At 40.5% G+C, this 69,741-nt stretch overlaps 6 protein-coding genes across 14 annotated transcripts; 2 read left to right on the plus strand and 4 right to left on the minus strand.

Moving 5' to 3' along the window:
• The first annotated feature begins 1,427 nt into the window (after positions 1-1,427).
• On the plus strand, positions 1,428-5,792 carry pofut4 (protein O-fucosyltransferase 4). The gene is made up of 5 exons (XM_079670315.1): positions 1,428-1,702; positions 1,980-2,318; positions 2,457-2,837; positions 3,763-4,385; positions 4,552-5,792. The coding sequence occupies exons 2-5, from the start codon at positions 1,980-1,982 to the stop codon at positions 4,700-4,702; spliced, it is 1,494 nt and encodes a 497-aa protein (XP_079526441.1). The 5' UTR covers positions 1,428-1,702; the 3' UTR covers positions 4,703-5,792.
• A 152-nt stretch (positions 5,793-5,944) lies between these two features.
• On the minus strand, positions 5,945-19,817 carry znf185 (zinc finger protein 185 with LIM domain). 4 transcript variants are annotated; one of them, XM_079670311.1, is made up of 36 exons: positions 19,683-19,817; positions 18,741-18,804; positions 18,323-18,437; positions 18,123-18,230; positions 18,013-18,039; positions 17,829-17,885; positions 17,690-17,743; positions 17,533-17,604; positions 17,356-17,436; positions 17,118-17,180; positions 16,255-16,377; positions 15,757-16,173; positions 15,014-15,079; positions 14,822-14,893; positions 14,498-14,572; positions 14,197-14,271; positions 13,469-13,549; positions 13,055-13,114; positions 12,858-12,911; positions 12,579-12,638; positions 12,065-12,115; positions 11,913-11,957; positions 11,658-11,705; positions 11,326-11,379; positions 11,148-11,195; positions 10,485-10,541; positions 10,247-10,318; positions 10,058-10,120; positions 9,655-9,768; positions 9,343-9,387; positions 9,019-9,054; positions 8,243-8,314; positions 8,068-8,142; positions 7,821-7,877; positions 7,081-7,186; positions 5,945-6,528 (listed from the first exon to the last, which is right to left on the minus strand). In XM_079670311.1, exons 2-36 carry the CDS (start codon positions 18,748-18,750, stop codon positions 6,427-6,429), a joined length of 2,715 nt encoding a protein of 904 aa, XP_079526437.1. In that variant the 5' UTR covers positions 18,751-18,804; positions 19,683-19,817; the 3' UTR covers positions 5,945-6,426. The 4 variants fall into 4 exon arrangements, with proteins under 4 accessions (XP_079526437.1, XP_079526436.1, XP_079526438.1 ...); XM_079670310.1 differs by having other exon boundaries at positions 12,858-12,914; positions 18,741-18,805; positions 19,685-19,758; XM_079670312.1 differs by lacking the exon at positions 17,118-17,180 and having other exon boundaries at positions 12,858-12,914; positions 19,683-19,816.
• A 1,283-nt stretch (positions 19,818-21,100) lies between these two features.
• On the minus strand, positions 21,101-30,365 carry nsdhl (NAD(P) dependent 3-beta-hydroxysteroid dehydrogenase NSDHL). The gene is made up of 7 exons (XM_079671083.1): positions 30,111-30,365; positions 29,836-29,997; positions 26,876-27,022; positions 26,629-26,757; positions 25,965-26,107; positions 25,028-25,130; positions 21,101-23,538 (listed from the first exon to the last, which is right to left on the minus strand). Exons 1-7 carry the CDS (start codon positions 30,129-30,131, stop codon positions 23,206-23,208), a joined length of 1,038 nt encoding a protein of 345 aa, XP_079527209.1. The 5' UTR covers positions 30,132-30,365; the 3' UTR covers positions 21,101-23,205.
• A 948-nt stretch (positions 30,366-31,313) lies between these two features.
• cetn2 (centrin, EF-hand protein, 2) lies at positions 31,314-33,634 on the plus strand. Its single transcript, XM_079672959.1, has 5 exons — positions 31,314-31,654; positions 31,859-32,023; positions 32,118-32,246; positions 32,512-32,649; positions 32,838-33,634. The coding sequence occupies exons 1-5, from the start codon at positions 31,652-31,654 to the stop codon at positions 32,925-32,927; spliced, it is 525 nt and encodes a 174-aa protein (XP_079529085.1). The 5' UTR covers positions 31,314-31,651; the 3' UTR covers positions 32,928-33,634.
• Positions 33,635-36,102: 2,468 nt separating this feature from the next.
• Positions 36,103-40,492, minus strand: gcna (germ cell nuclear acidic peptidase). Of its 2 annotated transcripts, none has more exons than XM_079672137.1 (13): positions 40,344-40,492; positions 39,871-39,968; positions 39,122-39,314; positions 38,953-39,025; positions 38,770-38,819; positions 38,561-38,627; positions 38,377-38,447; positions 37,867-38,286; positions 37,602-37,767; positions 37,376-37,520; positions 37,137-37,272; positions 36,783-36,987; positions 36,103-36,673 (listed from the first exon to the last, which is right to left on the minus strand). In XM_079672137.1, exons 2-13 carry the CDS (start codon positions 39,958-39,960, stop codon positions 36,445-36,447), a joined length of 1,845 nt encoding a protein of 614 aa, XP_079528263.1. In that variant the 5' UTR covers positions 39,961-39,968; positions 40,344-40,492; the 3' UTR covers positions 36,103-36,444. The 2 variants fall into 2 exon arrangements, with proteins under 2 accessions (XP_079528263.1, XP_079528264.1); XM_079672138.1 differs by having other exon boundaries at positions 39,871-39,973.
• An 840-nt stretch (positions 40,493-41,332) lies between these two features.
• LOC307031714 (UDP-N-acetylglucosamine--peptide N-acetylglucosaminyltransferase 110 kDa subunit) lies at positions 41,333-60,418 on the minus strand. 5 transcript variants are annotated; one of them, XM_079669038.1, is made up of 22 exons: positions 60,054-60,418; positions 57,939-58,119; positions 55,892-56,135; positions 55,516-55,584; positions 52,251-52,367; positions 52,073-52,152; positions 51,531-51,726; positions 51,271-51,411; positions 51,087-51,187; positions 50,824-50,977; positions 50,304-50,405; positions 50,024-50,203; positions 49,534-49,692; positions 48,277-48,366; positions 48,017-48,142; positions 47,756-47,926; positions 47,527-47,643; positions 47,192-47,362; positions 45,556-45,708; positions 43,195-43,447; positions 42,613-42,736; positions 41,333-42,526 (listed from the first exon to the last, which is right to left on the minus strand). In XM_079669038.1, exons 1-22 carry the CDS (start codon positions 60,088-60,090, stop codon positions 42,346-42,348), a joined length of 3,147 nt encoding a protein of 1,048 aa, XP_079525164.1. In that variant the 5' UTR covers positions 60,091-60,418; the 3' UTR covers positions 41,333-42,345. The 5 variants fall into 5 exon arrangements, with proteins under 5 accessions (XP_079525164.1, XP_079525166.1, XP_079525165.1 ...); XM_079669040.1 differs by having other exon boundaries at positions 57,939-58,089; positions 60,054-60,417; XM_079669039.1 differs by having other exon boundaries at positions 50,006-50,203; positions 57,939-58,089; positions 60,054-60,417.
• Positions 60,419-69,741: the final 9,323 nt, after the last annotated feature.

A 69,741-nucleotide genomic window follows, 5' to 3' on the forward strand; every position in this document is an offset into this window, starting at 1 on the left:
AACTGAGGTAATGGTCTTTGGAGCCAAGGCAGAACGTATAAAAGTTAGCGCTGAGCTTCAGCCTGCAACGTTCAAAACAACAGATAAAGCCAGAAATCTAGGTGTAGTCATGGACTCTGACCTGAGTTTCAACATTAAAACAGTTACTAAATCAGCCTACTATCACCTAAAGAATATATCTAGGATTAAAAGACTAATGTCACAGCAGGATTTGGAAAAATGTGTCCATGCTTTTATCTTCAGTAGACTCGACTACTGTAATGGTGTCTTTACAGGTCTCACTAAAAAATCTATTAGAAAGCTGCAGCTGATTAAGAACGTCGCTGCTCGAGTCCTCACTAACACTAAGAAAGTGGATCACATCACTCCTGTTCTGAAATCCTCACACTGGCTTCCTGTGTGTCAAAGAATAGATTTTAAAACACTGCTGCTGGTTTATAAAGCACTGAATGGTTTAGGCCCAAAATACATTTCTGATCTTCTGCTATATTATGAACCATCCAGATCTCTCAGGTCTTCAGGGACTGGTCAGCTTTCTGTCCCCAGAGTCAGAACTAAACATGGTAAAGCAGTGTTCAGTTATTATGCTCCAAATATCTGGAACAAACTCCCAGAAACCTGCAGGTCCACTGCAACTCTGACTACTTTTAAATCCAGACTGAAGACTTTTCTTTTTGCCGCTGCTTTTAATTGAAACTGAGCCGTTGTGTTCATCAGTAAAGTGGAACTTCTGTGTGAACTATTCATATCTTAAACTGCACTGTAACTATTTATTCATGTACTTTTTTATTCATGTACTTTTTATTCATGTATTTTTGCTTGTAATGTTTCTTGTATTATCTTTTCTTTTTAATGACTGTTTTTAAATGCCTTTGTCTGAATGTCTTTCATTTTTGTAAAGCACCTTGAATTGCCTTGTGTTGAAAGATGCTATATAAATAAACTTGCCTTGCCTTGCCTTTTATTGAATAATTAAAAAGCATTCAGTTTTACATTATAGGCCATTTTCATCATACTTTCATACTTTCAATATACGTTTGTTAATATTATCCAGTGACAAGTTAAATTGCTTTTTTAAGACATGCTATACTATGACATTTTTTTAATGACTTATTTATGACTTTTTTCGACTTTTTCATGACATTTTCTTTGTCATACCATGCTATCCCATTTTGTAATGATATTTCTAATGACGCACTTTACTAATGCGTTTTACAATGATAAAATGTGTCACATGTGTAATACAAATGTATATGACACTCAATTTCAAAGCTATTTTGACACGAGACTAATTTATTTTTTGTTTCTGTATTAAGTGGCCTATCATGTCTTTACGTTACTTTTATTTTATGTAAACACCTTAAAGATTCCTCATTGTGTTCTGGTGTTTTTGCAATATTTTGCGACCAAATAAATGTAACTTTGAATTAGTCCTGAACATTGTCATCATACTCTCCGGAGCTGTAGGAGGCGGAGTGCAGACGTGAGTGGTTTACGAACCACAGAAGAAGAAAAGAAGCAGCGTAGAAGAAGACTGAGGCTGTTTTTATTATTCCATCTGTACCGTTGGCTGTGTGTTGTTAGCAGACTGCACTTTGTAATCACCACTCTTTATAACCAATTTATTCAAAGAGTAGCTGTATGTGTTGCGTTTGAAGAATCAACTAAAACGCACCTTGATGCGTTCTTTGCAGTGTTAAAGGTAGGAAACTGGAAATGTTGGGATATTGGTGCATGCTCGGGAAACATTGACACGTATGATGGAAATGTTGAAGTAAACTGCTTATGTTTGTTCAACAAAGTTTGCATCCCTTTAACTTTAATCTGGGCTATAAGAACCAACATATTTTTATTTGCAAGATTTAGAAAACACGACTTGTTTGAATAAGAAAGTTCATTGAGTTTTAATGGTGACCTACTTCCGACTAATGCAAAAGTCTCTAAAATGTATTTTCTGTTCTTCTCGACTTTTTTTTTAGATGGCGGGTAGGGGCAGGATGGTGCCCTGTGCTTGTCTGGGGCTGTTTGGTGTCCTGTGTTGGGTCTGGGTCTCCTTTGCATCCTTTCCAGATGATCAACTCCCCCTGGAGGCTTTGGATGCAGTGGACCGAGCAGCCTTTCAACCCCAGAGTGCTCTGTCAGAGATGGAGTTCTCCTCTATTTCTTCATACAGAGGACCTGGCAACAGAGACCGCCGCATCAACAAGGAGCTGCCCATTCTCCTCTGGTGGAGTGGAGGACTGTTCCCACATTTCCCTGGTGACTCTGAACGCATCGACTGTGCCACATCCTCCTGCCTGGTCACAAGCAACCGCAAGGTACCAGAGATATTTAACCTCATTAATGAGCATTTGACGGAAACTCCTGGCTTAGACATACAGATGATGCATGCTCACATTAATGAAATTTACCATCTGAAGTTGCTCTGCCAGTAATCTTGAGTTTGATCTTGAAAGGTCCAGATGTACAAGCGGACTGCATCCATCATCTTTTATGGGACAGACTTCCGGGCATATGAGGCGCCACTCCCTCGTCTCCGCCACCAGACCTGGGCACTGTTCCACGAAGAGTCCCCCATGAATAACTACTTCCTCTCCCATGGACCGGGAATCAGGCTGTTCAACTACACTGCCACGTTTCGCAGGGAGTCGGATTATCCTCTGACCCTGCAGTGGCTGCCCTCTCTGGATTACCTGCTGCAGCCTGTGGCCGTGCCCCTGGGGGAGAAGAACCGTCTGAGGAGGGGCGGGCTGGCTCCTGTGCTCTACATGCAGTCCCACTGCGACGTACCCTCGGACAGAAACAGATATGTCCAGGAGCTCATGAAGTATATCCAGGTACAGCACAGATACAGAGATGATTTTCACAAAGATAAGATAAGCCTTTGTTGATACCCTCAGGAGAAAATCAGGTGTTGAAGCAGCACAAGAGAGGTTCAGTAAAATAAAATAACAACAAAAATAGCTTAATACAACTTGTAAAGGAGTACAAAAGAATAAGGTTCAAAGTCATTTACGAGGTTAAAGTGACATGTTTTGATCAATAGCAGCAGGTCTAGTAAATGTAACAACATAACATAACAATAAAATATATACTAGATATGTATTTGACCTTTGGTGTCTGTAATGATATAGCAACATAATATATTCTATATGATGTGGTAAGATGACAGTATAATATGTTTGCATACTATAGCATGATATAACACAGTTTAGTTTGTTTTTTGTCCTTTTTTAAGATAAAAAAAACCCAGAATGGTAGTAAAATGTAATTTGTTGATGTTATATTTACTAATCCCCTGACATTTTGCTGTCAAAGATAACAACAACAACAATGTCAGGACACATTTCTGGTTGAGGGTAAACACCATTCCCAGTCATTTCCTCCAATTTCCACCCTAATATTCATTCTTTACAATCAATATCACTTGGATCCCATGCAATAAAATAATCTGCAGCTTGGCATCTTTCTTGCTTCCACTTGAACTTACTTGTGCGGAAAAGGTCAAGAGGTCAAACATAATTAATGCTAAAGCAGTAAACTGTAGAAAAGCTTTTGTAAAGGCTTTGTAAATATAGCCCTCAGTGCAAGTTTTGAGATATCCCATCAGGGGATAAAATGTTGGAGTTTAATTAGAAACGTCTAATCAGGCTTTCATGAAAAACTTAGACCATTAAAAGTGTGACTACGTCTCATTTATAATCTAACGTTTCCTGAATGCCCCATCTCTCTCCTTTGACTCATTATTTAACCTCTCTGCAGGTGGACTCTTACGGGAAATGTCTGAACAACAAACCTCTACCTGAAAATCTCGAGGACACAGCCACAGCGACCGGGGAAGAATCCAGCTTTATGAATTTTGTTGCCCGCTACAAGTTCCACCTGGCGCTGGAGAACGGCCTGTGTCCGGACTACATGACGGAGAAGCTGTGGCGGCCCCTGCACCAGGGCTGCGTGCCCGTCTACCGGGGCTCCTCCTCTGTGGCCGACTGGATGCCCAACGACCACTCTGCCATCATCATAGATCACTTCCACTCTCCCAAAAGTCTCGCTGAGTTCCTCAAACGTCTTGACGAGAACGATGATGAATATGCAAGATATTTAGAATTCAAGAAGCCCAGCCGCATTACTAACACTCGTTTGTTAGAGGCGCTGGAGACTCGCGAGTGGGGGGTTAATGACATGAGTAAACCCAACTACCTGAATGGATTTGAATGTTACGTGTGTGACCAGGAGAATGCACGACTGGCGGCAGAACGCACATATAGGAAAGACCCCAACAAGAACCAACCTCCAAAGCCTAAAATGGCAAACAACTCTCACATGGGGTGCCCCCTGCCCGGCCCGGGGTACGGACATGTCACAGACTTACCTGCAGATGATGGGTGAGTTAGTGTTACATTATTCTCTGTGCCAGGTGTGAAATCCTTCTACCTTCTCTACTTTAATGTGTATAACAATGTCCCGAAGGTAGGGACATCAGTCCAATTTAACGGTCTAATTAAAATAACCTCTTTGATGAGCCTAATCTGCTTTTGTATCTGTCGGCAGATGGTTGCAAATATGGCCTCAGGATTACTGGCAGAGCCTGGACCAAGCAGAGGGGCTGGATTCTCTGATAAGACATAACGAGTCCGACCCTTCGCTGCTGTGGAAGCACATCCAAAACATGGCTGTGAGCAGAGCCAGAGGAAAACACTGACACAGGCCTTACAGAGGATAGAGCACGTCCAGAATTGCAGAGGTGTCCTATATTATGCCTCCCCTTTGTTTAAACAAGGGAATAAACCAGAAATGACTAATGTTTTTTCACCTGAGCCAAAACCACTTTATCCTTATTAGACATTTGGTGCTACTGTAACAGATTTGGATATCGTGTTCAGCTGACATGAGTCGTTTGTCCTTAGTTTGTCCCTAGTTCAGTAATGGGAAAATAATATTTTAGAGTTCTGTTTGCCAATATTTTTAAGTTGTTTGATTGCTAGAACTGAGGTGCCATCATTGCCTGTACTCTGCCTTGCATTGTTAACATTAACTGGAGGCAGATTTTCATTGGGCTGCGGCAGAGCCAGGGGACGGTGCTCTGCTTAACTGTGTGGAGAACATTAAGGCTGTAGCCAATGAAGTGCATTAGCTTCTTTGTATTTCCTCAGCAGGTAGCTGATGGTTATGAGCTAAAGTTACATTAATGTACAAAACTATTTTAAATGACTATGCAAGTAAAAATATTCACTAAGGAGTGAAGAAAGGCACATGTAAAGTAAAGGTTAACTCCCATATGGAAAATCCCCACTGGGTCAGGATCAGCCAATGCATTTCTGTGTACTCTATAATATATTGTAGTACATGTTCTCTGTTACATAATGCTAAGATAATGTTTGTGTGCAATACTTTTCTAATCATGCATTTTCTAAACATGTTACTGCTTGTGAATCCATGACAGTCCATCTGCCTGCATTCTGGCTGTGTTTGAAGTTGCATACCATTCATACCAAGTATGACGTTAAGGTAAAATTGTGCTCCAATTGCATAGTATGTGCATTTTGCATTCACTAAGCACACATTATAGAGAATGCAACATGAGCTATACAAGATTTAACTGCTTTGAAAAGTATTGCTTTCGAAAAATGAGGAGCTTATGTTTATAATGTACTGACAAAAACAAACACTAAGATACTCAGTGTTTTGTTTATTCTCCTAAAAACAATACTGGAACATATTGAATTGACTGGAACAGCGAATGTGGAATTAGAATTGTGGTAAACGATTTTCATTTCATGGAAGCCTAACCTGGTAATGTGATACAAAAGGCTTCATCCTCTGTCATTGTGAACAGTCTGCTGGTAATGGCAAACGGAGTAGTTAGTAATTAGCAGGGAGTATGCAGTGCTCTGGTATGCAATTTGGAGCACAGCCGTTTTCGCAACACATATATATACCAAGATAATACAAATCATTTTATTTTTTTAACAAAGCATCATACATGTGAATACACTATTTTGTATTAAGAAGAGCAAAAGAAGTAAACATTTTTGTAATAAAGTCATTTTCTACTGTTGCAAAATAATAATATTGTTCCCCACTTGCCAGTATTAGTCTGTTCACAGTTATATGGAGCACACCATGTTGTACAGACATATCCTTCATAGTTTACTGAGGCAGATACAGCTTTCACCACCAGAACAAAAGAAAACACAAGCTTGAATGAATTTTTTTGAGAAATTAGAAATTGTACCTAGTGTAAGAAAAAACATTCAGTAGTCATAAAGTTAAGTTCGCTATAACTGTCTTTTTGATCATCCTGAACCACATCCTTTCTGAGTTCAAACCGAACACAGTGAAAACTTTGTGAAAGACCAGTTCTCACTTTATATGCAAATGGACATGAAGGGACGGGGATAAGAGGCTGCTGAAGAGCTTCTATAATCAGTCCAAAGCTTTGCTGTAGCAGGCCTCGCAGTGGACTTTCCCTCCATGCAGGAACATGCTGTCGAGAAGGTCTCCCATATACTTATTGCACACACCGCACTGAAAAATAAGGAGAATGTTATAAGAAAATGCAATAACGAGAAAATACTGTGAAGAGCAGTGGTGTTAACCTTGTGACCGACATGTCTGCCACATATACGAAGCTACAGCTAGCAGCGGATTCGCATAGCTGAGCATAAAGACTGGAGAATGGGAAATTACTGCATCTGGAAATAGTTTTGTTCAAAGTTTTAAAAACGATATCTGCCTACTAGCATCTCTAAAACACGTTGGATCTGATTTGTCTAATCTGTACAAAAACAGTCTAAAAGCGACAAATTGCTGTTTTACTGGGTTTTTGTGTCAGACTGTAGCTGAGATTGTTTGTTTTTTTTTAACCATTAGAGATTCCAGTATTTACGCTGAGCCAAGCTATAAATGGCATATTTACCATTTCCTACAGATAATCTTGCCATTCAACAAATTAACACATTTAACCAAATATATTTTGAATGGGAACAAAGTCTACCTTCCTTAAAGTCCTTCCCTTGAAGAACTTTTTATTTTATTCAATAAATACTGAAAATGTGTCTGAGCAGACAGATGAACTACCTTGAAGCAGTGGGGGTGGCAGTTGATGTTGAGGTGATCGATGGTGATCTTGGCATCACTTCCCACCACTTCTCCACAGAAGGTGCAGGCAGATGACAGCGAGCCACTTGGGAGACACAGCAATTAAGACTAGTTAGTTTGGCCACTGAATCAAGCAGCTGCAGCTCTGGCTGGTTAAATAACCTGTGACCCTGCGAGGGAACTTAATAAGTGTAAATAATCCTTTGATGTCCCGCTTAGCCTCCTAATGAGCAGGCTTGGTGGAATTTCTGCCCTACTGCTTACAGATATCTAGTTTCTTCAGAACTGGAAATAACAAGGCAGAGGGAGAAGGGCTTAGGCTTATAGCTGGTTTAAAACAGGTTTAGGTTAATTGCGTTTTTACCAGGGGTCAGTGGAAGGGCTTCTTTAGAGAAACTGACAGAACTTGATGTCAAAACAATCTGATCTTACCAACTAAAGAAACAAGAGCAACTACAAAAAGAAAACCCCTATGAGTGCTCGCTGCTGAGAATTGGCAGTTTTTACTGATGAAATAGCTTGAGTTAAATTCAAAGAAGAAATAACAATACAATTATTGAAAGTATACAAAGTGGCAGTTGCAATGCAGATATGGAAAGTAGGTAAATTGAAAATAGAAATGCAGTTTCAGTTGAATATATCACCAAATTTAATAACAGTCTCAATGTAAATGTGGGTCGTTAAGTTTGTATTATTTAAATGTTTATTATTGTTATTACCTGGGGGGGCTGCTGTAAGAGTAACTGGTGGAACTTGATGTGTAATAATCTGACCCACTATGGAGAAAAAAAGCTATGAGTAAATCATCAGAACAGCATTACAATATAGGATGTCACATCATAAAATACAAATATCATCACAATATCATTAATTATTTAGGCTAGGATAATCGTAACAAACATCTCCATATTATCGCATGCAAAATGATGTAACAATTTGGTTGTGTAAATGAAGTATTGGTCCTACATGTCGGTGTTGTCTCTGGCATTATGCATGGACATCTCTGTTGCGTTGACATACTCCTTCACGTAAACAATGCCCCTGGGGAAGAGGCAGATAAAGAACAGGGTGAGTTAATATGCATAGTTAAAATATTAGCTGTCACTTTAATTTAGATGTCTAGTTTGTAAAAAACACTCACTTTTTGGCCTCGGGTTCCGGTGTTTGGACGCGAAGGTCTTCTTCCATTACGGTCTTGGAATAGGTTTCACAACTGGAGACAGAGTGCAGCAGCATTAGCCTCATCTTTTACTCACTGGCGATGGCAGTGTGATGGCTCATACAGGAGGACTATACATCTGTCAAATGTAACTCAGGAGGTAATCATTTCCTGCCATCGCTTGTTAATGGCAGGCTGTTAAACGGGCTGTGATTTGACAAAAGGACATCTCTAATACACATCATTAATCTGACATCTGGAGACTGATAATTAGAGGGAGGGAAATGAGGGCAAATTGAAAGACAATGGGAGAGCAGATCTTGTCATTTAACTTCAGTAATAGTCATGAGTTTAATCAGGATTCTGTCTAACCAGCGGGAGTTGCAGGTAACTTTAGATCTGTACTGCAATATTAAGATAGCACACAGCTGCGTTCCCACGGGGTTTGGCCTAAATCTCTCACCCTCTAACAAAGACATCTGTTTCACAAACACAGAGAAAGAAGCCGATCTGGTATTTGAAACTATATGACGTAACAGAAGATGATTTGATTTTAAAAACGTTTCCTTAAATGCCACACTTATTCTATAAGAATATTTCGGTGCAGTAACACACCAGTGCTTAAGCCGGAAAGCTCCAGATGAAGTAGAGTTTCTTAGCAAATGTGAGAAAACCAACAGACCAAATAGTAGAAAATAACATTCTGTAGAAAGTACTTTTGCATTATGCTGCGTCTGACATTAAGATCATAAACTTACCGATCCATAACGGTCTCCTGTTCGCTGTGTGTCTCCCTGGAAAGTAAAGAAAACTATATTAGACTTTGAGTGTAGGCTGTAGCAGTCAATAAGATGGACTCTATCCAGTAAAGAATTATGTTTCTTTTGAAGTGAATGAGGCTGATCTTTCTGACTCACTGCTCCAGATGGCTGTGGATTTATTGACAAGGTGTGGTTTCTTTTCTATTGTGCTGCAGCACTGCCTCATTCTGAGCCCTCCTCCCCATGCATGGTAACTGTGATCATCACCTACATTAAGCTTTGCTCCATAGTTTTTTTATCATAAGAGGTAACGTTTCAAACCTGACAGTGGTGATGGTGGTTGTGACCGTCTCTGTCTGTGTATGGCTGCAAAACAAGAGGACATTTCCTGCATTATAAAAAAAAGTCTGGCAGAACAGCAGAAAAAATGACGGTGATAAAGAAAAATAACAGGTCGAGAAGGAGTTGATTATTCTCAGACTAAGCCGCTGTGGAAGTTTCAACTTGTGTTTAGCTTGCTTTCAATTAAATGGTTGACAGGCCCTGCATTTTAAGATGCTATAATGACATCCTGTGGAAATTGTGAAAGTAAAGTGCTTTAATATGCATTTAATGAGCCCAGCCAGCCTATACCTCTCATCCCCCTCCTCCTCCTCCTCCTCCTCTTCATCATCATCCCTTTCTGTAGTGGTAGTATAGATAGTGGGTGAGGTCCACCTGTCCCATGGGGAGTCATTCTCTTTGGACCTGGAGCACAAACAAAGGCATTGTAGCATGAGAAGATGACACATTCACACTCTTTATATTGTTAAAAAACAACAACACAAAAGGCTAGGAGGGATCTGTTTACAGCAGTTGTGAGGCGGGATGAAACAAATATATATCTGACCTATTTTCATCAGCACCAGTGCACAATGTTTTCCGGCTCAATGCGTAGATGCTGCAAGAGCCTACTTACTTCACCGTTGTGAAAGGGAAAGAGGTTACGGGGATAAAAGGAGCAGACACGGGGCTTTTAATAAAAAGGATGACTTACTTTCTCTCAAACTTGACCAGCGTCTCTTGATCTACGGTTTGGCCTCCTGGCACAGCTTCTTGGCTGAGAGGGGACATACATTGAAAGGCTTTTAGCGCGTAATGGACATGGATGGGAGCATGTAGATGAATGAAACATAGTGGACCCCATTGTGTGGAAGTGTAAGAGTAAATCAAAGTGTGTCATCACCTCTCTTCCGTGTTAGCCTGCTGAGGTGTGTTGGTTTCCCATGTGCGTGCCCATGACCGATGAGAGCTCAGACTGCAGAGAGAGAGAATCGATGTAGACGTTTTGACAGGTGAAGCATATTATACGGTAATGTGTGCTCTTCGAGAGAATAATTTCTGCATGTCCACAGCCTTTCTTTCCCCTGAATGTCTCACTCATACATTCATAACACAATTATGCACTAAACTCTGTTTAATACCTTGTGCTGTCAGTGCTGATAGGGAGGACGTTTTCTGCAAGGGATTCCAACGCATTACTGTCAAACACACGCACACACAAAAAGGGGGACAAAACATTAAAAGAAAACATTAACATTTCATGAAGGGAGCCCAGAATTGTTTTGTATTAATGTATATATTTTTTAAATCACACAATTATATAATACAGAGTGACACAGAAAACATTAGGATAAAAAGAAATCTGAATTTAAGAAAAATGGGGTGCCCTGGGGGATTAAAGCACTGACTATGAACCGCAATGTCCCCGGAGCCCAGCTGGGGAGCCCCCTCCCCCCATGTTGCAAAATGACAGAAGGCCAGGGGCCATAAATAAAATATATAATAATAATTCATACTGGTACTTTTATTTAAATGTGAATAAACAACCTGTATTTGTCTTTCTTATGTTTTTTTAATGCACACTGGCAACATATTTAAATTAAAGTGCAAAGTAAACACAGAAATAAATTCCCACTGAAATACAGTTTTCTTTATTTGAGTATAGCTGCTATACTGTCAGCTCTCTAATGAAGGGTTACATACCAAAACATCTTTCAATAAGAAACTACAGGTGCACATGTTTGTAACAAAAATAAGTTATTTGAAAAAAGTCACTTGGTTTGTTTTGGATGAGTGCAACTTACTTGGTTTTTGGACTTTGATCATTGTTCTCTATTGGACTGTGAAGCACACTGAAGGAATACAAACAATAGTGTATCAATAAGGTGCAGCCTCAGTACGTATGTGTCCGATATTATTTTTCAACATAGTGCATGCACTTTAACACAGACATCTTAAAGCACATGGTGGTAAATAAACTACCTTGAATTGGTGACTGTGGTCGATGAGCTCCATGGATCTGCGTTTTCCTCTTGGCTGCATGGAGGCAACAATGAATTGTAAGAAGGGTGGTGGTAAGGAAGATTGGCATCATGGGTAGGTAAGTGTGTTCATTTATCAAACAAAAATACCAAACAATTATTCTGTCTTTTAAAATAATAGTAATTTGAATACATAAGTTGAATACTACTTTCTGACTTGATGAATCATAATTGTATAAACAAGTTGATAATGAACATAATTATTAGGTGTATCCCCACTTGACCTAAGAGTGAGCTTGATCATAGAGAACATTCTGGATTAGTTTAATTTACCTAGTCTCTGGACTTGGATCTTTGTTTTCCATTGAGGTGAAAGACACACTTGAAGGAAGAAAATGAGAAATAATACGACATCAGTGTATGAATAATCTGGGGGCACTATCTGATACGCTAGCTTCTGATGATGAATCATTTTTGCAATAACCGATAAAGTGAAGCAGTTGTAGTTACAATGATAATATGTGGTAACGTGATAGTTTCAGTGCTATAAACAGCGGTTTCAATATATTTGCATTATCATTCCAGTACCTGTTGATGGAAAAATCAGAGAGAGGCTGGAGCAGGTCAGATGAGCTGCAATAGAGAAAAGTGGCTCATAATCAGAATCTGCTGCATTATGCATGTCGAGATGCTATCAGGCTGGCTGGAAAACAGTCACAGCTCCAAACCAATATGATTACCTGTTAGAGAATGTGGTCCCTATCGGATATGGATCAAACGGATCAGCCGAGCTGAAAAACAATTTCACACTGATTTCACTCTCAATTGTAAGCATGGCCCATCTTGTGTCGGAGGAATTCTGATCACATTGACTCATAATGGAAAGATTTAATGCAGTTTGAATGGTAAACAGAAACACAGAGGAGCCCAGGGCCAAACTCAATCAAAGTCAGAATCGGGATGTCTTTGACAAATGTAACAAAGATTCTGCAGTTGAATGGCGTAATCAGAGTATGTCAGGGTTTTTTCACCTAATATTAACCCTGATTATATTCTCTGTAAATAACCTCAAACTAAAAAGATTATGAATCTGCTTTTAGAAGAATCAATTATTTGTATCAACTCATGTGCCTTATTAACCAGGGAAATAATCGATTCTACAAATAAATGCACTCTTTAAATCAACATTTGTTTTAATTGTCAAAGGAATAGAAATGTTTAAACACATATTGTTGCATTCAATCAATACACTACCTTGATTCGGTGACTGTGGTGGTAGAATGTGAGCTCCATGGATTAGCACTGTCCTCTTGGCTGCATGGAGGCGAGACAGAGTAAGGAGGATGGTACGGATGAATGGCATGATGGGAAGGGAAAGGAGGGCAAGCAAAGGTAAGTTTGGTTCTTCGCATACACTATTTACATTGCCAGTCCATTAGAAAAGCCTGAAACCCACTGAACTATTTAACAAGCATGAAAACCATCTGAATATAGCAGAGAACAGACGTGATTTTTCTTTGTGCGTCTTCTTACCTTTTGTCGGAGATGATCACAGTTTTGGTGGTTACAGTGACAGTCTCTGTGGTGCTGCTGGGCAGAGACACAACATAGATGCAGGCAGAGTTAGTGTAAATCATTACAAGACATATCAGGAAATAATGCATCTCATAGCAGGAGCAGCTCTGAAAAGATAGATAATTGTTTAAGAGCAGACTGTCATCTCCCTCTACCTTTGTGTTACTTTTGGTGTCTCGTCTGTCTGTTTCTCCTCCTCTCGCTGCATGCTTAGGCTGGCGGAGACAAAAACAAAGCCGCAATACTAATCAGTACAGAACATTCTCTTCTATTTCCAGTCGCACAACACAGATAAGACGTGTCTTTCTCTTTCAAAGTATTCCTCAGTCGCTTCAGGAATCTGCTACTTTGTTTTCTATCTTACAGAGCAGGGGGTTAATATAGAACGCTGGATGTGGAGGAGCCATGATTTATGAATCAAACTTCAGGCCGGTGGGGTTTATTAAAAAAATGTTACACCTTATGGAGCTGGGATGCTTGGCCCCTTCATCTGCAGTGATAAGAATGAATGGTTTGCAAGGAGGGAGGGATGCAGAGCAGAGGCCATCACAAGTCTGTCTCTTTCTCACCTGCGTTCGACTGTGTTGATTGGAAGGACATCATCAGCCAGCAGATCAAGGGAGCCACTGGTCTTCTCTGGGTTCGACTCACTGAATAAATGAAACGCAAAAGTCAGATACAGACAGAGGTGGAAAGTACATTTAATCAAGTACTGTGATAAAGTACATATTTGACGTACAGTCCCCTTATGCTTCTTTATACTTCCTTTGCTCCATCTCATTTTGCACCCAAACGTTGTGCTTTTTGCTCTTTGAGATTTTTAATCTGATTTAAATTACCAAATGTAAATCAGCTAATAATGTATGATACATCATTATAGATTAAGCTACCCAGAACTTAGCATATAAAGTAATTAAAACAAACCCCAATGTTACCAACATAAAGTAATGAACCCATTAATGCATCAATAATTGTAATCCAATAATTTAATATATGTGATTCTAAAACTGCCAATATTGCATAATGAATATTTTTACTTTTGTCACATTAAGTTTATTTTGATGAAAATACTTTTGTACTTTACTTCAGTAACATTTTTTTGTTTTACAGAGTATGCTACTGTTACTTGAGCGCACAAGCCACCTGGAAACTGTACTCTATGTACTAGGTAAGTTAAGGTAATGCCACTTGCTGCTACAAACAAGAGAGCTGTTGGTTTTCTGCTAATGAAAGGATATTTTTGTTGTATAACTTGTTTATTTGGGGCTTGGCAGGAAAAGGAGCTCTCTTTCCACACCTGTCTAGTCCGCTCAGCAGATCCTGACTCCAGCGTCCTGGGCTGGGGGGAACCGGCTCTGCTGACTCCTCTGGACTGTGGAGGAGGAAGGATGAGAGGAAGAGGAAGTGGAGAAGGTGATGAACAAAGGGGGATTTATGATTCAGAGGAGATTTCAGAGCAAGAAGAGGCCAGTTAAGGTAGAGGAGAAGGAGGGGGAGGAGATTATTAAAAGTCCAACAGTGCCACCTTGTGGGAAATATTCAGAGAATTTCTAATGCAAGGAAGTGCACAACATTAAGAATCCAATTTTTTAACAAACCCATTAGTGAGAACCAGGAGATCGTCTGTCATGTGTATACAGTTGCTGAGCTCTGGAGCTGGCTCCTTATCATCACTGCAGACAAGAAGAGAAAACTAATATGAGAGACACGCTTGCACACAATCCCTAATTAGATTTATTAAGCACCACATTAAACCGGTCTAATTTGAGATACCCTCTTGTGTGAGGTAGTTTTAGCCACCTAAAACGGGTACGTGATTTGTTTTGTATTTACTCTGAGTGAACACAGTGGCAGATAGCCATTATTCTTTTTTTTGCCAACCCTGCTATGACATGAATGAGGAAGTTTTTTGTTTTTTTTACCCGTCCTCTGCGGTGGGACTGTCCCCTGGGCCTTGTTCCTTCTCTGCCAGCACTCGCTCATCATCCTTAGAGCTGGAGAGAAAACAAACTCTTATTATCAGATGGTTGTTGAGGCTGCCTGTACTAACATGACAATATTTATTTTTTTATCATTGGTTTCTGCTGATTTCATCTTTTTCTATGATCCATTACCTGGTTGAACTTGTGTCGAAAGAAATGAGAGTGTCGTACAAGGCTGTGAGCTTGTCAACACTGGAGCTGTGAGAATAGATGGAAAACAAACACAGGACATTCCTTTAGCATTCAATCACACACGGGAAAAAGAATGAGAACAAACATTCACAAAGAAAATCACATGACGGCTTTGCTTAAGAATTATGATATTCATTCATTCTATTATAGAAAATATCTGGGCAAACATAATGTTGATGTTTGAGGCTCTTACTGATGTTAAAGCTATGCAGGAATGAAGATCCTGCACTGAAGTAAAAATAGCAAAGTATGACTAGAGTAGAAATACTGTATTACAAGAAAATGTCCCTTTTTCCGAACTTTACATAAGTGTGAGACATTGTTTTTATTTTAAGGATAAAAAATGCTAAAATATTAAGAGCTTAATGCACAAAAAAATATTTATGGTTATTCATATTGTTTTAGGTGGCCAAAAGGAGTCATTTTTATTTATAACGTGGAAAATAATTTATATTTAGGTCAACATTTAGTTGATATTTTGAAATAAAAGTAGTAAAAGCTGTGAAAATATCTATAGTGGAGGAAAAAGAACCCAATTTTGAAATGTAGCAGAGTTTGAATAAGCATGTGATAGTTACGACAGTACAAGTATACCTGCTGAGTTAAGATACTTATTTACTTCTCACTACTGATAATATCTTACACTACGTGGCAGCACTGATTTTGGCAAGTTGGAGTGTTACCGTGGCTTTAGAGCTGGTGGTGGTCGATGTCTAGGTTTAGGTTCTGGTTCAGTCTTCACTTTGATCTCTGTTGCAGCAGACACTGGGACAGTATAAGCCGGGGAAGGGGGGGCTGAAGCAGGTGATATTTGGATTGGTGAGGCTGGGGTGAGTTTAACCAGAGGGATGTTTACTTTTCCAGAAACATCTGTCTTCTCAGGTTCTGGCTCTGCACAGACAGTTTGAACTAAATCTGGGAGGAGAATAGGGAGAGGAGTGTCCACCTTGGTACACCCTGGCTTCATGCCTTCAAATGGGCCTTTAACTATAACCAGAGGAGGGTCATCCTTCACAGGCTCTGGGGCGGCATCCTCCACCTTTGGTGCCACGGGCTCATTAACAGCAACATCAACAGCTGTTTTCACACTGGTGCCGCGTCTGTAAACCACAGAAGTAATGGAATCAATCGAAGGAACAGAAAAAGCACTTGTTGCACTGGAAATAGAAACACAGACTTACAATTTCCACGGTTTGATCTCAGGCGCTGGGGCAACAGATGTGGCAGGAGCAACCGGGGAGGGGGCCGGAGTGCTGGCAGGTGCTGGAGACACCGCGCTCTCATCATCATCAGTAAGCTGTACCCTGCAGAGTTGGGAGCATGTGAGCACACTCATGAATGCATGTGGGGGGGGGGGGGGGGGGGGGGATGTGCACACATAGAAACAGACAAACAGACTCACACACTAGACGAACAGGTTTTTTTTCATTTACCTATTAAAAGACACAAGAAATAGAGTCGCACACTAGATAGTGCTCTCATCTCTCATGAACATAACAGCAGCTCCACTGGTAATGTCTGTCTGTCTGTCTGTCTGTCTGTCTGTCTGTCTGTCTGTCTGTCTGTCTGTCTGTCTGTCTGTCTGTCTGTCTGTCTGTCTGTCTGTCTGTCTGTCTGTCTGTCTGTCTGTCTGTCTGTCTGTCTGTCTGTGTGTGTGTGTGTGTGTGTGTGTGTGAATAAAGACATGTGGTCCAACCAAAGAAGCAGATTTCACTACTTTGCAAGGTTTGTATCTTCTGCTTGTTTATGGACACATGTTGCTAATATAAAACAATTGTGAAGTCAAATCAAAAGAATACAAAAATAGGTGTGGTCCAAGCAAGGGGGGTCGGAGAAGGGGGAATGGGAAGTTTATGCCCCTGGAGATTTTGCACTGCGGCTTGTGTAATCCCAGCAAGATGGTCTCTAATGAATAAATTACCAGAAGTGTTAATTCATCTAATTTATGTTCATGGGTGCATTATCTAGTATGCAGACTCTATTCTTTCTATCTTCTACATGTCCTTATTAATCATCTGGACGTGCATGCTTTTGAAGCCTTTACCTTCTAGCCACAAATGATGGACTGCTGTTGACCAATGAGATGTCAGGCGCCGTATCTGAAGACCTGAGGTTTTTCAACACACAGTTTCGATAAAAACCTCCGTAAATGCTCAACATGTATAATCAATGCAGGCGAAAGGCACAGTGTATAAGCTTTTAAAACTTCCTTTGAAATGTAGGAGTTCCAGAAACAGGTTGAGTTTTAAGATTAGTAGGAGAGTGTCATAAACAATACATACTCAAATTTCTTAGCAGCAGAAAGCACATAAGAGCGTTGCCTGGCTGCAGATTGCCTCACTACGCTGCTGGCTGCCTCCGTCCTGCGAAATGAGTCATTATGATGTTAATGTAATCTCTCTTCCGGGACATGCTGGTTCAAATTGGATGGTGTTCTTTTTGCGTGAAGAGAGTCTTACCGTTTCTCCTGCTCCTCAGTGCTAAGTTGGTCCTCCTGGCTTTCTAGAGTGGGCCTCACGGTGTAGGGGGCTCTGAGGAACAGAAACACACCTCATAAAAATACATTCTCACTCAGCTGCCAATGGTGAACTGGGAATATGATTTATGTGCGCTCACATTTTCTTGTAGCTCTCTGAAGGTTTTTTGGTGAATTGTGTTGTTGTTGTTCCACTGTTAGAAAAAACACATGTATATATTATCGTGGGACTGTAGTCACACAATTAACTTTGCTTGTTCAAATGAGAGAAATTCTTACCTAACACCGTTTGTTGTTGAGGATGAAGGAGTCTTGTCTAGTTTAGTGAAAATGCCTCTGAAAGACAAGCAGAAATGTGAGTTAATAAAATAAACTGATATTCATATACATTTGACACATCTCCTTTTAATGTAGGTATCCTAGTTTAAAACAGGTTGTCTGAATGCGCAAGTGCTTATCTTACCTCATCAGGTATCCTGAAGATGGTGCTCTAAATTCAAAACAGAGAGTCCTTATCAGCACAATCATGTTTATGGGAGTGCTCTGAAGATAACATTAGAAACCTGTGTTTACCTTTCAGCATCAGGCTTTGTGGGTGGTGGCGTGGGTGTTGTTGGTGACGACACTGGACTGGTCTCAACCGGTGCTCCGTTTTCACGGCTGGCTCTTACTTCAGCTAACCTGTATTTGGTAAACAGGAACTTGGTTTTGGTCTATTCCAGTGACTGATAAATGGATCATTTGACAGAAACCTTCTTCAACAAGTGTCTCACCATGGTTTTGCCTTGTCATCTTCAGCCTGAGCCTCATTGCGGCGCTGCATCCAGCTGCCATCTCCCTTCAGCTTGGTGCGGACTTTGGTGGTTTGAAACACAGATTCTTTGTCCACTTGGGGGACACAAATAGTCTATGTCAATTACCTTCACACAATCTAACATGTAAAACACACTGTGGTCTGCATCATAATGACATTTTAATTAATGTATACTTGATAGTGTGCCTGATATTCATTCACGCGCCATCGCACACCACATAATCAACACCTTGTATTTTGCATTATTCAAGGAAATGTCAGAAGATCAGAATTTACAGAGTCATCCACCTGGCACAGAGATACGCCCTCAGATGCACTGTTTTGATTGGAGGAAACTCATCATCTTGCATTCAGGTCACATCAGTCAGCAAACTCACCTTTTGACATGCTTGTTCTAGAGGTTTCTCTTTTTGTCTTTGTTCTGTTATCTTCACAGGATACCTACAAAATATATTGGGGGCAGAGATCATGATAAAAGAAGTTGCAGGAAATGTAAATGTTTATGACAGCCTAGTTTCAAAAAGTTGTTCCCACGCGATGTTTCCTACCAGAGCAATAACTCAGTAAAGCATTCCTGAGTCTCATCCTTTAGACATGTTGGTGATCCTGTCCTACCACTTTGCAAAGAAAATACTCATGTTGCCTGAATATGAATGGACTCACACACAAATATATATTAGGATCCTTTGTGTTTTGATTCAAAATATAACTTGCACTGAATGATTTGTGATTGGATAAATATTCTTCTCAATCATATCCAAATGAGTTCACCTCTCAGTTATTTACAGAGAAACGTGAACGGCTCAGAGGGAAAACTACTTTCTATTGAAGCTAAAGACAAAGAGATAAACTACTAAGGGTACATTATCTTAAAATAGGTGCGGGTAGGAGCTGATGCAAAATTGAAGAGCCAAATTCAAAATGCAAATACAACCTGTTAAACTGATGGCGCTGTGAATGCACTCCTTCTAAAGCACGTCATCACAATATCTCTGGAGCATAATGTCTTCATAATTTGTGACTCAGTAGGCATATTTATTTAGCTTTAGCACGTCTGTCCACGCGGCATAAACGATTGATGTTGAACAAAAGCACTTAAGAAAATGAAGGAGCAGGATAGACAAGAAATCATGACATGGAAACACCCAGAAAAATGGCAGGGCAAACAGTCAATCACCAGGTAACACTTAATAGTTTATAAAGCATGATTGATTCCTTTTAGATATCTATGTTCTTACATCTGCTGATCTGAAGCTCCTAAAACAGAATATACTTTAAATCATGTTGCAAATAAAACACCTAAAAGCCTGGGTACCTACCTTTTTTAAAGTTTATATCCAGCAGAGAAACGTCCACTCAGCTCGAGTCGAGTGTGTGTGACCAGTGTGTCCCTCCGAGTGTGAGCAGTCTCTTTCTGTCTGACAGGTGTCTCACAAACAGGTACGGGCGTGAGCATTAACAAGACCAGCCAGTCAAGGAAGGTAACTGTGGGGTGGAGACCTACCTGTGTGTTTGTGTATCCATGTGGGTGTGTGCAATAGAGGTTGCTAAGAACTCAATATTCTAAAATCTGCGATAACTTCATTGGAGACAGCAAGCACATACCTGTCGCACAGGTGGCAGACAATCATTTCTGCGAGGAAACACGTCAAAGGAAAGAAGGCGACAAGGTGCACATGGAAGACGAAAGGGAAAAGACTCAAGGCTAGATCTTCGGTGGGAACACTCCTCTCATGCTCAGGGGATAGGAAAATCCAGGGAGCACAAACATCATTAAAATGAGATGACGAGCACACAAGTGAACCGAGATAATGAACAAACAGTGGCCCAAACAACAATAAAGATATATAATTATAATTAAAAAAATAGACTACAAGCCAAAGCCAATCTAATTTGTAATGTTTTGAATTAAACGTGTATATTTGAAATCAAAAAGTGAGTATTGTCATTAGTTTCTGTACTTATATTTTTTTTTAAACCACAATCATGAAGATATACACCTTAATCAGAGTGTAGTAAAAGGCAAATGGAGCTTAGGTTGACATTATCTATGAGCCTACATATTGTTGGCAGATGAAAGCCTATGACAAGCAAGATGTATGTCTATATTTGTCTAAGTGAAAGGTAAGAAAAGTCCTGCAATTTTCCAACAATTTCTTTGACAAATTGAAACAAAAAGTACTTTTCATGTGACTACAATGCACCCTGTGAAAACACTACATGAGATCAGTCGACCAGGTTTCAGTACAAACAGCTATTTCACGCATACTGTGAATACATTTACAAAGTCTTTTCAAATCAGAGGAGGGTGTGAAAGATTTCGCAACATATCAGAGAACGGGAGGAGGAGGAAATTAGCAAGTCTGAGAGGCGAAGTTTCACTCTGCTGAGCACACTGCCGAGTGTAAACGCTTCATTCTATTATCTAACTGGATCCCTCTCCACTGAACGAGAAACCAGTCAGACGGCCTTGCCCGGTGACGCTGACTGCAGCAGTGAATCATTAAGGTGCTGCTGGCTCAGAATGAAAGAAGAATGCAAAGTATCTCAACTTAAACCCTAACCTTTCTGAAACCACACCAAGGCACAGAATGACAGAAATGCTTTTGCTCTCATTAACATGACAGACTGCTCTCATTAACATGACAGAATGACAGATGTAGTATGGAAATGGGAGAATTGAAACTAGCTTACAATGCATTTTCATTGCCTAACCCATTATTGTATTCAATGACAGTTGTTGAATAGTATTTTATGAATCCCCGTAACTCGAAGAAACACATGCCATCCTGATGATTTACAGTGTCTAATAGCACAGATGATACATTGTTAAAGAAATGGTACAGTGTTATATATGGAAATAGCGAGTATGGTCAAAAGTATGTGGATACCAACTATTATTCCAATACATAACAGTTATTGCTCATTCCTCCAGTCCATAATATCCATGAAGAGATCCATTTCTAATGCAATTCCAGAGTAAGAGAGTGTTTGTTCTGTGTAAAAAGACTTAAGTTCAGCCAGTATGAGACCTCAGCAGCATGATGTTTTTATTTCCACTTCCAAAGTGTCAGTGTTTCAGGGCAGTGTTACCATGCTAAGCTATGATTGACACCCAGCTACACAAAGATAGAATATTGCACACATTTAGTTACCAATTTAAGATACCAATTGATTTATTTAATTTTTTCTATGTCAGCACTTTCAAATGCATTTTGAACTATCCCCCATGAATGGTTTCGGGATAACATTAGGAAAAAATCTTTACCGAGCCAGTATGGGAAGGAGAAACAATTGCCGCCACCAATAACTCTTTAAATGTGCATATGGGTATTTATTGTTTTAGACTTATAAACTCTATACGGGGACTCAGGTGGTATGTAGAAAGATTAGGGATTGCAATTTATTTTAAAATCTATTTCCATAAGTCTGGTGTCCTGCCCCCAGAACTATCAAAGCTTATGAAAGACAAGCAAGCTCAAGTGTGTCATTAAAAGCTCTAGTCTTAACAACAGATGTTGAAACTGCTAGAAGTGAGTCTTTTTTTCACTGACATAAGTGTAAATGTCAAGTTTGAATTGCATTTCTATTAAGGATGAGTTGTAAAAAGGATTTTTATCTAAGGAGCAGTTGGGTTTAGTCTGATTACAGAGGGTTTAACATAAGAAAACATTTAGGCGAATCATAACAGATGTGAGGGGGTACTTATAGAATGACGAACAGGTCAAGGATTTTAGGAGAAAAAACAATTTGGGAACCTCTGCTCTAAACTGTGGTTAGTAATATGAAGCTATGTAATACAGCCTCCATTCTTCTTTGAAGCATGTGGCATTGTGCATTTGGTGTTTCTTTGTAGAAACAAGAGAGGGTTAACGTGTTGCTACAAGCTACAGGCTTGTTACTGTAAAGCATCTCTGCATGCTGCTAATTAAAAAAGGGGAAATGGAGGCTGTCAATTATTTTCAGACAAGTAGTATCAGGAGAACCATTTTTTAACGGCTCAAGACATTTGACATTAAAGGTGGGGTAGGTGAGTTTGAGAAACCGGCTCGAGATACACTTTGTTATATTCCATGGAATGCTCTTAACATCCTGATAGCAATGAATATCTTAAGTGCTTTGACGTTGAAACTTTCAAGATGAGTATATTTTGCCCCTGATCATTTAACATTTTAGATTTATCATCTGCAGCTCAGGTGTGAGAATATCTTGGGTTTAAGAACCGAGAGAGGGTTGACGTTGTTGTTACTCACAAATATGTTATGTTGCACCTTTTGTTTCCACACATCCTTACTTTTGAGAAACCCAGAATGGCAATATATTGCGTGTAATTTTTTAGAAGCCTGATTATTTTATTTACATTGGATATTTTAGTGCATTTTCTTCACGGTCCAATTCCAATGTCGGACAATTATTAAGATTTGAAAGTGAATTCCTCTTGAAAGGGTTTACTTGCATTATTATTATTATTTTATTATATTATTGTTACATTTCTGGCATAAAAATGTCTTCACATAACATTAACATCGATAATCGCAATGCTTATGCCAAAATATGAATGGTAATGTCTTCACAGTGAAAGATCAGTAGATTGATGTTGTCATATACACGGGTTTTACTGTTTACTCAGTGCTTACAAACATTGCTAGACTGCAGTGTGTTGACCAAACATAGAACTGTTTGCTACCATCTGCTGGTGAAAAGTACATAGATTTCCTAAAGGCACACATAGCGAGGTTTCTTCTCTTATTCTAAATTGTCCAGTCAGGGTTACGTGATCACTGTGTTGTCAGCGAGTGTAACTGTACAGCCTTACATGTCTCAACAGTCTTCATTCTTCCATCAAGCCCCCTGTCTGAGGTGAGGGTAGCTCTGCACGGTGCGGGCTATCCCGTCCTTCAGACTGACCACCGGTTTGTAGCCCAGGTCCTGCTTGGCGCGCTCACAGTTGTAGTAGTGGTGGGTTCCAGCCAGAGCCACTCTCATGGGGGTGAAGGTGGGTTTAAAGGAGACCAGAGGGCGCAGGATGAGAGCCAGCAGCCAGAGGAGCAGGGCCAGGCCGTACACTAGAGCGTAGGGGAGGTGGTAGCGGGGGGCAGCGTACCCCAAACCCACCAACACATCAGACATGAAGTCCCAGAATTTAACGGGCTCGTCATTGGTGATGTGGTATGGCTGAAAGGGAAGCAGGGGATACAAGATGTTTTTAGCTTGACATTCAGTTTCAGTATTTTTTTTTATGTTTATCTGGTCATTGTGACTTTAGAAAAAGTTGATATGACGATAGGATAATGATAATAACAAGAATGATAATAATAATAATTATAAATACTATAACAATTATAATGACTGTTATCATAATTATCTTAGTACATTTGTTTTACTTGTTGTAATGTATATGTATAATATGTATAATGCATATGTTATGTTCACCCTGGAAAGGCGTGTATGTGTATAATAATAATAATAATAATAAATGGGATTTATATAGCGCTTTTCTAGACCCAAAGACGCTTTACATTATGAGTCAGGTCGACAAACAAAACAAGAACAAAAACACAAACAAAAACAAAAACAAAACAAAAACAGAAAAGCTGTCAGGAGGATGTTGGTTCAGAGGGGGGAGGGGCGGGTTTAAGGATAAGCAGAGTTGAAGAGGTGGGTTTTGAGACGGGACTGGAACAGGGTTAGGGAATCAGACTCCGAAGGTCTTGGGGGAGGGAGTTCCAGAGCTTCGGGGCTGCCACAGAGAAGGCTCTGTCCCCGAAGCTCCGGAGTTTGGCCTTGGGGATTGAGAGCAAACCGGCTGAGGTGGATCTGAGGGACTGGGCTGGTCGGTAGAGGATGAGGAGGTCAGTGAGGTAGGGGGGGGCCAGATGGTGGAGGGCTTTATAGGTGAGGACCAGGAGTTTGTAGTGAATGCGGTGTGAGACGGGAAGCCAGTGGAGTTCTTTGAGGACCGGGGTGATGTGATGCCATGATTTGGTGTGGGTGAGGAGTCTGGCGGCTGCGTTCTGGACACGCTGGAGTCTGTTGAGGGATGTTGTGCTGATGCCGAAGAGGAGTGAGTTGCAATAGTCAAGGCGGGAGGAGATGAAGGCGTGAATGAGTCGCTCAGCTGCGGGGCGGGTGAGAGAGGGACGGAGTTTGGCGATATTGAGGAGGTGGAAAAATGAGGTTTTTACAACTTGGCGGATGTGGGGTTCGAGGGAGAGGGTGGGGTCGAATATCACGCCAAGGTTGCGTGCCTGGGTGGAGGGGGAAACAGGGGTGCCAACGATGGTGAGTGTCAGGTGGGGGTTTTGCTGAGGGTGGATTTGGAGCCGATGAGGAGGAGTTCAGTTTTATTGCTGTTGAGTTTGAGGAAGTATGTATGTATATGTGTATATATAGAATTTTGTTTATCGGTGTGAGTATTTAATTACGGAATTGTCTTTTATTTACTTTATCCTGCAACAGGAAGCTATGCTTTCTGCCCTCCCGCTTCTACTAATTTTTTTATTTAGATGTATAAACTGTCTAAATTGTTGAAATAGTAGAATAAATGAAAAATAAAAAGCATATACACATTTTTATCCTGAAAAGGGAGTTGTGGGACTACTGACATAATATCTCTAGTAGATTAAATTAAATTGGCTCTGTGTTGGATTCTATTCTCACTCACTTTTCCACATATAGGAGAGTCCGGCCTCAGGCGCTCAGCAGCCAGAATGTGGCCATGAACTACGTTTTCCACAAAGGTGAAATCCACCAGATTGGTCCCATCCCTGCATAAACAAAGAAGGAAAATGAATACAGAAGTATAATTAGCAATAATGGTAAAAAATAATAATGTAGGAGTTCAAACATTTAATCATTCAGCACACGGGTACTGCGGTCTAAGCGTCTGAGCCACTTTCATAACACTAATTTCACATTTCATAGGGATTATTTTGTCTGCATTTAAAGTGATGTGTCAAGTGTTTTTTGTTCAAAGGTATTAATTTACTAGGTTAAAAATACAGAAATATTGAAGTGGTTAAGAGGGGTATGTGCTGTATGTTTCCCCGTCGGTAACATGTACCCTTTGTTGGGTTTGACTCAACCATAACTATAACAATTGGGAGGCCTGACCTGACTGGCACTTCAGCAACTTTATTCGAACCGCTACAGAGTTGATGTAAAAGTATATATAAGAGAAAATATATTTTCAGAATCCTATTTTTGTGAGAACATGATGATTGAACAGGTGTATCACCAAAATGTTTGCAGAACTAGCCACAGCCTTGGGAAACACGTGCTTGTTGTACTAGTTATGTCTTCGGGTGGTTGACGCATTAGTAGTTATCTACACTTCATGTCAGTATTGTAAGTTTATTTTTGACACTTATATGGAGGAAGCGAAATTGAAACCCTAAATTTGAGTTCAGGTTTTGGAGAGAAATGTCTATCTACCATTTTTATTTATGAAATGCACTATTGACACATGAATCTTAAGAGGGACATTTTTCTTTTATAACTACTTGCAGTAATAAGTTATGAAATAAGAGCCTTTTATTTCCTTTCTATTAGTAGATTCAATTAGTTGGATTGATAGCAATAATTGAACCACTACAACTTACCCAATGATGAACTTCATCTTGCCCCTGCGAGCTGCGTCCACGAGGATAGGAACCAGCTGAGGGTCCCGAGGGCCAAAGATGCCATGAGGCCGGATAGCAACTGTGAGGAGACCTTTCTCTTTGTCACAAGCCTCAAGGACAAGCTAAAACACCATGAAAGTAGAAAATATTCAACAATATTATTTTTGTTATCGATTTAATGGACAGAAGTCTATCTCCGTTTTTTCAAAGTCCAAGGTCATATTTTACTTTGTAACTTTCAAATCTAAAATTATACAGTTTTATATGACATAAATCATGGAAATGCAGGAAATCTACACATTGAGAGGTTGAAAACATTACTTTCTGCATTTTTCACTTGAAACACGATGAATCAAAAATATTTGGTAATTATATTTTATTGGCTAATTGTTGCAGCTCATATTAGTGTGAGGGATTGTCAAGGGCATGGATCAGATAACGTCCAGGAGGAATTCCTGAAGAAATGGACCTACTAATGCTGAAGATGATATTCAGTTGTGGTATGATGGTAATACAATTAAAGTGTATAGAGGTGTGTGTATTGAGACAACATCACCAAATAGAATAGAAAGGATGAAACCCTCTTTAATGGTCACACATGCAGAGCACACAGCACACACAGTGAAAATACACACTCTCCTACCTTTTCCTGCTGAATCTTGGTCTCTGTGTAATAGTCGATGGGCTTCTTGGCGTATGGCAGATCCTCTCTCCCATTCTTAATATCTGTCCCTTCAAACACCACACTAGCACTGCTCGTCAGGACCAGTTTCTGAAAATACAAAAACGACTTCAATGGCATCTTACATTCTTGGAAAAATTCATCGTAGGCATGAAAAAAGATAAAAGCCCAGCCTTTTCTCCCCTGGCTGCCTCCACCTTTGCCTCACCTGTACTCCGGCCTCGATGCAGGCCTGGATGACGATGCGTGTGCCCTGAATGTTGACCCTCTCAAATAGCCCGCGGTCATCACTGGCAGGAGCTGGGGAGGCGCAGTGGAAGACCAGGGACACATCCTTCATAGCTGGCAGCAGAGCCTGGAGCAGAAAGGGACATTTCATAGCTTCTGACAAATGGTTCAGGTCAGAGATTTGTTTTAAGTCTTTTCAGGCAGTGGACAAGTGTCAAGTGTTCATTGGGAAACTGCAGGTCAGCTGAAAATACAGGTCTCTAAAATCTTGAAGAAAAATGTTCAAAGACTTAAAAGGTCCCCTATTATACTGTTTTTCATCAATATATTATAGTTCTCAGTTATATAAAAAAACATGTCTCTGAAGTGTTTGGCTCCAAATACCAAACAGATCATGCATTGTAGCTTCTGATAAAGCCCTCTGTTTCAGCCCTGTTTCAAAAGTGCGCTGATCTGTTACTTTACACCAGGGGTAGGGAACCTTTTTCCTCTCAAGGGCCATTTCAATTTTTACAACATCCTTCGAGGGCCGTACAAATTATTGAACTAAACGTCTGCTTAAAAAACTCAAATCACAGCCCATTCATTTCGCGTTTCTTTCATGCTGTGCAAAGAAAAAGCAACCTCTTAATCCAGATATTTGACCATGACCCGCGCATTCATACACCGTGGCATGACCACCAAAACAGAAAGATATGGACACAAGATGTGTGCAAATGTATTTAGTTTCATATCCATGTGGACATGATTTAAGTGGGGTGGGGGGGCGGATCTAACCTCATCTAGGGGGGCTTGGGGGCATGCACCACCATGAAGATTTTTTTTAAATGTTGAAGTTAAAAGCATCAATCTGGTGCACTTTGAGAGCAACATGAAGAGATCTATGGATACATCTCTCAACACCCATATGAAACAGAACTGTAAGCAGATTTTTTTTCTTTATGGATATTTTACAAATCAATTCCCTTTTAAACTGTATTCTTGTTTATTAATAACAACTTTTTTTTACTGTCATATTAGTATTGTATAACTGTTTACTTTATTCTCTTATTTTTCTATAACTATAATGATCATATAAAGATGTGCCTTTACCTCACTGGTTGGAGAAAAAGCTTCTTATATTCGTTAGCATAGCTAGCTAACCAGATGCTAATAACAACAAAGTTATTGACCGTATGATCAGTATGACAGATGAACAGATCGCCACTGGGCTTTCAACTAAAGACACAGCCACGCAAAAACTGCTGCATGTGTACAGCTCCTTATGGGTATTGCAATTTGTGAAGTCCCGGCCCGGAGCCGCGTTCTGGTGCTCTCCGTTAGAACTACTCTTGTCAGACGAGACATATACCACGTGATGACACGTTAGGCTCGTGTTGTGTTCAAGGACCCTGACCTTGGCCAGGAAAAACAAGCTTGTTTAATTATTTTGCGGTCTAGATTTCTTGAATTTTTTTCTTTTTTGCGTGTGTTTATAAATTACCCCGAGGGCCGGACCAAATGGTCTTGCGGGCCGTATACGGCCCGGAGGCCGGAGGTTCCCCACCCCTGCTTTACACCAACGCGGTTCCAGGGCCGGTTCAGAGCTAGAGCCTGATAAGCACAGTTTTTTTCTTTTCACACCGCAGCGGAGCCGGCTCTTTTCCCCGAAAACCGGTTCTTACCAAGCTCCAAAAGATTGTCGTTCTAGAAGCAAGAACCGCATATGTCACGCTTACGTGGGAGGCGGGGGCAGGGGCGGGATCAACCTAAGCAACAGTTTATGGCGAGTACCGCAAATAAAAGTTGTAACAAGCAGTAGCGCTGAGCAAAGTGACTAGAACGCAACCACACACTTTATAAAGTCAGGCAAGACTAACCAGGCTTAGTGTGATTCTGTTTATTTGTACCTTACTTTGACCATCCGTTCGCTGTCATTGATCATTGTGGAGAGCAGGCAGACGTTTTGTTTTGTATTATTGCAGCTATCAGATGGAATCAATACATGGGCTGCACAGGTTGTCATGTCCGACTATCAAAAGTCGAATCATAATGAAAAATAAGCCGGTAAAATGTGCCTGTAGAAAATGGCTTATGCCACAATAGAATAGCAACAAGTTGTCAATATAGTCAGTTTAGCTTCTGTTGCTATGCTAACATCACCCATTTTATACCAAAGAAACTTTCATAACGGGGTTGTGATGCCAGACAGCGGGCAGCACTGCAGCGGTCGGTAAATGCCGCTGAAACACATTAATATACAATGAACCACGGCACTCTGGAGAAAAGTATAAGGGTTGAGAAGTAGTTATTTAATTTAATCTGGCTTTGTATGATTAAAAGCAACACGATCATCGACCCGACGCAGTCCCCCATTGTTGTTGTTGTGAGCGTTGGGGAGAAAATCAGCGACGTAAACGGTAACGTCATGACGCAGCCGCGGCAGCACCAGTCGGGCTCTGGGAGGTGTGAACAAAACGGGAGCAGAAAAGAAAAAACGGTTCCTAAGGGGCATCTGAGAGATATTTGGTTAAAACCATGGTTAAAACTGACGGTGCTCTGGGAGGAGATTCAGGTGATAAGGTGGGCAGGTGTTACCTTGGTTGGTTATTGGCTAATGGTTACACAAGCCAAAAAAACGTTATGACATCATAAAGTGGCCAAAATCTGATCAGCTCATTTTCCGACAGGTTTTTATATGGATCAGGACAAAAAGGGAGGGGGTATTTTTTCCTGAAACTTTCAGAATCTCTTTACACAGAAGTGACACATATGTATGTATAAAAGACATGAAAAAGTGGATTTTGTGTATTTTAACAAAGCTAAGACCTATTCCTGCAAGCATGGTTTTTGGTTTTGTGTTTAGTCAGATCAGATCCACATGAAATTATCTTTATACATGCATGGCTCGTGTAAATTGTTGTAATTTAAGTCCGACTCTAGGAGGGTATTGGGTCTCACCTGCTTGTCGCACAGGTCTCCCAGGTGGAAGGCGACCCCAGGCAGCTCGTAGCTCTGACGGATATCAAACACAGAAACAGAGTAGCCTCGATCCAACAGCTTCTCTACCAGGTGTCTGCCCAGGAAACCCGAGCCCCCGATGACTGCACACCGCTTGGTACTCTGCATGACACACAGGTAGCGATAAATGAGACATGTCAGGCCAACAAAAAGCACTATCACCATAAAAAGTTTAATCAAATGTGCACCGTGAAAAGAAAAACATTTGAACTCACCGGTCGAACACGAGTTGTCATACTGAGTGAAAAGTGACCAATTGGTGAGCGAAAGTATAACGTTGTCCTACAGGTGGAATACTAGGTAACGAAACGGTGCTCCTAATATTATAACACACAGCGCATAAATGGGACACTTTTAACATTGAAGCATGCAAAGGTACTGTTTTGCTGCAGTTTCTTGCAACTCAACTCGCGGACCAACCATCTGAATGAGCTGAGTGATAAGTGCTCTGTGATTGGTCGAGCCAAAGCTCGGCAGGAAGGTGACGTTTGATTATAACCAATGGTCTACAACATACGTCAAAGAACGCCACAATTTAAACCAACCATTGACCACAGACTCGTTCTATATCCGCCTTCTGGCTCAAAGACCCCGCCCCCCTTGTGACCACCAAGTGAGGGAGTGTTCAAAATTATCCTTCAAAAACGTTCAATAATAATAAAAATCATTGATTACGTTTTTTTCTACTACTGGTTAATAGTTTCGTTTTGTCTGTTTTTCTATGTACATTAATAATAAAATACAAGCATAAAGGAAAACCCATAGATACAGATTTAACTAGTAGTGTCCATATACTTTGCAGAATATAATTTGTTGTCAGATGTATCCTTTACTAACAATAGTCCAAATGAAACATATACAGCTTCGAAAAACATGTAATATGAGGAAAATACACTAAACTGACTGAGCAAATGATAATTTAAAAAGTATGCTAAAATAAGCAGATATAAAAAGGAAACAACTTTGATATAAAACTAGTGAGCACATAGTTATTGAGGTAGTAGGTATACATTATTAAATATAGAAATATATCATTTATTTTGTTATTAATAGTCTACCCTATAATGTAATTTGTCTCTTTATATCTAACATTTTCTTTGTATGGGTAGCTCTGACATGGGGTCTATTGACACAGAGGGTGAATTTATAGGCTATAATACAAAATGTAATGTGTTTTGTTTGCATGTTAATATAAAACAGATATTTTCCAAATGTCATGCAGTTTCATCGTTTATGTTTCTATGGAAACCCCAGGAAGTCAACAGCTCTGAATGTTCTGATCGTGTTTTGCACCCCGTGATCTTCAGAAGCCAATCATATTTTCGCCCGACTGATGCGTTTGATTTTCACTCCCATTCGTGCCTTTTCGGTATCCTGCATCAGTTTCCCATTGGCCATGAAGGTAATCTCCTCTTTGCTGGCATAAAGGGTGCACAAATTAAACGCATTGGCTCCATGACTACAGCTCCTGAACAGCGGAACCTGTGCGTGTTGTTCTTATTATACATCCATGGTATTTTCTGCACATTTTAACAGCCGTTCCTGTGAAATAAATAGAACATTTTTAAGAACAAGACACTACCTTGTCATTCGGAGGGATTTAACGTTTAATGCGAGCAACTGATGTCAAGTACTGCTAACCTGTTTTTATCATCACCTCCTTCCTAAATGATAGGGAGGCTTCATAGCCAAGATAAAAACATAGATCGACTAAGATCTGCATTTTCCTTTTTGACAAACAAATACATTGCAGCTGATGGTGAGTAAAACATCCTCATTATAACCACAATCGTTGCTATTGTGTTGCATTTGACTCAGTGATGGATATATGATTTATTTGTGTGTATGTGGAAATGCCCATTTTCATCCAGGAGCCTCTCTGATTCTATTGTTATCATAGGCTCTTGTGTCTGCAATTATTACAATTATTCTGCTTCTTTCTCCCCTCCTATGTCCCCATCAGGCGACCATTGCCAAGAGACCATCCCTGCAGGGTCCCGTGCCCCCTCCTCGCAAGAAGACCACCCCCAAACCAGAGCTGACAGAGGAGCAGAAGCAGGAGATCAGAGAGGCCTTTGAGCTGTTCGACACCGATGGATGTGGATACATTGATGTCAAGGAGCTCAAGGTAAAAGAGCCCTAACGCTGATAGCAGTCACACAACAGGTGGAAGAAGACCGTTTTCTATGGGCTTCACTCTCACACCTCTCTCAATGTGACAGGTTGCAATGAGAGCTCTGGGGTTTGAACCAAAGAAAGAGGAGATCAAGAAGATGATTGGCGACGTGGATAAGGACAGCACAGGGAAAATCTCCTTCGCTGACTTCCTCTTTGTCATGACACAGAAAATGGTACTTATCTATATCATGAAATATACCATATATGCACTCACTTTGTTTTCTCTTGTTTGAAATTGAGTTACTGGTTTGTAGTTTGTAATTGTAGATGCTTAACCTGTTAGTCAGTAGAGCCCCAGTCTTTATTCCACCCCTATCAGCCACTTTTTGACTATACTTGTATTGTATTTATTTTTGTCTGTTCTCCGACCACTACAGTACACACCCTTGCAGAAATGCAGTTTGAACTAAACTTGCTCTCCTTCTTCTCTGATTTAAGGCTGAGAAGGACTCCAAAGAGGAGATCCTGAAAGCCTTCCGTCTGTTTGATGATGACGAGACGGGCAGGATCTCGTTCAAGAATCTGAAGAGAGTAGCCAAAGAGCTGGGAGAGAACCTCACAGATGAAGAGCTGCAGGTAAAGACCATCATGTAGAAAAAAACTAAATTACATTCATATTAGCCCTCAACTCCACTCTCAAAGGTCATGACTGCAGTTTGGCAATATGTAAACACAACATTTGCTTCGAATGCTACCAAAATAGCTTGTTTTAAATTCCTCTAGTCTCCTTTTAATCATTCTTCTCTTATGTTGTGTGTCTGAAGGAAATGATAGAGGAAGCAGACAGAGATGGAGATGGAGAAGTGAACCAGCAGGAGTTCCTGCGCATCATGAAGAAGACCTGTCTGTACTGAAGGCAGAGCACCACATTAGGGACCAGTGGTGTTTTCACATTTAATGCTGCTCATATATAACATTTCCATTCTCCTATTATGTCGTGCCATACATTTCCTCTTACACTTATACGGAGACTATCAAAAGGTTTAGCTGTCATCAGCTGCACTGAAAGGAGGTTGTTAAAGACGGGTGGTTTACATGATAATCTACAGTATATTTGTTGAAAACAGTAAGAGAATACTCTCTCTGAATTTTATGAGAAATACAGTGATTATATAAACGATAATATGTAGGTATTTATTGTCAAGAACTTCTCAGTGCCTACGTCAACACAGTGACAAACACAGTACATTCCTATACTTTAATTGAATATACAGCGTGTGCATTACGTTTCATCCATCTGTATATGTTTGGTTTACTCTCTTAACGCCACTGTTTCATGTTTTGTTACCACTGATAATTGGGGAGTGCTCTCACCTCAGTACTTCCTGTGGATTTGTGCCTGTGCCTCCTAAAATGGGGAGTATTCCAATATCTTTAAAATATGATTGTGTATGTATTTTTCTTGTAGAATTAAGTATTTATCCCACTGTTATGTCAAACTACTCTACTATATATTGCAAATAATCTGTATTCTTGAATGTTTTGTAAGATTCATAGTGAATTTGAGTAGATATACAGCATATAAGTGTTTAAGGTACCGTATAAATATCTTGAAGCAGTTTATCCTGTCATTTATTTCTCATTGTTAATAGCATCATTATTCCTCTAGCTATCAGTGTTGGAACAGCCTCTTATTTTTCAACTCATATTATTTATTCGACTGCTGTTACTAAACAGATTACAGGGGGATGCTGCTACCTCACTGCAGAAAATATCCAACCTTACTATTTTAAACAGTAAATACAAAGCGTGATGCAATGAAAAAGCTTCTGTGCTTAACTGGAAGGTAAGGTAAAATGTTTATTATATCTAATTTTGGTTGTTGACTTTGAGCACAGATGATAAAGTCCATAAACAGCTCTCTTCCTTTGAGCATACATCCAGAATTCAGAGCGCAGGGGCTACTAGACAGCTACAAAGAGGACCTCAGTCAGAGCAGTGCTCAGGAAGAGGTCCAACTGTGCAAAGGCAATACATAAAGTAGATGCAGTTCAATATGTCAGGGTTACGTGTGGAGTTTTCAAAACAGGTGAGCCAGCAGGCAGGCTGGCTGCAGAGTAGAGATTAATTAAGGTCACATACGTCAATCACAGCCCTTTTAAAGGGGGCTCCAGGTCTTGTTTTACTATGCACGGTACACCAAAATGATCCTTAATTTAGCTGGAATAATTCAGTTGTATTGTCATGGATAGTAATTATGGAACTCCACACAAGAGATACAATCTGTAAATACTATGAAGTACAAATGCCAAAGCTACTATAAGCCCAATTTCTTTTTTGTGTCACTCCACTGGAGCTCAAACACAGCTGGAGCTTTTTGAGCGCTACAAAGACTGTACATTTTAAGATACCATTCGATGTGTTCAAGAGAGACTGGCTTTGGTAAAGCTCAAGAAGTGATATTTACACAGATCAATAGATTTTAAACCTGAGTGATGGCTGCAGCTGAATCCTAAAACAAATAAAGCATGTAATATGCCAACCACTTTTTCTTGACCTTGATGAAAAACACCATGAGGTCAAGGAAAGATGTGAAAGGAGCTTATATTGAAGCACCTTTTCTTAGCATTTAGAGGCAAGGCAAGTTTATTTATATAGCACATTTCAACAAAAGGCAATTCAAAGTGCTTTCCAAAAATGAAAGACATAAAGAAAATGGCATTTAAAAACAGTCAAAAAACAAAGATGATAAAATAAATACTAAAAGAAAAAAGACATGAATAAAACTTGCAATGCAGTTTAAGATGTGAATAGTTCAATTAAAAGCAGCGGTAAAAAGAAAAGTCTTCAGCCTGGATTTAAAAGTAGTCGGAGTTGCAGCGGACCTGCAGGTTTCTGGGAGTTTGTTCCAGATATTTGGAGCATAATAACTGAATGCTGCTTCTCCATTTAGAGGAATGGATTGGCTTTTATCTTGGCTCATTTCACTCAGTAAGGAACCTCTCTATCCTTAAAGACTATTCGACCGCAACCTATATCCAAAGGAGAAAGAGTCGTCCTTTCCAGGTGATGTTCAATCAAAAGGAGATGTGACCTCTTCTGTAGCACAGACTGGAGAACAAGTCATTTTATAGACCAAATATAAATCGAATAAATATAAATCAATTTTTTACAAACCAATAAGCAATGACTGGTGAGCAGCTCAGAAGATCACAGTGGGTCACTGGCATACTTTCTCTTGATCTCAGAACAACAGCTTTGATTGTCCAGAGGAGCTGCTGAAATGGTAATAAGGGTGTTCTTTTATCTCAAAGGGCATCTTATAAGGATCACAGATTTTGAGAAAGGTCGTGCAGTTCAAAGTAAATCAGTAGTGACCTACTGACATACCTGTGTGTGAGGAGCGGGAAGCGAGCCTGTCTGAGGAGAGATGGGGAGCGCGGGATGACCAGGAGTAAAGGAACGCAGAGTATGGTGTTCAAGGTGCAGCTCACACACATGCTGACCGTATTGAATGAATCTGTGTCGGTGCCTTTAGTAAGGTCACATTGCAGTGGAAATCCATGAAATACAGGCCCCTCTGATCTGCCTTCCAGATAGTCCAAAAAGAAAACACAAATAGCTGGAGCTTGAAAAGCCACTTGTACCTTTGGGAAAAGGATATGTTAATAGTCACCTCAGATCCAAAGATGCTCTCCTCTCTAGAGTATTATTAACCCAACGTGGTGCACCATGTCAGAAGTCAATTTCATTCTGATGGCTGATTGAGATTACTTCTTTATGTCATGTGCTGGGCTGTCCATTTACTCAGCTTCCCCATGTCAGCGTGTCAGACTCCATACCTAAAACCTCTTCCCTATGGGCAGTGATGTGTCAACAGCTAGGGTTTCTTATCGGGATAACAGTTGCAGGAGTGGTCCCTTTAAGATATGTTATTTAGGAAGTAAATTGACTCCTATGTGCTAGTAATGAACACTGTAAAACCAGGGATCTACACATAGGTATTTCAATAATGTATGTTTGTAAAAGGAACTTCTAAAACCTATTACATGCTGATTAATTATAAGAACTCAAATGAAATGTCGGAAAGATGTCAATTGGCCATTTCATGAACGGTAACACATTTCAACTTTATTGATCAAATTAATAAACAGAAAGATGAAACTGGTCAATTGTTTAAAAAATGCAACAAAAATAGATTTCACCGTCCTGCAGAAACGCAATTATTTAAGAAACTGATCTCCAGTTTATATCAGTGATAACAGGAGGTATACCTTCCAATGTGATGAATAGAAGATTTCATGAACATTGAGAGAGAAAAAAAACACAATATAAATAGTCACAGCTGCTCACTCAGTTGACTGAGGTATTTCATCGTCCTGTTGTTGTGAGGCTCAGTCTGTAGATGACAGTACAACGAGCAGTGAGGTCTTAGCTCTGACTGAGTTTAGTCGAAGCAAAGTCAACACTAAGTTTGCGCATCACTTCGCCATGACTTTGTCCCGTGAGCTCCTGTCGCACGGTCCCAAAGTTCTCTTTGACGAATTTGGCAAAAGGTGTGGGAGGACGCTGCTTGGCCGACGTCAGTAAGACGAGCTGTCCCGTGCAGAGGGCACACGCAAACTTCTGAGTGTCCAGAGACTTGGAGTGACGTCCGATCCTGTGAAGAATCATCATAAAATAAGAACAGTTGAAAATGCAAGGTGAAAAAAGTAAAGAACGTCATGAGTTTAATGATTTCAATCAGTCTGAAAATAGGTTGTACGTACATATTCTTGCAGCGGGTGCACTGGTAATGGAACTTGTACTTGATGTCATAACTGTGACAGCGAGTGACCATGGGCAGCTCAGGGTGGGCCACTGTGGACTTGCGAGCATACAGCTTCCAGAAGTTTCCATGCCCGTCCCTCACACCGTTAATCAGCCAGGTTGCAGCGTGACACATCTCATGGATCAGCGTGTCCCTGAGGCGATCTAGACGGGTGGAAAGTGAGAATGCGGTCGGGAGATTTGATCAAACTAACATAAATGAAAATGATACTGTGCATGGAAGATGTTTTCACGTATTTACATTAAGACAAAGACACAATTGATTACTTTAAAGTGTTTTACTAAAGCATTACCTGCAGAATCACAGACTTTTTCTGACAGTTCAATGCGGGCGTAGCGGTTCCCTCCACCTCGCTCCTGCCCCGTGATGCAGTAACCGGCAGTTTTACGCAACTTCTTATTCCAAGTCACTGACATATTGACGGGGAGCTAGAAGTCAAGCCAAACAAGTAAAGACAATATCAACCACATGTTAAAGAAGCAACCTAAACAATGTTAAATAGTATGCAACAACAATGACATTCTTAATCACCTTAGTGTCAAATACACTGGAATTGTACAGCAGGTAAAGTCTACTGGTGAGTTCTTCCTTATTCTGCTTAAAATTGCGGCCATAGCTGGAGCCAGGGTTTGATAAGGTCTGTAGGAAACACCCTGGTGTCCTACACAGCGCTACCCTAGAAGAGGAAAGGACAGGGTTAACTAAAAGACAAATTAAGGGAGTGACAATCAAGATACAAACTGGTCAACAGACGTACCTGCTAGTGGGTCTGTGTCTAGGCTCAGTCTGACTAACCATGGGCTTCAAAATGGCGGGTTTTCCTGATGTCTTTGTCTGCAGAGGTGTTTCCATTAATGGTTTGGAGACTGGTGTTGAGAATCCCTTTACAGAAGGGGCTGGCACAGGAGGTTCTTTGTTGCTTTCTATATTTAAGAACAAAACAATTGATATCAGCCTCAAAACTACAATCAAAACAAGAGCTAGAGACTGTTCAGATGCAACAATCTGAAAACAACCTGTACCATTAGTTCTTCTTGGTGAGAAGGATTTGCCAGGGAACTTGTTTTTCTTTTTCAGTCTCTCCAGTAGGGATATGAACTCCTCTTCAGAACTGGACGAATCATCCATCTTGGGAGGGGCTGAGAGAGTGCGTTTCGTAGAGGCCAGTGATGTTTGAGTTTTGTGGGGAAGAAGAAAAAAAGGAGAATGGATGGGAGGGGGACGCAGGAATGGGGAACTGTCGTCTTCATCAAACCGCAGAGATTCTTTCTGGTCAGCCTTTGGTGTGGGGTTAGGTTTTGAGTGACGATTCTTCCAAGTGCTCTTGACCACAATATTTTCCTCATCATCATCACTGTCACTCACAAAGACTGGGGAGGCCCACTGAGACAGCGGCCTCCTCAGTGGGTGGAGGACTGCTGGAGTATAGCTCTTCTTAGGCACTGCAAAACAGAGGAGAAAAACATCACATTTTGCATTGCCTTTAAAAAATATATATAACAGTCAGTTGTGAGAAGTTCATTCAAAGTTACCTTTAACAGATGATTTGGGCTGAATAAAGTCATCATCTGATGAGAGGTTATCCACTATGAAGTTTTTGAGGCTTAAAAAGAAACAAAAAGTAAAATAGATTTTTCAAAACAAAGTTTACAGACACCGACAAAGCATTTAAGAGAAAACTATTCATTATTAAGTAAAAATACATGAAACACTCACCTATCTTCACTCCCACTCTCTGCAATTGTCTTTGGCTTGGCTTTTGGGGTTTTCAGTCTTTGCAGAACTTCATTATCCAACATTGGGATAAAGGAGAGGAAAATTAAACAGACAATATAATAATGTAACAAACAAATATGGTATAACACTGATGTTAGAATGTGTTTCACTTATTGTCAAGGGTTACAGAAGCAGACAAGACCACTTACATGTTTCGAAACCGCCGTCATCGTCTGAGCTCACTACAAGGACAATTGAACTAAAAACAACAAAGATGATTTAGAACCTGAAACTAAAATGATCAAAACTTTGATGAGACATATGAGATTGAAACAAGAAACAACACAGTGCTGTTGCTTCATGAAACGTTGACAGTGCAAGTATTTCCATACCTGTCTTTCTTTACAGCACTACATAATTTTAGCGAGGAAGGTTTTGCTTGTGGCGTAGCTCTTTCCACAAGAACTAAGGCAAAAAAGGTCAAATAAACATATTATTGTATTTGCAAACAGAATCATACAAATGATCGATATGCAAATGTATACAGTTAAACCCACTCACATTGATCGAAGTCGTCATCACTGGACTCGATCAAATACTTGTTTCTGTAATCGTTGCCCTTAGAGTACTGGTTCTCCTTCTCTGGATCATCTTCACTGTTGCAGAGGGCCAGCTGGACCGGAGAGGCTGTTGGAGCCAGAGATCCAAAACTGCTTGTAGCAGGATGACGAGTCTTGCCAATTGCTCTTATCAGCTGGAAATAACAAAGACAGACGGATTGGCGTTACCATTTAACACTGTACAACAATTCACCTCTGTCCGAAAGAGAACTCTCTGCTCCATAGCTTCTCTTGTAAATTGGAATTAAACTCCCACTGTACATTATACATTTATATTCAATTTAATATTGAATAATCAATTTCTTGCACAATAATATCCTGCATTATATTTGTTACTGGAAATTTGTATTTCCATTTAACTTTTTAATGCTTTTCATTTCATTTCTATTTCAGAAATAGTTTTGACTTTTTATTTTTCTAGTGTCTTAATTTCTCTCATGTACATTGCCTTTGTTTTTTATGCCGCTGCAACCCAAACATTTCCCAAATTTGGATCAATAAAAGTACCTATATATCTATCTATCTTAAGATGCACAAAATAGGGCTGATTATTTTTATAATTGATGATGAAGGCTTGATTATTAGATACATTTAAGAATATGGAAACAACTAATACATGGCATTTTTGCTTAAAATTACTTGTTTTTATGTCTACTGATCTTTTTGTTACATTTTAAGATAAAGACAAACCTTTTTTTCTGCTGTGTCCAGTCCTCCCTCATCATCCCAGCCCATCTTTTTCGCAACTCTCTCAAACAATGTGCGAGTCTCATTATTCATCGTTTCCTCTGCTCTGTGAAAAAGGTACACAAACCAACACGACATTTAACATTTAAAGTCCAACCCTAACGCAAAACCTGTATGCTCACAATAGGCTATATGAGATGGTATAATACATGATTTTCATTGAACCAGCTACTTGTTTTAAATAATGCAAGACATTAACAAGAGGTTCCATACATGCGTTTACTGTTGCTAGAAACAATAGTGACCGTTAGCAACGTGCTAGCTAACATACTGTTTGGACTCACGATACATGTGGAGCAAAAAGTGGAGCAAAAAGTGGAGCAATATTTCCGTATTTCCCCTAAGTTAGCTTAAACCTCAGTAGAACATTTATTATAATGGTAATTAAAAATGTATTTGACATAAGGTATGATTACCGAATTCGCTGCTCCTGCTATTGTTGTAAATAAGACGCAGAGTTGGCAGATGAAGCAAAGCGAAGGCAAATTCAAATTGTGTGCCACGAAAGACCGGAAGTAGTCAGCAGCCGTTCAACCAACCGGAGCGCGCTCCATATGGCACGTGACATTCTGTACATAACATTACATGTCATTTGTTAGACGCTTTTATCTAAAGCGACTTACATACATTCAGTACTGTGGACAATCCCCACAGGAGCAATTTGGGGCGAAGTGTCTTGCCCAGGGACACAACGACATGCCGACTGCAGTGGGACCATAGACTGTATATATAAAGAGTGGGACTCGAACTTGCTACCCCGATTCGAAGTCCAGCACACTAACCGCTGAGCCACAGCCTCCCAACCCACCATCAATCGCTTATCATATGAAAAGGATTTGTTTTATTTATTATTTCAAATACGAGGTACTTGTCCCACATATGGTCACGGTTTATACACTTGCAGTACTTCCATTTAATTCTAAGGTATATCTTGAAACAGAAATTCCTAAAATATTTGTAGTGTTTATTGTAATCTGTAAACTCAATAAACGATTAGGTACTTCAACATTTAATGAACAACACAACCCAAGGAGCTCTGAATATTTAAAAACTGAGCACAATTTGAACACTAGTGTTTTACTCATATCTTTGGTATTGTGGTTTGCTAGATCTAGATAAGTCAAAATATATCAAATAATGCTCCATCTGTAGCCTTTTCTATTCCCCCAACATGGTTAAAAAAAAAAAAAAAATCCTTGAAGAACACTTGTTTGGGAACAGGTTTAATAACCAGAGCATATTAGACAACTTTTCTTTAAATATACCAAAGAAAAGGGCAAAATGTTAATGAATTTTTAATTTAACAATGCTGCCACTTGTGACACAGTAATCATATATTCAAGGAAAGGGTTATTTACTTTTCATTGTTTATTCCAATAAATACAACCGAGTACAACAGACAGTACAGAGTTTTGCCATCTCTTTATTTTTCGTATTATATTTATAACCTCGCGGCATCATTGACAGCATACAGTAACGGACAATACAAAAACAAAAACCCCTTAGAAAATACTTACCAATGCCGTTCCTGGTTTGAGTTAAAAAAAAATATCAATTTGTGAACAACTCAAAAAAACTGACATTTAGGGCCTTTCCAATGAGTTGAAGCGCCTTTGACCATCTTTGTTCAATCTTCTTAAACATATTGTGACATCAAACAGCACAGCCACTGAACATATTCTTTGATTGACTAAATTAATAAAAGTTGGCATTTTGTGTGTATGTGTGTCGGGGGGGGGGGGGGGGGGTAAAGTGTCTGTCAAGACCATATTCCTTAAAAACTAGCACATATATTCAATGCAGTAATTTAATAACAGCTTTATACAAACTGAAGAGCAGTTGCAATCCAAGTTTTACAATTGCATGTTAAAGCTGATGAAACTTAAGTCAGAGTTAAAATTTCCATGGGGCAACATTATCCTTTTAAAACACAACAATCATAATCCATTTATAAATAGATCAACAAGTAATGACGGCTTCTCTCCACAAGCTGCAGTTAGTCCTGTACTCACACGGACAGAACACAAATCCACTGATCCAACACAAATCCACTGATCCAAGGACTGGAGGGGTAGCAGGGCATTCACAATCCTCATGCTCATCAAATATACTGTGTTTTAGGACAAGAGTCTCAGAAGAGGTGCCTAAAAGTCTCAGGCTGCATCTGGCTCAGGAAATGCAGATGTGTGATGTAACAACAGATGTGATGGGGAAAAAAGGTGTACATCTTTGGGCTCCTTTACAAAGAAGAGTCCCATTAAAAGTGAATGAGAGCAATGGAGACAATCATTGAGGGAGAGGGCAGGAGTGGACACTGACCATTCCAAACAAGGGTGCAGACAATGTTTTTTTTTTTTAAAACATGGAGGGCTGGACATGGTAAGGGTACAAGGAAAAATAAATCAGCATGCTTCCAGTTTAGGCATTCTCACTGGTCTCTACTGAATGGATTTTGACCAGGGGTTCTGGCTTTTTGCCATTGCTATGGTGCTCCCACATCTGCAGATAAAGCTTCTCCAGGTCCATTGTGTACTGCTTGGTGTTGAAAAGAGGGCTGCAGATTCGCTGCTTCCAGACACGAGCTCTGACCATCTTCAAGCTGAAAGAGGAAACGATTACTTGTCAGTTTTCAGATTATTAAAAATAATGTTTTTTTTTTAAAGAACAGATTGAACTGCTACTTACTATTCCATGTCAGAGCCGAGTTTCACTGCTATGTCCTCATACTCCTGGCGACTGTGGGCTATGAGCTCAGGGCAGCCCAGGCAGCTGAGCTGTGAGGCAGCCACACGGGAGGCAAGGGTCTCACCTACACAAAGAAGGTTAAAAATTAAAATCAGCCTGCACTTAAAATGTGTTTTCCAATAAGCAGTTATTTGACTATAAGGAATGTCCACGATTCCTCTGCAAGTTGTTTCTGTAAAAGCTATAAAATGTCAGAAAATGGCAAAAAACATTGATACGTTTTTCATAAAGGCCGAGATGATTTACATAATCTTTTTTGGGAAAACAGGAAATATTCACATTTAATAAGCTGGAATCAAGTGTTTGACTTTTTTCTTAAAAAAGGACTTCTTTGAAAATTCAGGGCAATCAATTTAATAGCTGGCAAATATCAAAAAATCTTTGCAGGACTACTAGTTAAATATACAAAAAAAATGGTTCATATTCAATTACTCAATACATATTAATAATGATTAATTATAATTATAATTAACAGCCAATGGTTGCACTCGTTTGAGGCCAATGGTGCCCTCTATTCCTCACCTGGCATGGTGACCATGGGCGTTCCAGCCCAGAGAACGTCCATGCCTGTGGTGTGACCGTTGCACAGAGGAGTGTCCAGGCACACATCAGCCAGCTGGCCCCTTCTCACATGTTCCTCTTTGGGGGCCACAGGAGAGAAGATGATGCGAGAGGCAGGCAGACCCATGTTCTGGGCGTACTGCTGGATGTTGGGCTCGCCGACAGCAGGGAAGCGAAGAAGCCACAGCACACTGTTGCTCACACGCTTCAGGATCTGCAGGGAGTGAGGAGTTTAAAAGCAGATCTTAAACACTTCAAGATCTTTAAAGGAACACTTTAAAAGCAGTTGCTATAACCAAGTATATCCAGTGATGCAAACACAGGTATGGTGAAAAAAGAGAGAACTATTCGAAGCAGAAACAAAACAGCGTAATATAACATCTGACAAAGGCCTGTGCTATAATGCTTCAATTAACTGGCTATTCTTTATAATATACTCAGATCAATTGGAGACAGAGATGTTAAAAGGTCCCATGTCATGCTTTTCCGGTTATTACCCATCCCCTTGTGTGTTATGAAGGCTTTTATGCATGTAAACGGTCTGCAGAGTCAAAACCCTCAAAGTATACCCTGTAGGGAGTAAAACTCTAACAGCGTCCCCAAAACGCCTCGTTGGAGATACGTCACTGTCCATTGATTCTTCCGGGTAACTCATGATGTCATGCGTTACCCGGAACCAAATGGACCAATCCGTGGAGCCGTTACGTTAAGTCTACGGAGCCGTTACGTTAAGCCCCCGCTGATTGGTCCAAATTGACCAATCCACTGACTACCTCACACACACACTCAGTGCAGGCAGCTCTGCTGATCTCTCCTCCCTGGCTGCAGGCTGATAACAGACAGTTGGGATCGCGGCGAAATTCTCTCTGCAGATCCATTCTCACAGCGTTTATCAACCTTTTTCTTACTCAATATCAAGCTACACTTATTGTTTTTACTTCGGCTGTGACTTTGTGTGTGCTCAGGGTGAGTTTTGCTGTGTTTCGTTTTGTATCGCTAAACAAGGAAACAACACCTCCACGGAGCTCAGCGCGATTCACAACGTCCCGACCAATGAGAGCACACTGTGCTCACAGGGAGGGTGGGGCTGGAGCTATTGGAGCTACAACGAGCCGTTAAAGGCAGAGAGTGAAATTCAGTGAATACACGTAGTTTACAGAGATGCTGTATGAGAAACCAATGTGAGTTTGGAAAATTGCACAATATAAATCTATTCTAGTTGACCTCAACAATGGAATTATGATCAGTGGAAATGGCCATGAAATGGGATCTTTAAGTTATTAAAAAAACTTTAAAAAACTAAAATCACAGCCCATTCATTTGGCCTTTCTTTCATGCTGTGCAAAGAACAAGCAGATATCTTACCATGACTCGCGCATGCGTGCAAGGTGTGGCATGACCACCAAAACAGAAAGATATGGACACAAGATGTGTGCAAATGTATTTAGTATCCTATCCATGTGAACATGATTTAAGTAGGGGGTGGACCTAACCTCCTCTAGGGGGGTCCGGGGGCATGTTGCCCCGGGAAGATTTTTTTTAAATATTGAAGTTAAAAGCATCAATCTGGTGCACTTTGAGAGCAACATGAGGAGATCTATGGATACATCTTTCAACACCAATATGAAACAGAACTGTAAGCAGATTTTTCTTTTGGGATATTTTACAAATCACTCCCCTTTTAAACTCTATTCTTCTTATTTTTAACAACTTTTTTGTTACTGTCATATAGTATTTTATACCTGTTTTTCATTTAGTCTCTATAATGATCATATCAAGGTGTGCCTTAACCTCACTGAGCTGAGGTTATTTGAGCCTCTCAGGAGAGAGCTCTCTTCCACCTGTTTGTAGAAAAGCTCTTTAAATTTGTTAGCATAGCTAGCTAACCAGATGCTAATAACAGATCGCCACTGTGCTTACAACTAAAGACACAGCCACGCAAACACTGCGGCATGGCTCCTTATAGGTACTGCAATATTTGAAGAGCTGGAGCGGCGTTCCGGTGCTCTCCTCAGCACTCTAGTGACTACACTCCTTTCAGACGAGACATAACCATGTGAAGACACGTACGCTCGTGTTGTGTTCAAGGAACTTGTCCTTGGCCAGGAAAAACAGGCACTCGCTCGTTTAATTATTTTGCGATCTAGATTTCTTTTTCTTTTTTGAAGTGAGAAGTTGTCCGTCAGTCGGACGGACGGACTCCCCCCCCTCAAACGAAAACTCTTCGGTTCTCCACGAATGACACAAGTCACCCAAATCAGCGTTAAAAAAGCGGGAGGCGCCGAAAAGCGACTAATTTGCATCACTGTATATCCAACTTACATTAGCCCACATCTGGAGAGTAGGGGGATCGATCTTGTAGAGCTGGTTGAAGTTGCAGTACACGATGGAGTCCTCTGGGAGACCATACTGTGAGCGGGTTGTCACAACGATTGTTCGCGGCACCTCCTCCCCAGTGGCAGCTTTGTTGTTGATCTAAGAAAGGGGAACAAAACGGTATTTTAGAGCATCGAGAGGCTTAAATGCTTTTATTGCAAAGAATTGTGTGACTGTTTTTCAGCCACTTGGTAATAGGCCTACTGATGACAATATGCTGTTTGGAAAGCCAATACAGTATCGTTCATTTCACAATGCCACCATTTCCCTCACCAACTGTTCTGTACTTCCACCTCACTTTCATAAAGACATCATACCTTTAACCTGTTAAGCCCCGAGCCTGTTTTTCAGGTCTCAGGCTCGAAAATGACATTCCCAGAACAAATGACTATATTTTCACTTCTAAAAAAGGGGTAAATTAATAATCTTTTTTCTCAAAGCAATGATAAATCTGTGAGTTGGATGTAGAGAAGTCAGAATCAATATAGATGTTTTTATTTGAAAGTAAATCCAGATTGAACATAGTAAAAAAAAAAAATTATATTTGAGTGTCCTTCCAAAATAAATTACTTTAAGAGAAAACCACCCTTGAATGAGGGGATCGGAGACTAAAAGCTTTAGGAATCCAAACATAATAAGTACCCTGTATCAAGAATGATGCAAAACAAGTGAAGTTTGACCCTTTTAGAGAGATTTACAAAAGAAAAAAAAAACACTTCTGGGGTCATTTGGGTTCATTTTCCATATCTCTGGCCCCCCTCGTTCGATTTTGATGATTGAAAGCTCTTTTTAACCGTTAGAGCCAATAGAATCGAGGGGAAGTTCCTCAAATCCATCTAAACATTACCCATTGGTGAATGAGTGATGCGTCAGAATGCCCAAAACCGGAAGCTGTCATACACTGTCGTAGCAACGAATATGAAATATCCGTTATTGACATAAATATGAAGATGGATTATCAGTAGTCATTTCAAAGTGACATTAACCTTCAGCAGCGTTTTTATCGTTTTAATGCCATTGAACACGACTTTTGATCAGAATAACAACTAAGGTGAGACGATCTCCCGTGAATGCTCCGTAAAGCTACGTGTTGTGACGTCTGTGTTTGCTTCCCCTGTCACAAGTTCTGATCACGCAGTGAAGATACTAATTAATATCTGTAGAATCTCAGCTTTAATCGGATAAGGGTATTTTTACCTTGAGTTCTGTGCTAAGTGCGTTAGCATTTTTTCGCTCAGGGCTCATTTAGACGCTTCTTGTGAGACTTGTGTTTTGTTTCGGTAAATATGGTTCGTATTGTCAGTTAGCTGAGTATGACACATTAATAGGTTTTTAAAATATTAAGAAGCCCTGAGACACAGTTTTGTGAAAAAAAAACTACCCGCAGGACCCGGATTAGGGTCCTCTGGATTGAGAGGTTAAGCAAAACAGTCTCAGAGACTACAACCTCAGCTGTTGAAAAGATCTGGAAAGCAGGACGCTTAATTAAGTGGCTGCTCTTGCATTGCATTGTTTTTTTATCGTTTTAAAACAATGCTATACCCCTCAAGATTTAAATTAACACCGATGCGTTTTGACATACCTGTGTGGTGGCCAGGCCGTTGCTGACAGTGAATCCATTGATTGTGACCTGGATCTGGCCTTGGTTGATCATGTTGATGATAGCTTCAGCTGCCGTGTTCATGGGGATGACGGGCATGGACAGCTGTCCATTTATCTCCCCAGCAGGTTCCTGGTTGTTGTCACACTTCATCTGGAGAACATCAGCAGAACAGTTTCAATTGAAATCCTTGATGGCAAATCATTAAATAACATTTAACAACACAAATGACATTTTTCACCACAAGGTTAATATTGGCATGTTTTATTTAACACAGAAAAACAACTTGTTTTTTTCAGTTAATTCTCTTCACTCACCTTTATCACCTTCACATCTGGCAGACTGTCCAAGTAGGCCTTCAGATCAATACCATTGAGAACAATGCGGTTGTCAAAGATGTGGCCATTAGATTTAAAATCTATCACAGCCTTTTTCTGCGAGTAGAAAAAATAAAACAGATGTTAAAAGCACCCTGATTATATTTTAGAGTGTTTCCTGACACATTGAACACTGAAGTAAGAAACAAAAGAGTGAGGATGGACAAACCTTGAGGTGAGGGAACATGTTGGCGTGGTCCCCTATGAAGAAGGTATGTGGCATGTAGGCCAGTTTCTCAGAGTACTGCTCAGCCACCTCCAAGGGTGACGTCTCCTTGTCAGAGATGATGTAGTCCATGAAGGGCGCCCCACTGGTTCCAGGATAACCCAGCCACATAGTCTTAAGAGATCAGAATAAAATGACGATGAAGATGCAGTTTTTTTACCTTCAAATACAACTCCATGTCATCAGAAATCATATTATGCTCACCTGAATAGGGGCAGGGCGAAGGGCAAACAGCTCATTTCGGGCTCCCTTGGTGTATCCGTTCATGTTGACCAGAATGTGGACTCCATCCTGGTGAATTCGATCAGCTGCCTTGCCATTGCAAGGAATCTGCAGGAAAGAGGTAACAGTTTCAGGGAAATTGGTTTGACTTTGTCATCACATGAGAATATTTCTTGAGCGAAAATAAAATAAATAATCACATAGTTCATGTTAAAAGAGGCCTCTATAGATTATAGAATTACCTGTGAGAGGTCTGTGAAATGATGAGCCTCTGCTACCACTTTCACACGGAAGTTGGTGCTGTCATCGGGGCTGAGCCCATAGCAGAACACCTTGAGAGGAAATGAAAAAAGAAAGTTAACATCAACATAAAAAACTATCAGTCATCCCTGGTAACCCCTGTTGGTAAGTCTGTACATTGAAAATAAACCAATAGAGAATAGTAGGGATGCTCCGATCGATCGGCCGCCGATCCTTATCGGCCGATATTCACTCTGCCGATCGGTCGGTGCTCTCCATAAAGGCTGATCGGGAGAGCCGATCACATGACGTAAAATAAATGACTCTTTTCTATGTGCGCGGCAAAACAAGCTCGCCAAAAGGGCTTCACCAGTCTGGCAGTATTTTAAGGTGTCCGAAAATGACAATGAAATAGTGGTATGCAACGTGTGTGAAGCAGAAATCCTGCAGCTCCGCCCGCTGTGACGGACCGGTGAGCGGAGCAACATAGCACTTTGCTATTTTATCTACCTCTGGAACAAGCTAAACTAGTTATAAATATATTTATTCTTCACTGTCGGGTCACTCATCACTGGATCAGTGAGCTTCATGAGACGATACTGACAAGCTGTCAGGAGAGGGAGGGAGAGAGGAAAAGAGAGCGCTTCCGCTCATGTCTCCCGTGTTATTATCCAAAGTTAATGTAAACTTGAATAATGTACTTCATTTGAATGTAATAATTATGTTGGTTGTTGTTGGTGGAAGCACCAGTGAATGAGCCCCATTAACTGAGTTGTAAACATCACTTTAAATGGAAGATCCCCATAGGCCCCACCCACTCGATCGGCCGATACTGATTCCGGTGATTGGCCCCAAAATTGGCGATCGGAGCATCCCTAGAGAATAGTATAGCCAACTCTTGTACTATAAATCATAGATATTGCACAATTTTTTTCCACTTTTTTGGTAACAATTAGATGGTGCAGAGTTAATTTCTTGATAAGATCAGAGGAATTGGCAGAAAGTTGGTTATTCAAAGTAGGAAACATTTCTTTTGACAACTGACTAATTTGCAGTTGTAGAACAAGGTAAATTGAAATATATATTACTGCAATCCTCACCATATCTCAAAATGTTAACTGGAATAATATTGTACAGTTTCTAAAGTATGTTGATGATATTGTATTGTGGGGCCTCTGGTGATTCTTAAGACATTACATTGGAATATGCAATTGAATAGTCAGGTTTGTAATTTCTTGAAATAAACAAGGTTCACCAACCTCAAATTTATCAGGGTTGTGCATGCCAGGAATGGACTGCATCAGATGGGAAGTGGGGTGGTTGCCAAAGTCAGAGCTGACGTATCCCACACGCAGACGCCCGCCGCTGGTCTTCAGATCCTTCGGATGCTCGAAAGCAGGTTTGTGCAGAGCGTTGATCTGTGGAATTAGCAATAGTGTAAGAATACACCCTCAGCAGGATAGCCAATTCTAGTTTGACTGAGCTGCACCGAATGTAGCAATGGTGGACTTAGACTGAACCACATATTCATCCAAAATCGAACCAACTTAATAACCCCAGCCCGGCAAGCCACCCATTCACTAACACCTTTCACACCTTTTTCTACAAATACATCCAGTAACTTGCCCATCCATCCCTTACCTTCCCCATATCCCTGCAGACAGCCACTGCCATCACCAGCCACCTTCCAACCCCCCCACCCCCCCCAAAAAAGAATTAAAGTTTACTTGCTTTGATCAGTGCGTGTACCTTGTCCAGGCAAAGGTTTCCGTGGCGTTCAGCGATGGCCTTGCGGAAGCCGTGAGAGAGTGGGTAAAGCATGCTGTGGTGGGGGTGCACTGACGGCAAGCGGTTCTTATCCAGCTGGTCGGCCACGATGCTAACAAGCTTCTTCATACGCTCGTCGTAGTCCGTCCAGTCACACACAATCTGGGAGGGTGACAGGAGGAAGAGAAGTTAGAACATGAGCTTCTAATTCAACATTGGCTTGTGTTTTATATATTTGAAGAAGCTGTTGGCATATACCAACCTGCAGGCAATGTGCCAAGTTGCAGTATGCATCAGGGAAGTCCGGCTTCAGTTTCAACGCTGTGCGGTAAGATGAAATGGCCTCTGGGATGTTTCCAGAATCCTAGTCAGGAGAAATAAATAAATATAAGATCAAAATGCACAAAGTTGCAAAACCAAAAACGGCAATCCATTATACCACATACACAACGGCTGGTAATACAGTATATTAATTGAATGTTGTATGAAGACTTCTCCCTTCCCTAACCAGAGACCCATTTTCATCCACTTAACAGGATATAATAAATAAAGTACAATCCTGCATATATAAATGAAACAAGCATTGAACCATTCATTTGTACACTGTTTTAGAGTAATTCCAACTGTTGGAACATAAAAGTACAAACAAAAACATTAGCATTATTGAGAGAAAACGATTGAAATGACATTGCTGATGGATCTTTTCGGTCAACCTAGAGGCGGGTAAAGCCCTAAAGCGATGTGACAATTCTACATCGCGTTAAAGTTAAAGTCATTCCTACCTTGTGAATAGAGGCCAAGTTACTGTGAGCATCAGCAAAGGCCGGGTTGATCTGGATGGCCCGGGTGTAGCATTGCAGCGCTCCCTGGACATCCTGCATCTCCTTCAGTGTATTGCCCATGTTAGAGTAGGCATCAGCAAATGTGGGGCTGATCCTAAAACCAAACAAATAATTGCATTTAACACTTGTATAAACCACTCCATCATGTCTAATGTTGATTTAGGACCATTTACTTTTGAAAAGACAATTATAGATGTACAAACCTGATGGCCTCCTTGTAGTGCATGAGGGCCTCCTGGAGTTTGCCCTGCTGCTGCAGGACACTGGCAAGGTTAGAGTGAGCTGCTGCAAACTCTGGGAACACCTGATGAAAAAGCAAAAAGGGTTACCAAAAGGCAAGAGGTCTTGTTGAACCTTTCACACCAGATGAGTTAACTGTTAACTTACCTCTAGCGCTTTTCTATAGAGCTGAACTGCATCCTCAATGTTGCCCTGCTCACGCTTGATATTGGCCAAGTTGTTAAGAGAGTCTGCATGGGTTGGACACAAACGCAAGGCTGTGTTGTAGCACTCTTCTGCTTCAGACACCTGGAAACACATTGGCATTGTAAAAAGTTAAACACATTTCGCTTTCATTTTATTACAACTTTTTGAAATCTCGACATTTCAGATTGGGTTGACAGTGGAAACACAAAGCGCTCTCTTACATTGCCTTTCTCCTTTAGGGCATTTGCCAAATTGCAGTAGGCATCGGGGAAGTGGGGCTGAAGTTCAATAGCACGACGGTAAGTGTCAATAGCCAGGTCAATGAGGCCTTGCTCGTAGTAGACACAGGCCAGGTTACCATGCACTACTGCATGGTTGGGGCTGAGACTCAGGGCTCTCAGGTAACCAGCCACAGCTCTGGAAACACAATATGCAGATACAGATCACTCTTTCGCTGGAATTAGAAATTCCAAAATTAGAAGTTATAATGTATTTTAATAACTTCTTGTAAAACTTCTTACAAAGTTGAATTGTTTATAGGTGTTCACCCATTTAAACAACGTTGGAATTATTGGAGCACATTGTTAAATGTATTGCTGTATAAAACAACAACAACATGATGGCAGCTCTGCCTCAAGTACTGTTTGCTGAACATAGGATCACGGACAAAGAGGTAATTGAGCTGACGTAGTTCTTCAATGATTTTAAGTTCCACAGGGTATCATACCATCTACTATGTTAAGATTTATATTTTTAGACTCACCTGTCAAAGATGCGGGCTTCCTTCAAAACATTTCCTAAATTGATGTACGCATCAAGGAAATTTGGGTCCAGAGTCACTGCCTAAAATAAAAAGCAATCTTAGAAACATGGGACAACACAGAAATATACAAATACAAACGGTAGGATTGAATAATGATACAAAATGTTATGATATTGACCTTTTCAAAATGATGTATGGCCAGCCATATCTCTCCTTGGGCATTGAACACACAGCCCAGGTTGCTCCAAGCCACTGCAAAGTTGGGCTGAGTCTCAATAGCTTTCAGGTAACATGCCTTCATTGGAATAATAATGAAAAAACCATAGGACAGGAGGAGAAGAGGTAGAAGGGAAGAGGTATAGAGCGTAGAGGGGAGGACAAGGGATTGTAAAATAAAAACGAATAGAAGATTGAGAATAAAAGTAAGAAAAAACAAAAAGGGCAGAGAAAGCAAAATTAGTGACTATTCTCCATCATGGCAAAAAGTGAGTCTGCAGCATGGGCTCGCTTGCGCTGAAATCTGCCGCGCTAAGCTGCATTGCTTTTTCCTACGCTGCGCGGATCCAACCAACACCCACACGTATGCCCGCATACTTCAGTTATGGCCACATACTAAGCAGATGTAGTAGCCCCCCACATCATTTTGTTGTCCCCCTAATACAATCAAGGCTGATTAGTTATAACCCATAGCGATAAATATCAAAATGATCTGCATACATGTTGCATATTTCATGTGGGCATGATATCTTACAACCTGGGATGCTGGACAGTTCGTGCGAGTGATGGTTCCTGTAATGCGAGCGCAACAAACGCGAGCGCGTGGTGTGTGTCTATTGCCACCGCCACCACAATGCACCATATAAAGCCGTTTGCGTGACATTGCATGGTCATTTTGCTGCCGCACTAGCTGATGACCAGCTACAGACCAACAACCCCTTGCAGAACACCTGACCAGACTGGCACACACTCAGCACCCATAGAGTATCTCAGAATGAAAGGGGCGGGGGGGGGGGGGGGGGGTCAACCAGTGGCTGAAGCAGGGGAGCAATTTGAAGTTATTTTTGATTGAATTAGTAAAAACATTTTGTTTTTTTAAATCCAGAAATGTCTGAGATTTAGGGGCATTCGGGAGCGAGGCTGGTTTGGAGTGGGGAGAGGTCCGCAACCAACAGGCCAAAGGGAGTAGGGGGTTTTGGGTCGCAGGCTTGCGCTTTCCGCCTTTTTGTGGCTTGGAGGATATCGCTGCGCGGCCCCTGCGCTACTGCAAACTCACAGCGCACTATCTGCATCATCAGAACGCTGCAACTCCAAATAAAGAAGGAAAAAACAAAACAAAATAGGAAAAATAAACAACATGTAAGAGTTAGAGGGTTCTTACTTGTTTTTCACGATTATTGCTTCCACAGCCTAGTTTCTTTTTAAGTAATACAGAGCTGGGTAATTAGTATAGCATATTGTAAGAAATGCTTACTGTAATTTGTTTTGCTACATCTTTCTTTTGCTCTTCAAAGGAAGCCACAAGACAGAGGAGCATGAAGTGAGGTGGTTTTTTTCTTTTGTTGTCAGTTACAAACCCGTTACCATATTTTTGGACTTTGTCAGAGTGGTGGCCGCAGCTGGCTGGAAGAAGAGGAGGACTGAGGCTGCCCTAGTGTTCCTTTCCGCCAGGCACCTACGCAGGAATAGTGTCACCCACCTGAAACCTTCTAAATAACAATATCAGTTGTGGAAAAACCAAAAGAGACAAAATCAGAAAACAGGATCGTTAGTAAGAGTCTTTAAACAATACATTTTTTTTTTTGTATATGGAAACAAAACAGGTTCTTCGAAATCACAACAAACCTAAAACAGCCTATACTTTGATTTCATTCATGCAATGACTGTTTCATTTCAAAGAAAACAAAAAAAAATGCTTGGGGTAACGGGGAGGGAAGAAAGGCTTTTATATGTCCAGTTTATCAGTACAATTTAGGTCAGGTCAGATTTCCAGCTGTCCATCAATTTAGTACATTAAACTACAGGAGGGCAGTTACTGGCTTGATCTTGCCCAAATGAACTGATCCCATTTATTTGGGAATAATATAACATATTTGAAGCAAAAGGGAAGAAGTATTAATCATCGTCTCTCGTTTTTTTTGCATTTTCATGAAAAATTTGCAAATCTTTGTCCTGGCCTGCTTTCTTGAATCCTGGCCAATGGGGGGAAAAGGTCTGTAGTTTAATTATTGGAATCTAGAAGCCTCCAAAGCTCTGAAATAAAGAAGTCATCGCTGTTGCTGCGCGTTCCTGTCTTTCTAAACCAGCATCTGACGCAGGTGGTGGAGTGCAGATATTGAGCTGTCTGCCTGACAACACTTAAACCATTTTAAGGCACTTGTGATTTGAGCCCCGCACAATTCAACAGCAGTGGATATCAGAAGAGATAGCCAGATGAGTACAATTGTCATTATTTTCATAGTCAAAAAGGAGAATTAATGCATGCGTGCTTGAGCACTGACTGGGCATGGCTAAATGGTCAGGAAGGCAACTCTCAGCGCGCACACTCCACCAATCCTTAGCAAGCGCGCGGGGGGGTGGAGCGACAGAGCAGGGGAGCTTGTAACTCCCTTATGCTCCTCCCCACTCCTTAACCCCCCTCTAGCACGAAATAAGATGGCCTGTAACCACTGAGACAACTCCATATCCCCACATCCCACCCAGCCTGGGAGCCCTTTTATACAAGCAGAAGACTTATATATGACAGAGGGGAAGCGTAACACTGGGGGGAAAAACCCACACTGCCAGTAACTTTACTGACAGCAAACTGAGAAAAAGCTTGACATTGGAGTGTAGTGGTTAGGGTGGAACCATCTTATCTTTTGCATTGCATTGATAAACTAGCTTCTCATCAGTTCATATATTCTTCAAAGACCGAGCCAGCATTTTCCCTCCAAAATCTATATGAAAATGCATGGGCTGAGGTTAAAAAATGACAAAATAGATCAAATTATTCATACTTTAGAAATGCCAGCCTTTCTTCCTGAAAGGGGAGGGGCTGACCTCTGGTAAAAGGTCGGGGTAAAGTATAAGACATCAGGACTAAGAGTGATATAGGGTAGGGACAAAAGTGATAATATAAAAAAAGTAGATGAAGCTGCCTAAAAAGTCATCAACAGAAAATGTGTGTAAAAACTACAGAAAGAAACGGTTGCCTCTTACAGGTCTTCCCTAACTGTCTAATACCTTTAGAGGTTTTTAGTAAGTTAGGTGTGAGAAGCTTACTGCCAAAGCTACCATGTCCTGTCCTTCACTAGACAGAGGGTGAAGAGGAAGGACTGGATTTGGCTTTAAAAAAGTTAACTGGAATAATATCTATGGCCATATTAAAAAAAGGGACCTTTTTTTTATTTTTTTAGAAAATACAAACAACACTTATGTACAAATGCCAACGCGCTGTAACATACCTTTGCCTCTTCCAAACGCCCAAGGGCTTTAAGCAAGTTGCCCAAGTCACTGCGCACACAATAAAGATCCTGAAAAAAGAAGAAAACATTAAAATCTTCTTCTACAAAAACGGCAGATACATGTTTTGCCAAAAAGAGAGCAACTTAGCACGCCGTGAAAATCTTGTCTTTCCTCAAGTGGTTTTACTTTTCACTTTGCTGCAGTATAATACAGATGTGCTCCAGGACTTTGTGACAACTCTATTGTGAATTGACATTACGAGCCACACCAAACAATGTTAAGCAGTGATAGGTGTGGTCAGAAAAGAAACAGACTCTTTTTCAGCAGAGTGTTAGGTTACCCTTTAATGACTGCATCGAGTGGCCTGTCACTTACAGGGTTGTACTGTAGAGCGGACACATAAGCCTGCACTGCTCCCTCCATGTCCCCTGCGGCCACCAAAGCTGCTGCCAAGTTGATGTATCCATCAATAAAATCTGGTTTCAGTCTGAGAGCATGGCGATAATGCTCTATGGCCTCCTGCAGCTGACCACGCTCCTTGTACACGTTCCCCAGGTTGGAGTAGGCCTCGGCCAACATTGGATTCTGTTTGATGGCCAAGGTGCTGAAATGAGCAGACCTGTAGGGCAAAAATTGATGAAGAACGGTCACATTCCTGAGGGCAGTGGCTGGCAGTGTTGGCCCAATGCCTTGTGCAGAGGCAGCAGCGAGGTGGAAGGAGGTGAAAGGAGAAACTTGATTTCCGGCAAACTATCCGGAAAATAAATTAACAGCACATCAAGAATAATATCCCTAAAATATTGAAAACATTAGTACATGACACACATTTCCTTAATTTCCATTCAGAGAATCCTTTATTTGTGTGTGGATTATACTCCAAATAAAGATAAGTGGTGCAGGACTCAACATTATAAATGGCCTGCTGGCCCGGAAGCACTATTTAGACACGCCGGGCAAGCATAACGTACTTTCCACTTGCCCGCTCGGGCCACTAAAAATATTGCTTTAAAAATGTTTTCCTGTGGTATTGGTATTTTGACTAGCAATTTAGTTAAATTGTTTTGTTTATCAACGCTACAACATAGCGTTCCGTGAGTCGGTTGTCGTTGTTGGGTGAAAAGCAAACAGCTGTTTGAAAGTTTCAGCCAGCTTGATCGATGGAGTTGGCTTCTAGTGGTGCAGTGACGCGCCCTAAAACCCTTTTATAATCTATCGATTAGATTAATGATTTGAAAATAATAAAAGTAGGGTAGACATGTGGAGATTATCCGGCTGAACAAAACATGCATTTATCTAACAGGTTTGTTTTCCACAGACCTTATTTCCAGCTATTTTCCAAAACCCTGTGGAGAAATCCCATTGCTTTTTGTCGAGGGAACCAGCAGTTTACTTGCTGGTTTTAGGACGCGTCACTGCACCTCTCAATATGATGCCCATATAAACAAGGTCTTCTGTCGGCTCTGTACATCAATGCCGACCTATGCTGACAAGTAAGTGAAGAGTAGACAATATAAAGGTATTGGCTTTAGGGAAATGTCCCAGCAGTTTAGGATAATGAAGGTTCTAATCTACTACATAGCCATTACATTTCTAACTCCTGATGACAGGAAGGCAGAAAGCGCATTATACTACTACTAATAATAATAATAATAATAGCAGAATTTTTTTAACAATGACCACAATATCATTATTTTAATAAACCAAATATGAAAAATTGAGGAAAATGAGGAAGAACTGATGATTCAAATGTTGTAGTACAAGTAGTAACGTAGTTAGTGCATACATTACTATATTGCAACAAATGTGTTAATTTTCTTCATTATAAGTCGATTTTCTTTGGACGAATGCTCCGGGCCAGTGGTTACAATGGTGGGTCCAGTGGCATTTTACCCTTAATGTCTAGCCCTGTGGTGCCTATTGCACTTTGATGCAGTTACATGCATTAGTAACTAATGTTGCATGTAGATTTTATTAAACAATGAAAGACCACTCAACAAAATGTTATCCTTTGGTAAAGTATTCATTTCAGAGTTGTCTTCTGTTGCTTCCGATTCATTTTAGTGCATTTTTCACTGTAGTATGCCCACAACATTGAAATCAATTTGGAGTATACTGCTGGCGTTGTGCGAATTGAAAGGCTTGACAAATTGATTAAACATTTAAAACCTGTAAATCTCAAGACCCGAAACCTCCACCGTGGCACCTGCAAAGTAAGGGTAGGGCCACCACCGAAACAGTGTTAGAATCATGAGGGGAAAGAGTGAGCTTGATACAGAGCAACAGCATTTCCAGAAGGCTGCTCAGTTGTAGCATTTGACTCGCTAGGAGAGCTGTGTGCACTGAAAGTGAGAGGAGCCATTATTCCCGGCCACCTTCCCGCCACATGGTCTGTGTGCGTTGAGTCAGCCCCCCCACACCTCACCTGTCGAGTCTTCGGCATTGGAAGTGGATGGAGGACAGGAGCAGCAGCACGCCTGTGTTATCAGGCTCCTGTCTCCAGAGCTGCATGCAGTGGCGCTCGGCTGCCTCAAAGTCCCCTGACTGATACTCCCGGTGCGCCAGCTCAGCCAACCCTTGGAAGGAAAGAATACGTTTTGTCGGTTCTGGAGCACCAACACATCCCAAGGAGGGGGGAAAACAACATGTTAGACATGATGGAGGAAATTAAATAGGACAAATGAAAACTACAAATAAAAGAGTTTGAAGCTTATGCTGTCAAAGGAAAAATATGGCTATACATTTAGGGGGGCTAAAAGGTAGTACTGATAACATGTTTTGCAATTATGACATATTATAGGGAATTTTACATTCCGGTTTCAATTCTTGGGGTCGTTATTATATATATTTTTTAATAAAGTAAGTTACAGTATAACTGTTTTATTATATATATGAAAATATGTAAGGTTGTCCTAGAACTGCATAGCTTGCATATTATGCAGAAGACAATATGAATGTGTGTCCATTTAAGAAAACATAAATGCATCCTCACACACACACTGTACCGTGTTTAAATGTGTAAACATTTGAGTTTGTGAATCGCTTCAAACTAGTACACTTATTTCTCTAACCAATTTATTTTACTGATAAGAAAGAAAGGGCTTCCACCCATAAAAAAGAAAAACGTATTACAATTTCTACAAAAAAAATAAGTGAATGAGGCGAAAAAAGAAAAAGAAACAGGGAGGGGAATGATACATTGACGTAAACTCAGAAGATATTAACACCATGGATTTAATGTTTCATAAGATTAATCGAAACGTGATTGTACAACTGTCAAGTCACGTTTCAATTCCATAAGGCCCTAAAATAGCGGAAATCTGGGGTTGTAAATATGGACATATTTTGTATTATGTATGCATTTATCTTTCCCTCATTCCCAAGTATATGGTTTGCATTTTTAAAAAGTGTTGTGCTTATCTTCTTCCTTAAATGTTTATCAAAAAGCAGTGTGCCATACCAGGTGGAACTGTCAGATGGACCTACAGTGCAGTCCCATTCGAGGTAAATGTGTGCAGGGTGTGGCTTAAACCACATCCTGTATGTTTCTCAGTGTACAGAATGGTGGAGGAGTCTAATGGGTCAGATATGCCAACTGGTGTATAATGGAAACACACGCCTGCAATCTGAGGCTATAATGGCAGAGCATTAAAGATCGCAGTAACGTTAGATCAGGCTCATCCTTCTATTACGTCATAATACTTGTATGCAAGAAGGACGGATAGTTTATTTTAAATAATGCATCCAGTCATAATGCAACAATCAAGTCAGCGTTTTGTGGTAAAGAACCACAAGCAGATACAAGACACAATGTATTGGTAACCTTTAGGGTTATTATAAAGGCAAAAGGAGTCATTAACCTTGGGCATTTGCGCCAAGCAGTGATGTCTGCACAGCAGGAAGGCTGCACGACCCTCATTATAACAGTGGTCATGCCGCTAATGTAGTTTGTACAGATAAAAAAACTAACGGTGGTTACGTATTAACAATGGTAACCATTTTAATTCAGTAGGAAACAAAATACGACAGCAGCTTGCTGTCATGGGGGGTAGCAAACATTCTAAGCTAACTTAGCCACACCGCAACACCATTGTGTGAAACCGTTTACGACAACGTTATTGTTATATATACACCTGTGAATCGTTAGCAAAAATGATGCAACGTTTATACACATGACAGTAGTCGTCAAATCGACACTCGTAACACAACTATGGGAGTTTTCTTTGGTACAACCTGATGCTAGTTAGCTAACGTTGTGCTAGCATTCCTTACCAAGTAGCACGACCCTGAAGTAGTTATTTGTCATTAAATGGCATGAACTGGGCCTTATTTTCAATTTTCATAATGTTCACTAATGTGGCGCAAAGGTATGTAATGGTGAAAGTCTATTACATTCCTATATTATTTGTTTTAAATGTTAGCTGCATACTCATCGATGATCCCATCGATCATGCTCGATCGATGGGAGCTAACGTTGTAACACGAGATATCGTTTTCACAGCTTGCTACATTAACGTGAGCTAACTAAAAATCAACCAACCTGTGCTGTCGGCCACGTTTCCCACTGAGGTCGCCATCTCCTCGGTCTTCGTGTCCTGCACGGTGGTCGTCAACGTGGCTACTGGTAGATTACAGTTTCAGGTAAAAATGTGCGACGAGCAGTCGTCTTTTTTCGGCTTCGACAAGCTAACACGTTGCCAGGCAAGCTAAAAAGCTAACTTAATCTTTGATATTCCTTACAAGTGTTCAGTCAAGATCCCGCATGGACAGAGTAGTTAAACTTGGTGATAACCAATCAACTAATCTCGCTACAATACCTAACATATATATTTGTAACGGGCATTAAAATGATGTTGCTTTATGGCTCAAGCAGGCATCTCTTCACAACAAAGCTGCTATGGAACATAAAATGGCGCTATGGGTGGAACTCGTTTTTGAGAGAAAATAGATCCAAACATCGCCATTACTGGGAAATTGGCATCTAAATGTATCTCAACCTTGAATGAATAGAATAATATTTCATAGGATGTGGGCTTAAGGTATTGTTTGCGAACCGTGCGTTATACGTTTGATTGCTGAAAAATAAACCGATTACAAATCCTATAGCGCGGAAGAATACATTGGTGCAGTGAGAGACAGAGTGCAAGTGATATGAGATGTTCCAGAAAAAGCATCATCATCCTCATCCGCACTTTAAAGATTCATGGGTTGATTTTTCTCCATGATTACGACATGGCATATAATCTAAATGTGGCTGACATGCCAAAGCCTGCAGTCTATAGGGTAACAGATCTAAGGAATAATACAGGATAATCATAACTAACTCATTATTTGGTCAAATACTCTAAAATGCAGTCTTGTAGCCTGCTATAGAACTGCATTAATATTGCTAAATTGAGTTTCCTGTAAAAAGCACAAAACTGTATGCATTAAAGTAATGGAATTTAGATCGACAACATATTATCCTATGATTTTTACCTTGCATTTGTATCCGAGCAGGCACAAATACAAACATGCAATTTTTAAGAAGCAAAACAGACTAATTCAATAACTAGAATTGAATTCCATAGAAGCTCTCCTAGTAACAAAGTTGTGATAAATTTGGTGCCTTTTGTTTAAAACTGTGCTGCAGTATCGAAGGACAAAAACAGTATTTCAATTGTTGTTGTTGTCTAAATTGAATTTAAGAACAGTGATATTTCTTAAAACTGACCTAGGTCTACAATGTTTATGCCAAACTCTTTTGCCACAATATGGTTTGTCTGTTTTTGCCATGAGTGTATGGGAACTTTAGCTTGGGGAAAAAAGGTTAACCAGGATTGGCATGCATTTACTTGTGAAAGTACTGTAAGGGAGCTTCTGTTCAGAAGGTATGCAAGATTCATAATCACCAACAGAGGGCGACCTCTGTAAACCTTTTTCAGAGAAGGATTTATAAAGCCCTACAAAGTGGCTTTGACCATGATTTTGCCCTTTATTTTAGTATTTCGGAAGTTCCCATCATTTCATATTTGTATTTGGCAATACTATTCCCCCGGAATTTGTTATTATAATAGTTTGTGTTCAATTATTACATAGTTCTTGAGTTTGATAATACACATTTTGGCCAATGTCACAGTTTTTTTTGCAATTGTTAATATCAAACCTAAATCATTGGCAATGCAGCCCATCATTTCATTCCGCTATTATGTTCGGCATCTCTATATTGTAATTCATTCATGTTTACCAAGTCAGTTTTACCCTGTGAAGTGATAGTCATTAACGTGCCATTCTGCCCTCTGTATGATTAAAAGGGGGCTACTGCTTGCTGCACCCCAGTTTTTCCCATAGTCCCACTATGGGAAAGTAGTTGACATCATCGCCCATGTTAGCTTTGCTCTGTGTGCTTAAAGCATGCATAGGGTGCAGGGTTTGTGTACTCTTCCACAATTTACTCTCCTTTGCCCTCGCTCTTCACACTACTTAACGGTCACTTGTGCACAGAATGATGTCATGGGCCCTGTGTGCATGGCAATTGCATCTGACATGCTTTATCTTTGTGCAGGCTACAGTCACTAGGAAGGCGGTCATGGTGAACGCATCTTTTTTGCCTAAAGGATCGGTGACAGCTCTCCACAACAGCCATTGCTTTCACACAATCTATTTTAGGAAGCATTTGAGGGCAAGAGTTTCATTCACTCTCAGGTCAATTTAACCGTAATTAAAATCTCAGCATAGCCTGGAGATATTAGGAGTATTCAAGGCCATTCAATTGCCAGGCCAGGATATTCTGCTACCAAATGAGTGGCCCAGAATTATTTCCGCCCATTTATTTTAGAAGATCAAATGCAAGCTGATGACCCACATTGTTTGCAGTGTTTATGGATGCTTCCCGACTGTAGAGTTGAATAGGGTTGCTTGGGATACAGCGGGAGTTATTTGTTCATTAGTTGCATGTTTGGCTCCATTCAGTGACTCAGACTCAGAGAGCTGTTTATTTCTTACATTGCATGAGCTCAGAGAAACACATTTCACAGTAATGAGGGAATCATCTCTTGCTCCCTCACACATCTGGAACAGGCGTCATGGATCTCAGTACCTATCTGCACTTTCAGAATGACTGATCAATGAGTCCTCTTGATTTTATGGTGGTGTCATTAGTGCTTTCCACAGGTGCTATATTCCAGAATTGATGCTTCAGCCCAGCAGGGATGCTAAAAATGAATTAGACACATCAAGTAGAAAATAATGGCAAGACATTATATTTCAATTTCTGATTACATGACAAGACCTAATGCACTGATTTCATTCATATCTTAAAAGCTTTAATTGTTAAAAGCAACCCTGCAGCTGCTAGGATTTCTACAACTTGCATCAATCAATCAATCAAAGTTTATTTATATAGCCCAATATCACACACTTTACATTTGTCTCAGTGGACTTATTCAGATTATTAAATGACAACCTCTGTCCTTTGACCCTCACATCGGACAAGGAAAAACTTCCAAAAGAAACCCCACAGTTATGGGGGGGGGAATTGAAGAAACCTTGAGGAAACAACTGCAATTGCATGCTAAGGAACAGCCAGCAGATGGACTGTGTGCTTCCTGAATGTGTTCTTCTTCACACAAATCTCAATGATAGGAGAACAAACAAAACATATACAGCTGCACTTACAAGATGGATAGCAAGTGATACACTAGAGGAAGATTAACTCAATGGTGTTACAGAAATAATTGTCCTAGACTCCTAGATATGACGTCATGTGCATGACCAACCCTGACGTCTGTTGTCCCCTTTAAGGAGATAGGCTGCTTCAGCCTTAATGTTGTTGTTCCCATTCTATGACCGGGCAACCCTAGGTCACAGATGGTTTATTGTTGTGGGTGCACTGGGACACTTCCTTCTCAGTGTTTGTGGACTCCAAGGTGTGAAATCTTCGAGGCCATAAGTGTCAGACGCAAGTAACTCAGTGTTCCCAATGTTTAGGCTATCTTCTCAAATATGTTGATTACTCTCTGTGAAACCAGTTAAATGGGCTAATGAAAGAGAGGCGCTCCAGAATTGACGTGGCAACTCTCGCAGTCACACCGTGACTGCTGTGACTTCTGATGTGAATCCTCCGGCCGAACCTCCAAATAAACCATCAGTGTTTGACATCAAAGCTCCTGCTCTTCCCATGTCTCCTTCATGAGTCGGTGACTCCCAATACATTGCTACACAGAAGTTTCCCCCACAAATGGCATAAAAGAAGACAAGCATTGTGTCTGCATGAGTGGAACACTTTATTGCTTTGCTAGATGGCCTGCAGCAACACACTCTAATCCTCCCCTCTGTAAAACAGACAGAAAAAAGAGACATAACAAAGACATTTCCTCAGGATAATCTTTGCTGCTGACACAATAACAGTGAGACAATGCTGAGTCCCTTTAAGATGTGTGAAGCTTTAAAATAATTGTGATTTAGGTTAATACAGTCCCCATTTTGTTGAGCTTTGAAACAGTTAAAAGTGTGCTAAGAGTGACTGCACTTTATGGAAAACAAGCAAGCAAATGTTGTACTTCAAGCTGCCTGCCAGGTTAATCATCAGGTACTAGCCGTTTGATTCATGCTCTTGGCCTTTATTTAACACATTTGTCAGGTGCAGACTGATGTTTTATAGCTACGCATTTTGTGGTTGGAAGTTGTGTCTGAACAACACAACTATGTAGAAAAATGCACTGCCGTAAAATGTTTGTTTTTGTTTGAAGCAAATACTTATCTGATCTCCTCGGGATTATTGGTTAAAAGTTATTCGACCCAGGTGGAAAACATACTTACTGTTTCAAGTTGCTTCCACACCAATCTCTACCAGGGATATATTTGAGTGCAGGTGGGGGGAAAACACAAATGGCACATCATCATTATTCACCATTATTGAAGCCGCAGAGTAAGGTTGAACCCTGTCTGTTCCTGTATCCATCAGGGTCAGAGAGCAGGACAGGGCAGGACTGGTGTGGGCAGTGAAGGTGTCAAGGCCTGCCTGGTGTCTCCTCTACATTTCTTCATTCATCATCTGTCGTCCCTCTGACTCCCTGACCCCTCTCATGTCACTCTGCCTGCTCCTCTTCTTCTGTGGCCCTCCTTCCTTCTCTTTCTGCAAGGAGGAGAGTGGCAGTATGGAGGACCTGCTGACACCTCTCATGACAACGGCTGTCAGTCTCTGCTATCAATTACACCGACTGACTGACACCCACTCCAACTCTGATTCTGGCTTTATTCAAACTCTGGGAATTTCTTCCAGTTATGACAGCAAACCACCTCTGGCTTTATCACCACGCTAATGCAGCATTTCTCTGCAAGACTACTGCTGCAGGAGGAGCACTCCAGGAGAAAAGTGCATTGTTAGACAAACACAGCACTTGTCTTCTAATGTTTAAATAGGGCAACATTATAATGGCATCATCCAAATGAATAGAGGGGCAGTATTTCAACTCTACTACTGATTGCATACAATCTTAAAGGTCCCCTATTGTATTATACTGTTTTTCATCAATATATTATAGGTCTCAGATATACACAAAACAGGTCTCTGAAGTGTTTAGCTCGAAATACCAAACAGATCATGCATTGTAGCATCCCATAACCCCCTCTGTTTCAGCCCTGTTTCAAAAGTGCTGATTCTCTGTCTGTTACTTTAGATGAAAATAAGGAGCCACTCCCCACGCCCCTCTGAAAGATATTTGGTTAAAAATAACACAATGGTGCTCTAGGAGGAGATGCAGGTGATAAGGTAAGCGGGTTTTACCTTGGTTGGTTAAAGAGTGTCACAGTGACGCATCCTAAAACCCGGAAGTAAGCTTCTTCCGGTTCCCTCGACAAAAAAGCTATGCAATTTCTAGATAGGATTTTGGAAAATAGCTCAAAATGAGGTCTGTGGTTGACACACATTTAAGAGACGGATCACGTTTTGTTCAGTTGGATAATCTCCAAATGTCTACCCTACTTTTATAATTTTCTAAACATAAATCTAATCGATAGATTTATGATCGATAGAGAAATTGCATTGATTTTTTGTTGAGGGAACCGGAAGAAGCTTACGTCTGGGTTTTAGGACGCATCACTGTGGCACTCTATTGGCTAATGGTTACACAAGCCAAAAAATGGTTATGACATCATAAAGTGGCCAAAATCTGATCAGCTCATTTTCAGATAAGTTTTTATATAAATGGATCAGGAGCTAATCTTTTCTCCTGAAACTTTCAGAATCTCTTTACACAGAGGGGACACATGTTTATGTATAAAATACATGAAAAAGTGGATTTTGCATAATATGTGACCTTTAAAGTACAGACATTAGTTATATATAACATAGGGCCAATTACTGACTGGGCAAGAATAGGCCAAATTTGGGGCAGCTCCACTTGATCATCTGACGTGACAGTGACTCAGGCGCCTCTCCAGAAACAAGCAGTATTACAAGACAGGACAGGCCGGGGCTAGCTGCTAAACATGCTCATTTCCGTCTCTTCAACAAAGAAGTCTTCAGCCTACTGTCCGGACTTAAACCTCTTGGCACTCTGATGATACATTTGTTTATTGTTTTAATGATTTAAAAAATAATTCCATCCATATCTACTTAAATGTTACACCTTATGATGTCACTGGATGTTGTACACATCGCAGGGCATTTGAATATATGTGACTTGTCCAAGGGTTTAGGATAAGTCTCCCATGTAAAAAGTCTCGTCAGAAAGAAAACTCCACTGATCCCAGCTTTGCCAGATCTCATTTAGATCCACCTGAGGGGGCATCAAGTGGCGTGCAATCTCAGAGACGGGATGTCTGGAGTGGGGAAGGATTAGAGGAGACTCTCCCTGACTGGCTGAGGTCCTGCACTATCCTGTTTGCCTTCGTTGATGTGAGTTGGGAAGCTGATCGTTGTTGTTTTCTACCCTAAAGAGTGTGCAGCTTTGGATCAGACACAGACTAACATAATCACTCACACTCTAAAATCACTCGTCTTTCATGTCTTTTATTACTTTAAGTTGTACACACTGTAACCATTTTATCCTGCAGCTATTTTCTTCAGATTTAATTTATTTTACGAGTGTGATCTTTACTTTCACTTGCCTGTTAAAACACTGGAATCGTTGTTTTATAGTCTTATTAACTCATTATTTTAGATATTCATTATTTGTTTTATAACCTTTTGTTTTTTATTGCTTCTTCTAATCCAAAATGAAGTTGCACCAACCAGGCCTTGTTTTCCACAAAATAACAGTGGGAACGTGCTCACTATTCCTTTGTGACTTCTCTCCTTTTCCCCATTGTCAACAGAGCGCTTGTTGTGCCTATCCCTTTGTTTATTTAAGATTACATGGAGGTGGAAACTTACATGAAAAACAAAAATAAGCTGTCAGAGGTTTAACTATAATTACCATTACCCATACAGTATAAACACTGTGATTTTAGGTTTGATTGCTCTGTGGGCTTGAAGCACCAAATAAACAACCATTTGGCTGAATGATGCTCCTCTCTCTTAAGATTCACCTGGCAGTGTATGCCTCTTGTGGTTCCACTCTGCAACAGTTTCCTCACCAGTGAAAGTTACAGCATAATTGACTTGTGGCTTCCCTTGAGCAAATAGGACTTTTGTTGTGTCTGACGCAGAAGTCATCCACTTTGTAAAACCTTTTATCCAGAAAAATTGATAATCCATCACAAACCCCACTCCCCTGTTGTAGCCCCTTTCCTCCCACTGGTTGTGTAATAGGCCGTACCTTGTGAGTCAGCGATGGAGAGGGGAACATTTTGTTCGGAAAGGTCACTGCCGTAGAGCAGAAATCAGACAGGATTAGGGCACAATACATCACAGTTCACCCTACAACCAAAGGTCTCCACTTGCTGCCTTCCTATAAGCTGCTAAAGAGGAAGCCTTATGTGTTTGAACTCTACTGATTGCACCTGTCTCATCACAAGTTGACTCTTCATAAGTCACAAACAACTTAGCCTTCCTATGTGTGTGAGAACTTTTCTCTTATTGATGCCGTTCCAAGTTATGTAACTTCACACTTTGCCACAATAAAGGATTAACCCAACTTTGAGGAGATAAGCTTCAAAACGATAATAAGCAGTAGCAGCACAGAGCCTTTTTTTTTTTTTTAATCTTTAATCTCATTCAATAACACCAGTTGCAGAGTCCATCCATATTCATAGGTTAAGCAGTTTAGTCTGGAGTGTTCTTCTCATTTCGATACGTTTATTTGCCTTTCCTCCCACTTGGGAGACACCATGATATCCTATTGCAAAGACTAGAGCACTTAGTTGGCATAAAGGGAACTGCTTTAGGCTGGTTTAGGTCCTATCTATGAACGCTCTCAGTTTGTGTGTGTCAACGATGAATCTTCCATGCAAACCAAAGTTAGCCATGGAGTGCCACAGGGCTCAGTGCTTGGACCTATATTTTGTTCACATTATGCTTCCGTTTATAATATATATATTATAAGGAATCACTCTGTAAATGTTCATTGTTATGCGGATGATACTCAACTATATTTATCCATCAAGCCTGATGAAACCAATCATCTAAATAAAATTCAAGACTGCCTCAAGGACTTAAAAACGTGGATGACATTAAAAAGATTCATTTTAAACACGGCCAAAAGTTATTGTACTCAGCCCAAATAATCTACGAAACAAACTATCTAAAGATATTAAAGATGAACTATGGATGGCATTAATTTGGCCTCCAGTGAGACTGTAAGGAACCTTGGTGTTATATTTGATCAGGATTGATCTTTTAACGCCCACATAAAATCTATCTCAAGGACTGCCTTCTTTCATCTACGTAATATTGCAAAAATCAGGCATATCTTGCCTCAAAACGATGCAGAGAAACTAGTCCATGCATTTGATACTTCAAGGCTGGATTATTGTAACTCTTTATTTTCAGGGTGTACCAAGAAGTCAGTTAAGTCGCTTCAGCTGATTCAAAATGCTGCAGCACGTGTACGTTCGGAAAAGGGACCACATTACTCCAGTTTTGGCTGCCTTACACTGGCTCCCTATAGAACACAGGATAGAATTTAAAACAATTCTTCTTCTCGCCTACAAAGCTCTTAATGGGCAGGCGCCATCTTGCCTTAAATAACTCATTATACCTTACTGTCCTATTGGGCATTGCGTTTCAAGAATGCAGGGTTGTTGGTTGTTCTTAGAGTCTCTAAAAGTACAATGGGAGCCAGAGCCTTTTCTTATCAAGCTCCACTTTTTTGGAATCAGCTTCCAGTTTGTGTTCGGGCGGCAGACAGCCTATCCGTTTTTAAGAGTGCGCTTAAGACCTTCCTTTTTGATAAGGCTTATAGTTAGGGCTGATTAGATTCAGCCCCTAGTTTTGCTGATATAGGCTTAGTTTGTCGGGGGACACCTTACTTCTTCCCTCTCTCTGTCTGTACCTGTGTACTCTTATGTTCCGAATAACCCAGCTTCCCCCAAATTTCTTTTTGGTGTCTATATCTACGCTGGGATCCTGAGTCGTGGCTGATCCTGTTGCTGTGGTCCTGAGTCCTGGATCCTGTGTCCTGGATTTCTAGTCGTGGCTGAACCTGTGACTGGGGTCCTGCCTGACTCTCACCATACTACTTCTCCGATGGCTCCCACAGAATTGTTGACATCCTCCTGGATTCATCTTCTTATTATAGACACATGTATTTCCAAACATTTGGACTACCTATGTTGTAAATGTATTATCTTTTCAATTTACACACAGCATCTATTGCACGTCTGTCTGTCCTGGGAGGGGATCCCTCCTCTGTTGCTCTCCCTGAGGTTTCTCCCATTTTCCCCTTTAAACTGTGGGTTTTCTCTGGAAGTGTTTCCTTGTACGATGTGAGGGTCTAAGGACAGAGGGTGTCGTATTGTCATACTGATATTCTGTCCAAACTGTGAAGTCCACTTGGACAAATGTAACATGTGTTATATTGGGCTATATAAATAAACATTGATTGATTGGTTGACTTGGTGATTCACATTTTCCCTCTGATACAGTAATTGTAGAATAGTTTTTGTTCATGGTTGTTTGCAGAGTTTACCTACAATCTCAGCCTGACTTCCCCACCCTGTTCTTTTCCTCTCTATGTATCCTGTTTATATGGCACTCACAGATGTAGAAATATTGCGGAAACTGCCTGACTCATTTCAAGACACAATACACACTTGATTTGAGAGCGAGTATAAAGGAAAGAAAACATTTTGTAAATAATGTTGCT

This window comes from Notothenia rossii, assembly GCF_949606895.1.
Source record: "Notothenia rossii genome assembly, chromosome: 3".
Classification (NCBI taxonomy): domain Eukaryota; kingdom Metazoa; phylum Chordata; class Actinopteri; order Perciformes; family Nototheniidae; genus Notothenia; species Notothenia rossii.

Bases quoted from the DNA above. Each gene is read 5' to 3' on its own strand.
- pofut4 (XM_079670315.1), top strand. From the start codon at position 1,980: ATGGCGGGTAGGGGCAGGATGGTGCCCTGTGCTTGTCTGGGGCTGTTT. The intron at 2,319-2,456 runs GTACCAGAGATA...TGATCTTGAAAG, and splicing joins TGGTCACAAGCAACCGCAAG to GTCCAGATGTACAAGCGGAC. The intron at 4,386-4,551 runs GTGAGTTAGTGT...ATCTGTCGGCAG, and splicing joins GACTTACCTGCAGATGATGG to ATGGTTGCAAATATGGCCTC.
- znf185 (XM_079670310.1), bottom strand. The intron at 14,894-15,013 runs GTAATGGATCAT...TTTTCTCTCCAG, and splicing joins TTCGACACAAGTTCAACCAG to CTCTAAGGATGATGAGCGAG. The intron at 7,187-7,820 runs GTAATAACAATA...GTGTCTCCCAAG, and splicing joins TCTTACAGCAGCCCCCCCAG to TGGCTCGCTGTCATCTGCCT.
- nsdhl (XM_079671083.1), bottom strand. From the start codon at position 30,131: ATGACAACTCGTGTTCGACCG. The intron at 29,998-30,110 runs GTGAGTTCAAAT...TGTGTCATGCAG, and splicing joins TGACAACTCGTGTTCGACCG to AGTACCAAGCGGTGTGCAGT. The intron at 25,131-25,964 runs GTAAGTTGTAGT...TTGTTTATGCAG, and splicing joins AAGATGAAGTTCATCATTGG to GGATGGGACCAATCTGGTGG.
- cetn2 (XM_079672959.1), top strand. The intron at 32,024-32,117 runs GTAAAAGAGCCC...TCAATGTGACAG, and splicing joins TTGATGTCAAGGAGCTCAAG to GTTGCAATGAGAGCTCTGGG. The intron at 32,650-32,837 runs GTAAAGACCATC...GTGTGTCTGAAG, and splicing joins TCACAGATGAAGAGCTGCAG to GAAATGATAGAGGAAGCAGA.
- gcna (XM_079672137.1), bottom strand. From the start codon at position 39,960: ATGAATAATGAGACTCGCACATTGTTTGAGAGAGTTGCGAAAAAGATG. The intron at 39,026-39,121 runs GTGAGTGGGTTT...TTTTTGCCTTAG, and splicing joins TGATGACGACTTCGATCAAT to TTCTTGTGGAAAGAGCTACG. The intron at 38,448-38,560 runs GTGAGTGTTTCA...TTTCTTTTTAAG, and splicing joins GAGAGTGGGAGTGAAGATAG to CCTCAAAAACTTCATAGTGG.
- LOC307031714 (XM_079669037.1), bottom strand. From the start codon at position 60,090: ATGGCGACCTCAGTGGGAAACGTGGCCGACAGCACAG. The intron at 51,412-51,530 runs GTAAGAGAGCGC...ATGTGTTTCCAG, and splicing joins CCCTAAAGGAGAAAGGCAAT to GTGTCTGAAGCAGAAGAGTG. The intron at 48,367-49,533 runs GTTGGTGAACCT...TTTCCTCTCAAG, and splicing joins ACAACCCTGATAAATTTGAG to GTGTTCTGCTATGGGCTCAG.